Consider the following 72,089-nt stretch of genomic DNA (forward strand, 5'->3'; position numbering starts at 1 on the left):
GGTATTGACATACTCAGGATAAATTGGACAAAAACCTTTGGTGCCTAATTTCCCCTGTTACCCTTGTGAAAATAAAAAATTTGGGGCAAAAATATATTTTTGTGAAAAAAATATGATTTTTTATTTTTACAGCTCTACGTTATAAACTTCTGTGCAACACTTGGGGGTTCAAAGTTCTCACCACACATCTAGGTAAGTTCCTTGGAGGGTCTAGTTTCCAAAATGGTCTCACTTGTGGAGGGTTTCCACTGTTTAGGCACATCAGGGTCTCTTCAAATGTGACATGGCGTTCGATTTAAATTCCAGCCAATTTTGCATTGAAAAAGTCAAATGGCGCTCCTTCTCTTCTGAGCTCTTGAGCTCTGTCATGTGTCCAAACAATGGTTTACCCCCACATATTGGGTATAAGCGTACTCAGGACAAATTTCACAACAACTTTTGGTGTCAAATTTCTCCTGTTACCCTTGGGAAAATAAAAAATTGGGGGTGAAAATATAATTTTTGTAAAAAAAATGATTTTTTATTTTTATGGCTGTACATTATAAATTTCTGTGACGCACTTGGGGTTCAAAGTGCTCACCACATATCTAGATAAGTTCTTTAGGGGGTCTAGTTTCCAAAATGGCATCCGATCTCAATTCCAGCCAATTTTGCATTGAAAAGTCAAATGGCGCTCCTTCCCTTCCAAGCTCTGCCATGTGCCCAAACAGTGGCTTACCTGCATATATGGGGTATCAGCATACTCAGGACAAATTGTACAACAACTTTTGGGGTCCATTTTCTCCTGTTACCCTTGGTAAAATAAAACTAATTGGATCTGGAGTAAATTTTTTGTCAAACAGTTAAATGATCATTTTTTTAAAAAATTCCATTTTTAAACATTCCAAAAATTCCTGAGAAGCACCTGAAGGGTTAATAATAGGGGCGCAGTTTTAAGAATGGTGTCACTATTGGGTATTTTATAGACTCCTCAAAGTGACTTCAAATGTGATGAGATCCCTAAAAAAAAATTGTGTTGTAAAAATGAGAAATCGTTGTTTAACTTTTAATCCTTATAAATTCCTAAAAAAAAAAGTTTTGGTTCCAAAATTGTGTTGATGTAAAGTAAACATGTGGGAAATGTTAATAATAATAATCTTTATTTTTATATAGCGCTAACATATTCCGCAGAGCTTTACAGTTTGCACACATTATCATTGCTGTCCCCGATGGGGCTCACAATCTAAATTCCCTATCAGTATGTCTTTGGAATGTGGGAAGAAACCGGAGAACCCAGAGAAAACCCACGCAACCACAGGGAGAACATACAAAGATGCTATCCACTGAGCCACCGTTACTTATTAAGGATTTTTTGTGACATATTGGAAAATTGTGAAATTTTCTAAATTTTTGCCAAATTTCCATTTTTTTCACAAGTAAACGCAAGTCATATCAAAGAAATTTTACTACTATCATAAAGTTCAATATGTCATGAGAAAACAATGTCAGAATCAAAGGGATCCATGGAAGCATTCCAGAATTATTACCTCATAAAGAGACAGTGGTCAGAATTGTAAACATTGGCCTGGTCATTAACATGCAAACCACCCTTGGGGCTAAAGGGTTTAAAGGATGTGGACATTTTCTGGGAGCATTTTATTTTTATACTTAAATGAATGTAGTTTTTAGCTAGAAATCATTTTTGCAGTGAGGTTTTATTCAAAATGTTGCACCACTTGGTTTTACAGGTTCTTTGTCTCCCTGCTCATTTCTGCCTGCACAATGAGTTAACTGATAACCCATCATGGACCATATTCTGACTGTCATATTTGAAACCTTTTATTTTGTCTTTTGCTAAAGTTTTCTGTGATACTTTACTATCATATCACAGTTCTGATGATCACTCTGGTCATAAACCAGCTGTTAGAAACTCTGAAAAAGACAGATTAGAGTTAGGCTGCGTTACTTTTTGCCACAATTTTGTCAAACTTGCAAGCCTGAATGCAGCAACCTTACAAACTCTACCATGAGAATGAGCTCCCTGACTGATTCTCAGTTAACTCATTCTGCACCCATCAATCTGCTTAGAAACAATAAACCTTTTAAAAGTGGAACATTTTTAAAGAAACCCATTTGTAAAAATGTTTTTTTTTTTTTGCATAAAATACATACCGTATACACTCGTGTATAAGCCGACCCATGCATAAGTCAACCCCCCTAATTTTGCCACAAAAAACTGGGAAATCTTATTGATTTGCGTATAAGCCTAGGGTGGAAAATGCAGCAGCTATTGGTAAAAGTAGATACCAATAAAAGAAAAATTAATTGAGACGTCAGTAGGTTAAATGTTTTTGAATATCCATATTGAATAAGGAGCCCCATATAAAGCTCCATACAGTCCATGATGGCCCCATAAGATGCTACATACAAAATACACCCCATATAATGCTGTACAAAGGTTAATAATGGCCCCATAAGATGCTCCATAGAATAATATGCCCCATATGTTGCTCCATTATGTTTATGGCTCCATAAAATGCTCCATAGAATATGCTGCCCTATAATATGCTCCATAGATTATGCCCCCATAAGATGCCCCACAGAATATGCCCCCATAAGATGCCCCATAGTATATACCCCCTTAAGATGCTCCATAGAATATGCCCCCATAAGATGCTATAGAATATGTCACCATAATATGCTCCACAGAATAGGCCCCCATAAGATGTCCCATAGAATATCCCCCATAAGATGCCCCATAGAATATGCCCCCATTAAGATGCTATATAGAATATGTCCCCATAAGATTCTCCATAGAATATGCCCCCATAAGATGCTCCATAGAATATGCCCCCACAAGATGCTCCACAGAATAGGCCCCATAAGATGCTCCATAGAATATGCCCCCATAAGATGCTCCACAGAATATGCCCCCATAAGATGTTCCATAAAATATGCCCCATAAGATGCTCCACAGAATATGTCCCTATAAGATGCTCCACAGAATATGCCCCCATAAGATGCTCCATAGAATAGGCCCCATAAGATGCTCCACAGAATATGCCCCCATAAGATTCTCCACAGAATATGCCCCCATAAGATGCTCTACCAAATATGCCCCCATAAGATGCTCCACAGAATATGCCCCCATAAGATGCTCCATAGAATATGCCCCCATAAGATGCTCCACAGAATATGCCCCCATAAGATCCTCTACAGAATAATCCCCATACGCCGCTGCTGCAAATAAAAAAAAGACATATTCACCTCTCTGTCGCTGGGGGCCCAGTGCTGGTGTCGCTGCTGGCTCAGGACCTCGGCACTGGCGATATTCACCTGTCCCCGTTCCCACGCTGCTCGCCCCTGCCTGCCACATCATCTCTCAGTGACGTTTAGGCAGCAGAGGGCGCGAAGCGCACTAACTACATCAACATGCCCTCTGACCTGAACATCACTAACAGAGGATGCGGTGGGCAGACAGCGGCGAGCATCGTGGGAATGGGGACAGGTGAATATAGCATATACTTACCCCCTCCTGGTGTGGTCTCTGCAGACCCATTCTCCCACGGTCTCTAGCGCCTGCCTTCAGCGGTCACGCGATACTGCTCATTAAAGACATGAATATGCGTATATTCATGTCTTTAATGAGCGGTACCACGTGACCGCTGAAGGAAGGATCCTGAGATTGGGAGAAGTGGCGGGGGCTGCAGAGACCATATCGGGGGGTAAGTATGATCTTTGACACACCCGCTCCCCCGCCCGCCCCCGGTATATGACTCGTGTATAAGCCGAGAGGGGGACTTTCAGCCCCCCAAAAATGGGCTGAAAATCTTGGCTTATTCGCGACTATATACGGTACATTAAACTTAAAAAAAATTGTTCCTAAATGTAAATTCATGCTTTGAATCCTTCCTTCTATTTTGATTACCTGTGTTGGGCTTATTCCAGTAATTTCTATGGCATTGGCTGCCTCTTGATTACTCCAGACAGTCGCATTTTAGCATTGCTTTCATACAGAGCAAGTGCAGAAAAGAAATCGCAAGAAGTAAAACCTTCACTTTTTTATGAAGTAAAAAAACTCACTGTACTTGACTCACTTTGGGGACACGTCATTTTATTTCTTATATGGGCAGCATGAAAGTTACAATGAAGGCAATGGTCATAGAGCAAATCTTATTTGGGTCTGTTTTGGATCTTTGCATTGACTGGTAAAGCTGAGCAAAAGCACATGGCTGAGAATGGATGCAGACTTACCAAAGAAAAAGGCTGTTAGATGCAAAGGCATTTCAGACATTTACTTACGAGATTCCCTTAGCTTTGTTGGCTTCTCTGTCCACTGAGCCACATCAGTTACACCTTTTCTCCAGTCGTTTAATTTCTGTTATCCTTGCTTCCTTCTTTTTAGGATAACAGATGTTTTCATTTACTCATTTGCCTGCCCTATCACCTTTTGGGTGCAGCTTTATATACTTTTTCCCTGTTGTTATTATCTGCTGGTGATATTTTCATTTGGATGACCAGCCATACTGCTGTAATTTAACCCCTTAATGACAGCTAATATGCCTTTTAACGGCGGCAATTAAGGGTACTTTTTAACAGCTTTTTAACGGCTCTGAGGAGTAAGGGTATAGTGCCCCCCAGAGTCGTAATTTCTCCGTGGTCTCAGCTACTGGGGGGTAGCAGACTTCTGAATTATCACAGTGCACACTGCACGCTGTCAGGATTCTTGGGTGCCAGTGATTTGCATACATGTTGCCATATGCCGACTAGACATGTGTGGCCTCACTCAATGAAAACTAATTGAGTGAGGCTGGACAAGTCTAGTTGGAATGTATTCAGAAGTATACAAATTGCATACTTGTTCTGACATGACTTTCCACTCTTGCCACAGACAATGGAGAATCCTAAAAGTGTTCAGTATATATGCTGTAAGAGGTCAGCTCTCTTGCTGCTGTTCTCATTTTTTCACCGAACGTTGAGAGAATTAGTTAGAGCAGTTAGTCAGCATGTGACTAAGTGTGCAAATCGCATATGCGCTTGTGGGGGAATTACACTGATTTCTTGCCCCAGGTGCCAGAAAACCTAGATACACCTTTGAGTCCTAATATACATGAGGCTGTAGACCAATCCCTCAAAGTGGCAATAATGATAATCGAAATGGACTAAAGTCTCTGACAGATGTATATTTCTCTTGATGGCTCATGGCAGCTGAAAAATGCACCAAATTAATTAAGAGGACATTGCCCCTTTATGCATAATGCCAATCTTGATGAATTAGCATTAGTGGAGAGATCACAATATCTAGGCTGCTCTTGCGGAAATGAAGAATCCTCGATGATTTAAAAGGGAGGATTTTATTGCATCAAAGCATTTCGGTGCCGGACTAGCGCCTTTTTCAAGGTAAAAAACCCCCCTATGGATTGATATATTGGGGCCAATGTTTAAATATTTTTTGGACACTTTTTGAGTCTCACTCAGCAAGGGGTGTGTGATACAGTTGGAAAAGATGGAATTTTACAAGAAAGGATCATGGCTTATAATAATGCAACAATGTGCAATATAACTGCATCAAAATTTTAGGACAAAATATTGGTATCAATTACGCCAACTATTAGGTGGTGTAAAGTTTGACAAAACTATTTAAAGTTAAAGTAAAAACTGTCTAAAGTTAAAGTAGACAAGACTAGTAAATCTACTCCATAAACAGCTAATCCACACCCTCTACACAAAGCTATGCTGCTTTTTTGGGTAAACTATATATTAAAAACATAAGAAAAAGGACTAAAACTAAATGCAACAATTTGTGCCAAAATACGGAATATTACACTAATGTTGATGCGCACTTACAGTAGTAATTCTGTCCCGATGTTTTCCATTGACCTCACGTAAGACCTATCAATACAGTGATTTGCAGGACTATTTAATGTTATATCGCAATTATGATGTTCTGGTTAAAATTCATTTAATATTCAGTAAACTGAAATGTAAACAGGTTCCCACGTGAGAGTCCTCGTAAAATGATGAATAATGTTTATGACACCACAATGGAAACACAGTGGCAATGTACTACAGAATCACTGGAGAGGGGAGTCATAAAAATGTCATGGCCATGCTTTACGACTACTCCAGGAATCCGTCTGAGCTTCTGCTATTATCTTCAGCACCTTCATGTTCTCCAATATACCGTGGGAGAAATTGGAGTCTAGTGTTCGGAAAACTTAATACACATTATGTAACATTCTCTGTTAATATGTAACCAAATAGCTATAACATTCCCTACATATAGTGATATACAGTAAAATTTGCCTTAACCCCTTCCATACATGTACTTCAGGGTTGAATGTATGGAACAAAGAGCGCTCCATACACAGTAAGGCCCGGTTGCCTCTAACAGTAGCCAACAATGGCTCCAATAGCTCTGATCACCGCATTTCACCATAGAGATGCCAATGTTAATCTCAGACAGCAGCATTTACATGGTTGAGATCGTGAAGGGTTGATGGATGCCATAGCAGATGGGGGCCTACTGAGGGCACCCACCTTTTGGCTTCACAGGAGATCACCATTTTTGCTTTTTGCTGCAATACTTGATGGAGTATATATTACAAGCAATCAAATGATTGCAAGTCCCCTAGAAATCCGCACATAAATGTCACCGTACCTAGAAGAAAAATTGACAATATGAAGATTTCAAAAACACCAAAAGCACATTGTGGGAACTTAACCTAAGGGATAAAGAGTGAATCATTGATTACCATGCAGAGCCGATCTTCGATTGTCTACAAAAAACATTTGCCATAGATGACCAGGGTAAAAAAACAACTTAGATGCATGAACCTAGAGACCTGCACGTGACACCATAGTTTATCTGTGCGGGAATGACAGGAATCTCACATTACTATTCCACTGCATGGACCCGTCAGTCTATGGCCTCTGACTAGTAAGACGCTAACTCACCTATCATTTGTAACCTCATCCTAAGTGACATAATGATGTGAGTGGACAAGTCACTGGCTCCCACAAAACTCAATAAACTTCTTGTGATGCTGAGGAAAAGCCAATTGTTTCCATTATTAATGTGTGAACTTCAGTTTCTCTTCTTTTTTATATTGCATCAGAAACAATACTACAAAGAGTGGCGGAGGTTAAATTATTGTATGTGTAGTCAAGTTGCTGCTTTACAAGTGATGATGATGGACTGAAAGGAAAAAGTGCAAGATGCGGGAAATCTCAATAAAACATATTCATTTTTATTTTTATGTCTCATTAAAATATATACCTGTAGATAAAAATATATAGATAGGTAAATAGATGAAAAATGTCAAAATACATAGGAACAAAAGAGAGAGATGATGGGCGAGATAAAAATTGTAAATGCATATATATCTCACATACACAATGTAGCATCTCCTGGAGGTGACCATCTGGGCCGTGATGCCAACCCACCCTGGGCGAGCTAATCTAGTGAGGACCACTCCTTGTACAGGGAGCGTCAGCGGCAGACCCAGAGGAGTAAAGTACTATGACTGCTGGTACCAGGAGGCCGGCTCGAAGGAGGCTAGGGTGGTGGGCAAGCGAGAAACCTAAGTTAGCAGGGCGAGTACGGAAAAGCACACTGGGTTCTGGAGAGAGCATGCAGAGTACAGGGGCGTGCAGAGTACGTACAGGAGAGTGTGGTGCATGCACTAGGATGCAAGCTGGGTACAGGAGAGTGCAGGATACGCACTAGAAAGCGAGCTGGATTTGGGGAGGCGCAGAGCACTCACTGGGAAGCACGCTGGATACAGGGAAGCGCAGAGCGTGCACTGGGAAGCACGCTGGGTACAGGGAAAGCAGAGTGTACTAAGATGCACACTGGGACCCAAAAACACAGGAGCACCTGTGCTGGATCCAAGACTGGTCCAGCACAGATGCAAAGGCAATAATCAGGGACTTCCTAAAACAGGAAATGGTCTGATATACCTGTTGCAGCTGCCTGGAGGAGGGTACTTCCTGGTCAGTCTGCATAAGGAGCAGAGGAGGTGCGTGGCTGTGGCCTAAGCAGCCGGGTGCACGCGCCCGACGGATGAGTCCCCCGATGCACTTACCAGGCCGGGAGCGAAGTAGAGACCCCCAGAAGAGCCCGACCCGCAGCGCGCTGAGGAGCAAGGTACGTATGCCGGGGCTGGGCAGATAGCAGTGTAACACAGAAATTTATATAATTTGATATGTATTGTGTTTTTATGGTATAATGTAAAATGTAAACTAATAATCCTCCTATGCAGTCTATAAAGACATGTAGGTCATAGGAAGCTGAATAAAATGGTACCTTGAAATCTGTGCTCTGATGTCTTATGCAAAGAAATCCACGTTTTTCTTAATATCTTAATATGTAAATGAGCTGTTAAGATCTATGGGCTGGACCTAGATCTCCCTGAGAATCTTGCCCTAGAGCTTATTAAAAATTAAAGAGGTGTTACCAGTGTGAGACATGTAATGACTGACAGTCTACTCTCCTGATCTACTTGTCTCACACTGGTAACTCTCCCTTTCATTTAAAATAATCTCTGGAGGCAGATGCTCAGGGAGATCTATGTTCAGCCCATAGATCTTAACAGCTCATCTACATATTAAGAAAAAACATTGACATCTTCAGAATAAGACATCAGATTGCACGTATCAAAGTATCAATTCATTCAGCTTTCTATGACCTTTATGCTTATATAAATGGCTTAGGAGGATACATCCCATTGACAGATTCTCTTTAAAAAAAAGCATTGACCAAAAAAACAAAAGACAATTATAGAAAATGGCAATTATTTTCTTGTAATATTTTTCTATAGACAAAGTATTTTTTTTTTATTATCAAAAAAAGAAAACCCTAGGAAAACTCTAATTTAAAGTAAACATGCAAAGATTTATAGTTTAAGGTACCCAGTAAAATCCAAATATTTCCATGCCTAAAAGGACGAGGCTGGTTTAACATCCCATACATACCCTTATGCAGCTTTAATGCAATTTCCATGAAGTGTTCCTTTAAATAAATTCCCCCATAACCGTCGAAATAGGGAGCAATAGTAACATTTTATTAAGGAATTGCCCCTGATGCCATGCCCTCCTGTAATGGAAAATGAATCCTCATTGATTCAGAATTTCAAGATTTAATATATAAATAAATAAATAAAATAAATACAATGTTGCATTTCTAAAATAAAAATGTAATTGGTTTTGGTATTTCTGAGAGAACTGTAATTTCATAGAGGCACATTGTACGTTTCAGCTAGCATTTGCTATTAAGCTGCTAGCAGCAATGTCAATAAAGCAGCCTGACCCCTGCTAGTGGCTGAATGAATGCTCACTCACTTGTAATAAAATAAACTTTAAACTGTTGACCGCAATAAAACTTTAAATCCCTCTACATTTACCTGCAAATCTTAATTCATTTTATCATTTCTGAGTGGGTTAAGAAGATGTCAGCATTGCTCAAGATTTTATACTACTGTATCATACACTGATCCGGGGAGTTCAGCGTCCGATATGATGACATCACAAGATAGTCCATGTGCCTCAAAAGCGGAAGTTCAAGACTCCTAAAATGTGCCCTGATCAGACCAGCAGATTTGGCAATGGAGTCCAGGAACTTCAAGCTAAAGAGATGTTTCCCAAACTGTATTATTCCGATCAAACTGAGGCCAATCACAGTAAAAAAGATTCATATATTCAATATCAGGTCTGTGTGATTGCCAGAGAAAGTCAAGCCCAGCTCGCAACTTTTTCCAGCAGTGCCATAGACAGTGAATAGAGCAGAAGTAGATCACGTGCACTTTCGCTGCATAGGACTCTGAAAATCCCAGTTCTGAGAGTTCCTGAAGTCACATCTCAGGCTTGTAAGGGTGCTTTCACATTGTGTTCCGGCACCCGTTCGGTGGCCCTGTCAGGGAATGTTTAGTTTGCAAAAGAGAAGACTGAGAGGAGACTTAATAGCTGTCTACAAATATCTAAAGGGCTGTCACATTGTAGAAGGATCAACTTTATTCTCATTTGCACAAGGAAAGACTAGAAGCAATGGGATGAATCTGAATGGGAGGAGACACAGATTAGATATTAGAAAAAACTTTTTGACAGAGTGATCAATGAGTGGAACAAGCTGCCACGAGAAGTGGTGAGTTCTCCTTCAATGGAAGTCTTCAAACAGAGGCTGGACAGACATCTGACTGGGATGATTTAGCGAATCCTGCTTTGAGCAGGGGGTTGGACCAGATGGCCCAGGAGGTCCCTTCCAACTCTACGATTCTATGATTCTATGATTCTATGGAGTTATATACATATACAGGTGCTTCTGACAAAATTAGAATATCATCAAAAAGTTAGTTTATTTAAGTTTTTCAATACAAAAAGTAAAACTCCTATATTATGTAGAGTCATTACAAACAGAATGATCTATTTCAAGTTTTTATTTCTGTTAATGTTGATGATTATGGCTTATAGCCAATGAAAACCCAAATGTCATTATCTCAGTAAATTAGAATACCTTATCATAACAGCTTGAAAAATTGATTTTAAAATCAGAAATGTTGGCCTACTGAAATGTATGTTCAGTAAATGAACTCAATACTTGGTCGGGGCTCCTTTTGCATCAATTACTGCATCACTGTGGTGTGTCATGGAGGCAATCAACCTGTGGCATTGCTGAGGTGTTATGGAAGCCCAGGTTGCTGGGTCTGGTGTCTCTCATCTTCCTCTTGATAATACCCCATAGATTGTCTATGGGGTTAAGGTCAAGCGAGTTTGCTGGCCAATCAAGCACAGTGATACTCTTGTTTTTAAACCAGGTATTGGCAGTGTGGACAGGGGCCAAGTTCTACTGGAGAATTAAATTTCCCATCTCCAAAAGCTTGTCGGAAGAGGGAAGCATGAAGTGCCCTAAAATTTCCTGGTAGATGGATGCGCTGACTTTGGTCTTGATGAAACACAGTGGACCTACACCAGCAGATGACATGGCTCCCCAACCATCACTGATTGTGGAAACTTCACACTAGACCTCAAGCAGCTTGGATTGTGGTCTCTCCACTCTTCCTCCAGACTCTGGGACCTTGATTTTCAAGTGAAATGCAAAATTTACTTTCATCTGAAAACCACACCTTTGAGCACTGAGCAACAGTCCAATTCTTTTTCTCCTTGGCCCAGGTAAAACGCTTCTGGCTTCTGAGTGGCATGACACAAGGAATGCGACACTTGTAGCCTATGTCCTGGATAAGTCTGTGTGTGGTGGCTCTTGAAGCAATGACTCCAGCAGCAGTCCACTCCTTGTTACTCTGTCACAAATTTTTGAATGGCCTTTTCTTAACAATTCTTTCAAGGCTGCGGTTATCCCAGTTTCTAGTGCACCTTTTTCTACCTCACTTTTTCCTGCCACTTAACTTTCCATTAATATGCTTGGATACAGCACTCTGTGAGCAGCCAGCTTCTTTAGCAATGACCTTTTGTGGATTACCCTCCTTGTGGAGTGTGTCAATTACTGGCTTCTGGACATCTGTCAACTCAGTTTCAGTGTTCCCCCTGATTGTGGGGCCTACTGAAACAGACTAAGGGACCTTTTTAAATGCTTAGGATGCCTTTGCAGGTGTTTTTTGTTAATTATTCTAATTTACTGAGATAATGACTTTTGGGTTTTCATTGGCTGTAAGCCATAATCATCAATAGAGTTGAGCGAAACGGGTCGAAAAAATTCAAAAGTCCCCGACTTTTGGCAAAGTCGGGTTTCATGAAACGAAACCCGACCCTAGGATGAGGTCGGCCACGAGGTCGGCGACTTACGCGCCAAAGTCGCGTTTCAAAAGTTTGTTTTGCGCTCTTTTTCAGCCAATCAGGATCCACGGACACTGTGGGCAACGTGATGACCTAGGCACGGGTCACCACCATCTTTCAGAAGGGCATGCAAGTGATTGGCTTGCTTTGGTGGGCGTCACAGGGGGTATAAAAGGGCGTGCACGCCGACCGCCATCTTACTTCTGCCGATCTTAGTATAGGGAGAGGTTGCTGCTGATTCTGTAGGGAGAGCGTTAGGCAGGGAAGAAGACAAAAAACTGCTTCTGCTGCTAGCGATTTGGCCTGCACAACACACAAGTCACTGTGTGTGCAGTGCAAGGGGAGGCTATATTGTGGTGTATCAGTGGTGTTGGTTGTTGGGCTGCCTTTTAAGGCTTCCTGACACGCTGGCATTGCTGTTTACCCACTGCTCCGCAAACTGCTTTTTTAAAAGCAATCCAATCTCCCTTATCCTCTAGTCACTTTTGTCACAGCTGTGCCATCGAGCCTGTCACATAGCGCTCAGATATCAGTGGGCCTCACACAATCCACAAGTGTCCAGTGTCCAAAAGTGCGCGCAGAGATTCAAAATCTCCATTATCCTCTCGTCACTTTGGTCACAGCTGTGCCATCGAGCGTGTCACATAGCGCTCAGATATCAGTGGGCCTCACACAATCCACAAGTGTAAAGTGTCAAAAGTGTGCGCAGAGATTCAAAATCTCCATTATCCTCTCGTCACTTTGGTCACAGGCAGCTGTGCCATCGAGCGTGTCACATAGCGCTCAGATATCAGTGGGCCTCACACAATCCACAAGTGTCCAGTGTCCAAAAGTGTGCGCAGAGATTCAAAATCTCCATTATCCTCTCGTCACTTTGGTCACAGGCAGCTGTGCCATCGAGCGTGTCACATAGCACTCAGATATCAGTGGGCCTCACACAATCCACAAGTGTCCAGTGTCCAAAACTGTGCGCAGAGATTCAAAATCTCCATTATCCTCTCGTCACTTTGGTCACATCTGTGCCATCGAGCCTGTCACATAGCGCTCAGATATCAGTGGGCCTCACACAATCCACAAGTGTCCAGTGTCCAAAAGTGTGCGCAGAGATTCAAAATCTCCATTATCCTCTCGTCACTTTTGTCACAGGCAGCTGTGCCATCGAGCCTGTCACATAGCGCTCAGATATCAGTGGGCCTCACACAATCCACAAGTGTCCAGTGTCCAAAAGTGTGTGCAGAGATTCAAAATCTCCATTATCCTCTCGTCACTTTGGTCACAGCTGTGCCATCGAGCGTGTCACATAGCGCTCAGATATCAGTGGGCCTCACACAATCCACAAGTGTCCAGTGTCCAAAAGTGTGCGCAGAGATTCAAAATCTCCATTATCCTCTCGTCACTTTGGTCACAGGCAGCTGTGCCATCGAGCGTGTCACATAGCGCTCAGATATCAGTGGGCCTCACACAATCCACAAGTGTCCAGTGTCCAAAAGTGTGCGCAGAGATTCAAAATCTCCATTATCCTCTCGTCACTTTGGTCACAGGCAGCTGTGCCATCGAGCGTGTCACATAGCGCTCAGATATCAGTGGGCCTCACACAATCCACAAGTGTCCAGTGTCCAAAAGTGTGCGCAGAGATTCAAAATCTCCATTATCCTCTCGTCACTTTGGTCACAGGCAGCTGTGCCATCGAGCGTGTCACATAGCACTCAGATATCAGTGGGCCTCACACAATCCACAAGTGTCCAGTGTCCAAAAGTGTGCGCAGAGATTCAAAATCTCCATTATCCTCTCGTCACTTTGGTCACAGCTGTGCCATCGAGCCTGTCACATAGCGCTCAGATATCAGTGGGCCTCACACAATCCACAAGTGTCCAGTGTCCAAAAGTGTGCGCAGAGATTCAAAATCTCCATTATCCTCTCGTCACTTTTGTCACAGGCAGCTGTGCCATCGAGCCTGTCACATAGCGCTCAGATATCAGTGGGCCTCACACAATCCACAAGTGTCCAGTGTCCAAAAGTGTGCGCAGAGATTCAAAATCTCCATTATCCTCTCGTCACTTTGGTCACAGCTGTGCCATCGAGCGTGTCACATAGCGCTCAGATATCAGTGGGCCTCACACAATCCACAAGTGTCCAGTGTCCAAAAGTGTGCGCAGAGATTCAAAATCTCCATTATCCTCTCGTCACTTTGGTCACAGGCAGCTGTGCCATCGAGCGTGTCACATAGCGCTCAGATATCAGTGGGCCTCACACAATCCACAAGTGTCCAGTGTCCAAAAGTGTGCGCAGAGATTCAAAATCTCCATTATCCTCTCGTCACTTTGGTCACAGGCAGCTGTGCCATCGAGCGTGTCACATAGCGCTCAGATATCAGTGGGCCTCACACAATCCACAAGTGTCCAGTGTCCAAAAGTGTGCGCAGAGATTCAAAATCTCCATTATCCTCTCGTCACTTTGGTCACAGGCAGCTGTGCCATCGAGCGTGTCACATAGCGCTCAGATATCAGTGGGCCTCACACAATCCACAAGTGTCCAGTGTCCAAAAGTGTGCGCAGAGATTCAAAATCTCCATTATCCTCTCGTCACTTTGGTCACAGGCAGCTGTGCCATCGAGCGTGTCACATAGCGCTCAGATATCAGTGGGCCTCACACAATCCACAAGTGTCCAGTGTCCAAAAGTGTGCGCAGAGATTCAAAATCTCCATTATCCTCTCGTCACTTTGGTCACAGGCAGCTGTGCCATCGAGCGTGTCACATAGCGCTCAGATATCAGTGGGCCTCACACAATCCACAAGTGTCCAGTGTCCAAAAGTGTGCGCAGAGATTCAAAATCTCCATTATCCTCTCGTCACTTTGGTCACAGGCAGCTGTGCCATCGAGCGTGTCACATAGCGCTCAGATATCAGTGGGCCTCACACAATCCACAAGTGTCCAGTTTCCAAAAGTGTGCGCAGAGATTCAAAATCTCCATTATCCTCTCGTCACTTTGGTCACAGGCAGCTGTGCCATCGAGCCTGTCACATAGCACTCAGATATCAGTGGGCCTCACACAATCCACAAGTGTCCAGTGTCCAAAAGTGTGCGCAGAGATTCAAAATCTCCATTATCCTCTCGTCACTTTGGTCACAGGCAGCTGTGCCATCGAGCCTGTCACATAGCGCTCAGATATCAGTGGGCCTCACACAATCCAAAAGTGTCCACTGTCCACAAGTGTGTGCAGAAATTCTAAATCTCCCCTGTACTATAGACACCTTGTACCTTGTTTTACATTACTATATAGTTTGTTGGATTTTGTCTACATTTCTACCAAAAATGAGGAAGGCTGGTGGAAGAGGCCGTGGAATTGGGCGGGGGTTGGCAGCTGGTAATGATGGTGTTGGTGGTGGATCTGATGGTAGTGGCAAGAGCAAAATAGGACCGAATGCAGGAGGTGCTGACCCTGCGTCATCGTCTGGCTACATAAGGCTTCGAACGCTTAGTTTTCTAGGAGTTGGCAAACCGCTTTTAAAGGCAGAGCATCAGGAAAAAGTTTTGTCTTACATTGCTGACTCAGCCTCCAGCTCTATCGCCTCCTCTTCTTCAGTTGTAAAAAGTAAAAGCACTGAGTCGTCATTGGAGGCTCATGTTCATGAACCACACCTTTCCTTGTGTCCTTCACCCCAACCAAGATTGAAGGATGACGCAGGCCATACTACTTATTACTCCATGGAGCTGTTTTCACATACCATGCCTGGATTATCAAGTGAAATGGTGAATTACCCAGGCCAAGATGAATCTGACATGGAGTGCACTGATGCACAGCCGCTGATGGATGATTCTGCTGGTACATTCACTCAGAGCACTACATAGTCCTCGCAGTGTACAGAGCCAGATTTTGACCCTGATGAGACTCAGGTGCCCCTTCCCGCACACTATACCACCATACACGGTGACACAAAGAAAGGTGCACATGACATAGAAGAGGAGGTGATGGATGACCCAGTTGTTGACCCAGATTGGCATCCATTGGGGGAAGAGGGTGCTGCTTCCAATAGCTCAGATGAGGAGCATCCACAGCAGACATCGACATCGCAACAGCTGTTATCTGGCAGGCCCGGAGCACTCCAAAGACAGGTTCCAAACATCAAAAGAGTTGCTGGACAGCTTGTCCAGAGGGTCAAAAGATCACAGTGTGCTAGGCCGCAAAATGTCTGCCGGAAGAGTGCAGGAAGAGTGCAGTGTGGCACTTTTTTGAACAAAATCCTCATGATCAGGCCAAGGTTATCTGTAAGAAGTGCGCAAAGACCTTTAGCCGAGGGAAAAATCTGAAAAATTTGAATACCAGTTGCATGCTTAGACATTTAACCAGCATGCACTTGCAAGCGTGGACACAACACCAAACCTCAAGTGCCACATGTGCAACTGATCACAACGAAGGTAGTCAGCAACGCTACATTGTTTCCCCCACTGTAAGCCCACCGGTTAGCACAGCAGCAAATGTTGAGGTGTCGTTGCAAGACCACAGCAGTCAGGGAATCCCACTGTTATATCAACGAAAGACTGATTCTAGGCCATCAGAAAGAACACGAACTCCATCACCATCATCAACCCTCTCTCAGTCCGCCCTGTCCACCGCTACTTCCACCATATGCAGCTCTCAAGTCCAGCTCACCCTCCCAGACACTATGAGTAGGTCAAGAAAGTACTCAGTCTCTCATCCGCGTACACTGGGTTTGAACGCCCACATTGCCAAACTAATCTCGTTTGAGATGATGCCCTTTCGGTTGGTGGAAAGCACAGCTTTCCGAGAACTCATGGCCTATGCAGTACCACGCTATGACCTACCCAGTCGCCACTTCTTCTCTCGCAAAGCCATCCCAGCCCTCCACCATCATGTGAAAGACCGCATTGTCCATGCACTCAAGCAGTCAGTGAGCGGAAAGGTGCACCTCACAACTGATGCATGGTCCAGTCGGCATGGCCAGGGCCGTTACGTGTCCATCACTGCACACTGGGTTAATGTGGTGGATGCAGGGTCCACAGGGGACAGCGGTGGTGGGACAGTGCTGCCTAGCCCACGGTATAGGAAACAGTTGGCTGTAGGCGTTCGACCCTCCTCCTCCTCCTCCTCCAGAAGCGAAAGCTCGTCCACAGAGCGCAGTCGTACGAGCACTCCATCTGCAGCTGCCACTGTTGCACACAATGTGTCCCCCTATCGAGCAGCTAGTGGAAAGCGTCAGCAGGCTGTGTTGCAGATGATGTGTTTGGGCGACAGACACACCGCCGAGGTGCTGGCCGAGTACTTGAAGCGACAAACTGAGTCATGGCTGGGCAGTGTACATCTTGAGGCAGGCAAGGTAGTTAGTGATAACGGCCGTAATTTTGTGGCAGCCATAGCCCTTTCAAAACTCAGCCACATACCTTGCTTGGCTCACACCTTGAACCTGGTGGTGCAGTGCTTCCTCAAAAATTATCCGGAGTTAACAGCCCTGCTCCAGAAGGTGCGAAGACTGTGCGCGCACATACGCCGGTCGCCTGTACACTCCGTTCGTACGCAGAAGCTGCAGCGATTGCTCCACCTTCCCAACCACCGCCTCATTATCGACATTGCAACAAGGTGGAACTCCACCCTGCACATGGTGGAGCGGCTGTGCGAGCAGAGGCAGGCCATAATGCATTTGTGGGAGGATACACGGCCAGACACTTTGAGAGCAGACATGGAGTTGACAGGCGTGCAGTGGTCGAAGCTGAAAGACCTTTGTAAAGTCCTTCAGTGTTTTGAGGAATGCACACGGCTGGTAAGCGCAGACGACGCCATCCTAAGCATGAGCATCCCACTTATGCGTCTGCTCATGCAAACTTTGACGCACCTTAAGGAGCAGGCGTCTGCAGCCAATGTTGATGAGGAGGAAGAGGAGGAGGGAATCCTTGATGACATTCAGCCATTGTCTGCTCAGGGACCTCTCCTGGACGAGGTGGAGGAAGAAGAGGAGGAGGAGGAGGATGATGGGGATGATTACTTGGGGAGGAGGATGCATCTCGTGGGGCAAGTGAAAATGTTGGCGTGGCAAGGTCTGGTACAGGGTTTGTGCGTGACTGGAGGGATGTGGATTTGCCAGAAAGTGCTCCTCCACCCAGCACTCGCAGTGCATCATTGACACCGGGAACAGATTATGCCTTGCGGATCCTAAAAAGGGACCCCCGCATTGCCAAAATGATGAACGATGACGACTACTGGTTGGCCAGCATCCTGGATCCACGCTATAAAGGCAAATTACAAAACATCATGCCACAGGAGAACCTTGACCTAATATTGGCTAATAAACAAGCAACTCTGGTAAATCGGTTGCTTGAGGCATTCCCAGCACACAGCAGCGGTGATGGTTCTCACACGAGCCGTACGGGCCGGGGGCAGCTTGGCAGAGATGTTCGTGGTGCACACAGCAGAAGTGGCGTTGGAGACAGGGGTTTCATGACAATGTTGTGGACTGATTTTTCAAATACCGCTCACACAACTGGTAATACTGCATCGATGGAAAGTGACAGGAGACAGCAGTTGTCAACTATGGTTACAAACTACTTTTCCTCCCATATCTATGTTCTCCCACACAGGTCATTCCCCTTTGACTATTGGGCCGCTAAACTGGACACCTGGCCTGAATTGGCCCAATATGCCTTATAGGAGCTCGCTTGCCCAGCTGTAAGTGTGCTATCGGAAAGAGTCTTCAGTGCAGCTGGATCAATCCTGACAGAAAAAAGGACCCGTCTGTCAACCCAAAATGTGGATGATCTAACCTTCATTAAAATGAACCACGCATGGGTTTCCAAGGATTTTGTCCCACCTTCCCCTGATGACACATAGGGTGACAGAAAAATGGCTTGCTTTGGTCCACCTCTTCCTGGTACTTCACCTATTTCGCCTTTTGCATCAGCTGAATGTCCAACATCAACATATGCCACTTTCTAAAACTCCCTAACTGTGCTGCCTCCCCCCCCCATGGCCGGGGTCACCACCTACCGCACGACACCGTGCGAGTGCCGTTGCCCTGGGCAGGTGGGTAGGCCGACTCTTGGGCGTGGGCACTGGCACAGGGTCCCTCATAGTGCAATCAAGTGTCTCTGACAGTGGTGGTGCACACCCGTCGTCAGACACACCGCTGTACTATGAGGGGCCCAGTGCCAGTACCGACGCCCACGAGTGGGCCCCCCTTGCTTGGGCAGGGCCCCAGCATTTGCAATCTTTACCTCTCCCTGCTCCTCCGCTGTGTAATCTGGGCCGTCAAATCCATACTGTGCCTGACACCGTCTGAGCCTGCCTCCTGAGACATATATTTTGAATGTGTACGCTATCCATACATGTTATCCGGGGATACGGTACCCTTTCTAACCTTTGTGCAATCACGTGCAATCCATACTGTGCCTGACACCGTCTGAGCCTGCCTCCTGAGACATATATTTTGAATGTGTACGCTATCCATACATGTTATCCAGGGATACGGTACCCTTTCTAACCTTTGTGCAATCACGTGCAATCCATACTGGGCCTGACACCGTCTGAGCCTGCCTCCTGAGACATATATTTTGAATGTGTACTCTATCCATACATGTTATCCAGGGATACGGTACCCTTTCTAACCTTTGTGCAATCACGTGCAATCCATACTGGGCGTGAGAACGGCTGGCGAGCTGTTAAGCAAGCTACAGCACCTGTCCAGACAAGTACAGGGATTCCCTAGCGAGGAGACTTATTTGATTGTTTTCAATGTTGGGACAGCAATTTTTGGGGAGCACTATACTCTGGAGAATGATAGATGGGGCCCACCATACACTGGAACATTCCAAAGGTGGACATCAGACACTGGAGCAGCATTTACAGGGCCCATTATACACTAGAGCATTAGAAATGGGGCCCATTATGTTTGGAGCATTATTTGGGCCCATAAGACAGTGGAGCTTCATCCATGGGGACCAACATATACTGTAGCATTATGTGGAGCTCATCATATACTGTTTCAAACATTATATGGGACCAATGATTCTGTATGGAGAAATAGATGGGCCTCGTCATGAGATGTAAAAAGTGAGGTATTTTTCATTGTACTATACCGCTATTTATCTGCCGTATCGGAGCATGATGAGTTGTGGTATGTGTTAAAGGGGCGCTCTTTCGCCCAGGGCACATGAAAACCTGCAGCCAGCCCTCCCCCCCCCACAACTTTAGCCAAATAACCCCCATTTTTCAGTGCGTAACTTGTATTATGAAGTTAATTAAGGTTGACAAGCTTAAGTAAGAAGAATTGATGCTTTTGGCATTCAAATGGGCACTGTAGGTGTGTTTCCTGTCCTCCTCTCACTGCCGACTTTTATTCCCCATTGACTTACATTGGGTTTCGTGTTTCGGGACGACCCCGACTTTTCCCTATAATCGGACGATCTTGCTCGACCCGACTTTTGGAAAAGTCGGGTTTCACGAAACGAAACGCGACCCTAAAAAACCAAAAGTCGCTCAACTCTAATCATCAACATTAACAGAAATAAACACGTGAAATAGATCACTCTGTTTGTAATGTCTCTATATAATATAATGTATGAGTTTCAATTTTTGATTTGAAGAACTGAAATAAATGAACTTTTTTTCTAATTTTGTTAGAAGCACCTGTAAGTCCTAAATCATCATTTACACTTTTTCAGAAACTTTTCCTCTTTTTTCTTGTGGAATTTATTGTTGCTTTTTGAGTCACATTCTTCAAAATGTTGCACACGGTATCATGAATTTTGCACAAAGTGGCATCTGAGTTCTATGTTTTTCATGGACTTTTTGCATTGGTGAAATTGACCGAATCAAATTCAAACAGGTCTCCATGATTTTATGTGGGCCACTCAGTCTGTTAGACTATACGGACATGTGAACAACTACAGACTGTAATGGGTACAACTTCCACCTGTGAAAACACCGATAGAACTTGTATGATAAAAACTGATGTCTGAGGGAAACCTTACTGAGCTTGAGAATCGGGACAGTTCCTGGACATTTAAGATTGGTAAACCAAAAGCAGTCTTAACTTTTACTGTTCTACTGTATGTATTAGGGACATTTTGTCTATCAAGACAATAGATGTTAAGTTTTGGAACCTCACAATAAGAAAACATAAAGTTGTCCCACAATACAAAATGTACAACTGAAGCAAAGAGAAGATGTTTTTGAAAGTCAATATATAGTTTTAATTTGAGTCACTGAATATTCTGAGTATTGAACTCCCCCAAATACTAGGCAAAGGGGACGCATGACTGGAGTTTCGATTATCTGAGTCCGTTTGTGTCCCTGGTTTCTTATTACAGTTGGGAGGGAGGAGTTTAGGAAAAATATAACTTCCTGTCTCACTATTTCTTCCTCTTTCTCCTACCAGGAGAGATGGCAGGAGCATTACTCGCCCACCCGCCTCCTATTTCTTTGCTTTACTGTTAATTTGTATATCTAATATCTTACTTGGCTGCTTAACTTCATGTATCATTGCATCCTTTATCTGTAACCTTGCTCGGTACATGTTATCATATTCATATACTTTAAAACAAAAAAATGTTGTTCTCCATGTTTGGCATTAACTATCTAAGCCCAAGGGAGGGCAATTCTTCAGTCATAGTTCCTTAGAGGTTTCCTCTACAGGGTTTTTTCCTCTCCTAAGTGGTAAAGGATGACTCTTTGCGTGTTGGGGGTTTAGTGTCTTTTTATAGATTTTAGCCTGGTTTTATAAAAATAAATTACAAATAATAAAAAAGAGGACCAACAAAAGAAAACCCGAAAAAAGGGCAATAATTATTATCAGCATGTAAACAACTTTACTAGATCAAGAATAATAAAAAAGTCAGAATGAAATCAATCAAATCAGAATTGTATATTATCTTCACAGCTGTTATACTGCAGTTGGGGAGTCAGGTGGAAGTGGGAGGCAAGTTATGTTGGACCAATTTTCATTTAATAGAAGCTGTTACGCAATGGTGGTGAATAAGCTTAGCTTTGGTGGCTGCCTGAAGGATGTGATAATGGTAACGTCATCCAGGAATGACTTAGCTGTTAAGCAAAGTAATGATGATCCTTTGTAGGGTCATTGGAGGCCTTGAAGAAGACTCGCTTTGCTGTTGTGGCAAGGCAGAGCGTGGCGCCCCTGGATTGCTGCTTGCCAATTGCTGTATGCCAAGCAGCTTGGGGACCAAACGGTCTCCATAAATCTCAGGATGTACTTGCTTACTATTTCACCTGACTCTTACTATTCTCATGTGATTTTAAATGAAAGCTGTGGCCTTTTTGACACCAAAAACCTAATGTGTTGTGTATTATATTTTATTGGGCCATATATTTCTGTATCATGTACTAATAAATGAGGGTCCATCCCATATCCAGAAGTTGTGATACCAGCAGTTTTGACAGTACAAATCAGGGCTAATAACTAATAAAGTGACCTTCAATCATGGAAAACCATGAATGGCAAACCAAGCGTCACAGAGTTAAGATAGTCCTACAAACAATCATACACAAATGATAGAGAAATATCTCTTCTACTTATGCTTTCCCTTTAAAACAGCCTTTGCGTGAGCTGTCAGTATGTAACCATGCAAGGTAAAAGCTATGCAATATAGTAAAAGCTAGACCTGAGTACGGAGACGCTTCCAGGAATGTTACCGAGCATTAAGTTGCTGCTACATATAGCAGGATCATTCTGGGTATATCCAGATTTTGCACTATTGTACCTGAAAGTAAATTGTGTGTAACTTACCCACATGACATGTCATCTCCTTACCTGTATGTACATTATTTGTAAGAATGTAGAAAATCAATGGAAGTTCCAAGACGTCTCTCATATTGAACATAATATATGATTCTAGCAGAATAGCAGAGCAGCTCCTAGAATTAACAGGTAGCTAAGCATTCCAAAAAAATGTTGATGTGTTAGAGCCACTTGTCAGAAGTTTTGATTGATAGTGGTTCCATGTCCTCTGGACGTCGCTGATTGCTCAAACCGAGGAGCAGAAGTGTCCAGCTTATTCTCAAACGGTGAGGTGTATAAAATATTAGGCCCCGATTCATCCAGAATGGTGTTTTGCATACAAGTCTGGATGGAGGATCCACTGGAGTAAGATGCACCAAATCCATTAAGAGGCAAGTGCTTCTAAATGAATTTGACACATCTTTAGCTGCCTTGCGCCACTTAAAAAAAGTTGTCTTGTCTTGGACCGCAGTACATTTCTTTCATAATTTATCCCACTTTTGAAGCCTAAATTATGATGAAGTTGTCCAGCCACACTCGGCCACGTACTCTCCTGCTAAGCTCGCTATTCAAAAAGTTGGCAGGGTTGTCGTGAAGATGCTAAATGGTATACGGGTTTTTTGCCAAACAATTTGCAAAAAAAATTGCAACTTTATTTAAAACTAGCTGAAGAGCCCGGCGCTGCCCAGGCATAGTAACTAACTACGGTTAGTTATAACAAATTATAATGATTATATCTATATATATATATAAAGCTGAGTGTAGAGCCCCGCCCACTCCGCATAGCCACATTCACTATAATATCCCACATCATCCCATCAGCCAGAGCTAAAACCTCAGAAAGAGGAAAAAAAATCCTCCAAAAAAAATCAAGAGAAAACCAGAAAGGCCTAAATACATCTGCACTAACCAGGGTGCAGCGGACCCAAGTAAAATGGCAACTGCACAGGTGCAATAATACCAAATAAAACACCAGTGCAAAAAAATAATCTGCATGTGGCAGTGTTCACACAGGGAATGCAGAGCTTCTGGTTCACAGCCTCTTAGTAACACCATAAAATAAATAAATATTTTTTTATTTTTTTTTTAGAGGATTTTTTCCTCTTTCTGAGGTTTTAATGTTAGAGTAGGACTGGCAAGAGTGAGGAGCTTTGACGCAGTTTGCCAGCTTCCATATTATGGCCATAATATCAACTAATACCTTACATATGTTTTTGTGCACTGTATATTTTTTTCAGGATGCAGTTGGGCCCAAATGGTTCTGCTAACTGTGGCCTCTGTTCACACGGGATGCATTTTAGTTAGCGCTGGGCAGCCCCCCTCTATGGTGTTACTAAGAGGTTGTGAGACAGAAGCCCTGCATTCCCTGTGTGAACACTGCCACATGCGGATTATTTTTTTGCACTGGTGTACCACATGGACAATCCCTGATTGTAGGCTGGCTATTTTATTTGGTATTATTGCACCTGTGCAGTTGCCATTTTACTTGGGTCTGCTGTACCCTGGTTAGTGCAGATGTATTTAGGCCTGTCTGGTTTTCTCTTGATTTTTTTTGGAGGATTTTTTCCTCTTTCTGAGGTTTTAATGTTAGAGTAGTACTGGCAAGAGTAAGGAACTTTGATGCCGTTTGCCAGCTTCCGTATTATGGCCATAATATCAACTAATACCTTACATATATTGATATGTTTTTGTGCACTGTATATTTTTTCAGGATGCAGTTGGGCCCAAATGGTTCTGCTAACTGTGGCCTCTGTTCACACGGGTCCCATCAGCCAGAGCTACCAGACAACAACCCCTAATATCTCACATCATCCCATCAGCCAGAGCCACAGGACTACTACTCCTAATATCCCACATTGTCCCATCAGCCAGAGCCACCGGGCTACTACCCCTAATATCCTACATCGTCCCGTCAGCCAGAGCCACCGGGCTACTACCCCTAATATCCCACATCATCCCATCAGCCAGAGCCACCGGACTACTATCTCTAATATCCCACATCATCCCATCAGCCAGAGCCACCGGACTACTACTCCTAATATCCCACATCGTCCCGTCAGCCAGAGCCACTGGACTACTACCCCTAATATCCCACATCATCCCGTCAGTCAGAGCTACCGGACAACTACCACTAATATTCCACATCATCCCGTCAGCCTGGGGTCAGAACCAGAGCTCTGTGGAACGGTCCTAACTTCCTTACCGGTGATCCCTTTAAGAGAGGCTTGGCATCAGAACCAGAGCGCTGAGTGGATTTGCCCTGACCTCCATACCAATGATCTCTTTAATAGAAGCCTGGGGTGAGAATCAGAGCGCTGAGGGATGTACCATAACTTCCATACCGGAGATCCCTTTAAGAGAGACCTGGGGTCAGTACCAAAGCGCAGAGTGGATTTGCCCTCATTCCCATACCGGGGATCCCTTTAGGAGGGGCCTTGGGTCAGAACCAGAGTGCTGAGTGGATTTGCCCTAACTTCCATACCGGGGATCCCTTTAAGAAAGGACTGGGGTCAGTACCAAAGTGCAGAGTGGATTTTACCCTAATTTCCATACCAATGATCCCTTTAAGAAAAATTGGCATCAGAACCACAGAGCTGAGTGGAACGATCCTAACTTTCATACCGGAGAGCCCTTTAAGAGAGGCATGGGGTCAAAACCAAAGCGCTCAATAAATTTGCTCTGACTTCCATACCTATGATCCCTTTAAGAGGGAAGATGTGTCTATAGGATGGAGGATGTGTGATGGTATATGGGCACGGGAGGGGGTGATTCATTTCTGTCATGTGCTCTCTGCTCCTTTCTGGGGGCAGACTGTGACTGGGAGCTTATGTTCCCAGGGTTGCTAGATTTCTCCCACCATGTCAGTGTCTGCTGAGATGTTGTGAAGTGGGAAAACTTGCTCATAGCAACCAATCACAGCTCAGCTTCTTTTAACCAGCTCTGGTGAAATGAGAGATGCTTAGTGATTGGTTGCAAGGAAAACTGTTGCTCATGGCAACCAATCATAGCTCAACTTCTTTTGAACAGCTCTGTTAAAATGAAAGATGCTTCGTGATTGGTTGGTGATACACACACACACATTTTTTTTTACACTTTTGTAGTTATGGTATACTTGAGCACAAAAAGAACTCTTCTTATACCCCTATATTTGAGCAATCGGTGGAAATTTCAGAATTGCCACCAATCAAAACTTCTGACACATGGCTAGAAAGTGTCAATAGTATTTCAAAAGTTTAGTTATCCTTCAAGGCAAAGACGGAAGAAGATAGAGATATCATTCTATCATTCTTAAATACACATTACACCATTAGCGAGACTCAGACATATATTATATATTAATGTAGATAGAGTTTCTATTACATTTTGCATGATTTCTATTGGTTATTGTCACTGATGGAATCTGACACGAGGGCCCCTGTGCAAGAACAATATATAGGCCCTTTGCAGTCAAATATCTCATCATAATGCACAATTCCACCCGCTTTGGAGATGGAAATGGGCTTGCTTACCTCTTGGGCCACTGTGCTACTGCATAGGTTGCACCCGTGATATGTCCACCCCTGATTATTGTACAGCCTGTCAGCTTTGGGAGAGGCCGAGGTTGCAGTCATAGCCGACTTTGGTCCAGACTTTAAATAGAAATGGTTCCTGTGATACCTTAGGTCACTCCCAAGTGAGTAGCATAGACAGGGGTCTAACAGCTAATCATAAACACATGATCATTCTGACTATTGATCAGGGTCATTTGGATGTTTTGGGTTGTCATTATGATTTAAAAAGAGAAAACACAGCAGTTTGATAATATATGGCTTCACCCAACCACTAACCATGCCAGCATGTAGCGGGAGGAATGGAGGGCGAGTTGATGGATTTGGTGGGAGGTCAAAAGATCCTTCAATTCCTAGTGGGGCGGGGATCACTGGTGTCGAGTCTGGAGTCGGGTAGATTTCGATCCCTTGCACTCAGGTTCCCTACGGTGCTTCTAATGGTTAGGGTATGGGATAAGCTGAGGCAGCTGAGAGGAATATGCGGTCTTACAAAGTACTCCCCCATATGGGACAATCAGCATTTGCCATGCATGAAAACGCTCAGAGGCTTTGCTCACTGGAGGCGGATTGGTATATGGTGGGTGTCGCAGCTGGTGGAGGGAGGGGTCTTTAAAACTTTTGAGCAATTGGGACGGCAATTTCCCCTCCAACGCTCCATGTTTTATCAATATTTGCAGCTGCGTCACGCGTATATGGTGCAGAGCAAAAAAGTTGACCTAACTGTGCATCACGACATCATTGTCCATAGGCTTGGTATGCAGGGGTCCACCAGGGGACTGATTTCGATGGTGTACGGTGGCTTACTTGGACAGGTCCTGTCAAGGCATCCTATTGGTGCACTGACAAAGTGGGAACAACAGCTGGGTACGATATCAGCGGAACAGTGGGACTCGATTCTACAGATGATTCCCAGATTATCTCTTAGTGAGCCTGGCCGCCTGTCTCAGCTATATATCCTCTATAGGACATACAGGTCTCCCGAATGGTTGTTCAGTAGAGGGTTACGGTTGGATTCGAGGTGCCCCAAGTGCACGATGGATAATGCGGACATTTTACATATGATGTGGACATGCCCTTGCCTGCAAATATTCTGGATCGTGGTCCTTAGCCTTATACACTTGTTCACGGGACAGGATATTCCCAGGGACCCCACGATTTGTGTTTTGGGTTATGTTGATGAGGTGGGAGGGGATCAATACCTTAAAATTGCTGTGGCCAGAATGCTATTTGTGGCCCGAAAGCTGATAGCTTATCACTGGATTTCTGCCAAAATCCCCTCAAGAAAAGAATACATTAATAGGCTGAACCAAATATTATATAGGGAAAGGTCTGTGTACCTCAGGAGGGGTGTGCCGCATATTTTTGGGAAATTATGGGAGGGATGGTTGAAGGTTCCTGGCCTGGCTGCCTCAAATCTCCTAGATTAATGAGTGGGCCCTGGGGGTGGTCTCCTGTCGGTTATTAATCGTCATTTCTCATATGATATGGTTGTGTGATGGAATTGGGTTTATTCGCTATGTACCAGTCCATGTGCCATCGGACAAAGGGAGGGGGGTGTTATGGGTGAAGGGAATGTTTGACAACATGTTGTAAGTTGTACATGCCTGTCATTTCTAAAACTTTTAATAAAAATTATCTGATTAAAACCATGAGTGGAGAAAAAGGTTTGGTGCTATCATTCATATTCCCATAAAAAAGGCCAAGAAAACTAAAATTCTGGTGGGGTATGTAAACTTTTGAGTACAAATGTAATTGTGATACTGACACATCTCAGGACAGACAGTGTGGAGAAGGGGCGGTAGAGCAGGGGTGATCTTGTTAAGAGAGTTGATAGAAAGGTCTGTAATGTGACACATCTAAACTCTCACATCTCTGACCCTCCCCCCACACTGACTCATTCAAGATGCTAGTCCAGGAGATCAAGGCTATATTATTACATCTCACACACTGAAAAACCTGTGCCAAGGTATGATGGGGGTGTGTTCTTTTTCTGCTGTGTTGCTGCCTGCCTATGACTGGTCAGTATCGTACAGGTAGAAGAAATACATGCCCCCCCAATGAAAATTATCTGATAATCCCTCACTTAGACTTAAAAAAAGTTAATTTATTAGGTGGTACATTGTTTGACTGCTAATATCTCTGCAAAAGTAATTGAAAAAAAAGGTACCGTATATACTCGTGTATAAGCCGATACGTGTATAAGCCGACCCCCCTAATTTCGTCACAAAAACTGGGAAAGCTTATTGACTCATGTATAAGCCTATGGTGGAAAATGCCAAAGCTACTGCCCTTATAATGCTGCACAGTGAGCGGCCCCTTACAATGATGCACAGTTATTAGTGGCCCCTTATAATGCTGCACAGTGAGCGGCCCCTTACAATGATGCACAGTTATTAGTGGCACCTTATAATGCTGCACAGTGAGCGGCCCCTTACAATGATGCACAGTTATTAGTGGCACCTTATAATGCTGCACAGTGAGCGGCCCCTTACAATGATGCACAATTATTAGTGTCCCCTTATAATGCTGCACAGTGAGCGGCCCCTTACAATGATGCACAGTTATTAGTGGCCCCTTATAATGCTGCACAGTGAGCGGCCCCTTACAATGATGCACAGTTATTAGTGGCCCCTTATAATGCTGCACAGTGAGCGGCCCCTTACAATGATGCACAGTTATTAGTGGCCCCTTATAATGCTGCACAGTGAGCGGCCCCTTACAATGATGCACAGTTATTAGTGGCCCCTTATAATGCTGCACAGTGAGCGGCCCCTTACAATGATGCACAGTTATTAGTGGCCCCTTATAATGCTGCTGCTGCCGCTGCCTCAATTAAAAAAGAAAACATATATACTCACCTCGTCCCTGATGCTGCAGCTGCTGCTCCTCAGCATTGTCGGCTCTGCACAGTGACTGTTCAGGCAGAGGGCGCCTGCTAACTACGTCATGGCGCCCTCTGATCTGAATGTCACTGCCAGAGGAAGCAAGACAGCAGAGCGATGCGCAGCGGTGGAACGGGGGACAGGTGAATATGGCTCCCTCCGCTATACTCACCTCTCCAAGCATGTCTCTTGCAGCCCCCGTGCTTATTCCATCTTCTCAGAGCTGTTCTTCCTGCTTTCAGCGGTCACGTGGTGCCGCTCCTTACATATGCGCATATGTAATGAGCCGCTCATTACATATGTGCATATGTAATGAGTGGCACCACATGACCGCTGAAAGCAGGAAGAACAGCGCTGAGAAGATGGAATAAGCACGGGGGGCTGCAAGAGACATGCTAGGAGAGGTGAGTATGATCTCCTATACCCCCGCCCGGCCGACCCCTGGTATATGACTCACGTATAAGCCGAGAGGGGGACTTTCAGCCCCCAAAAATAGGCTGAATATCTCGGCTTATACGCGAGTATATACGGTACTTCTTTCTGCAGCCACTGTTACATCATTTGTCCAGTTCAACATGAAAAACTTGGAAAAAGATCCTCTTTAAGACTAGCTACAAACACTAGGTATTCCAAAAAAGAACATATCTCAATCTTTGGAAAGGATTGGTTGCCATGCATGGACAGCTTTCTCCATTAATTTGCATGGAAGATTACAGAATTACAGGCAAGCAAGTTTGGCATTTAACTGGAGCTCCTATACATGCGCAGCATTCTGGTGTAATAGGCCAAATTAACCCCTGTCCAGATAAAAAACGGGTATAGTTTGATAGTAAGATAAGTGTTTTCATCTTAAGGGCCTTTTAAACATAGCGAGATCGCTAGTGATATCACTAAAGTGTCACCGATTTTGTGACGTAATAGCGATATCGCTAGCGATCTCGCTTAGTGTGACACGTACCTGCGACCGACCCCCCCGCTGGATATCGCTGATCACGCTCGAATGTCCTGGGCCATTTTTTCCTCGTTGGCGTCCTGCTGGCGCCGACTAGCGATGCATGGACGCAGGCGGAAGTCGTCATCATCACTGCGGTGTGACAGGTAAGAGCGACTGCCAACGGATTGCTTATCGCTGCTGCATCGCTGGTGAGATCTGCCTGTGTGGCAGCGCACTAGTGACCACTTAGCGATGCACCAGCGATCCTGACGGGGTTGTATCGTTGTCGGGATCGCTGGTGCATCACTAAATGTAATGGGACCCTTAGAATGCAATTGTACCGTGATCTTAACACTTCATTGTTTTTTCACTCTGTTTCTGAATGGTTGAAAAGGGTGCAGATCTCTTTTATCATACTCAGTCGCAGCTTATTCTGTAACTACTGAGAAGTGCGGTAGATTCTTTACCTCATAATATCTTTGTGAAAGTCTGATATTTGTACTGATTGAAGTTTATATGTTTTAAGTAATAAAAGTCTATGTGTGTTTAGCTCTTTAAGATTTATGTCAGTTATCGTCTTACACAACTTACTTGACAAACATGAACTCCCAATAAGATGTTGAAAACTTAAGTAATTCTTGTGTATATCACTCAATGTCGCTGGTATCAAGGGGGTATAATCTGACATGAGGGGGTATGAAATGGCTTAGGTAAAGTTATACCCTGGAGTATAAATTGGCTTAGTCCATAATATACCCAGGGTATAATCTGCTTTAACCCTGGGTATAATCTGCACTCGGGGTATAGTATGGCCTGTTACACCGGTATCCATCAAACATTAATAGCGCATCCATAGGCTATGCTGTACGTACTCAAGGTGGGAATTCTAATTTCATTGATTATTCTCTTCTATGGACGAATTGAAGAACAAAGTCAAAGCCAATGACTTCTTCTAATCTTGACTTTACCGATAAGTTTGTTTAAGTTGATGCAAGGTTTTCTGGATACAAAAAGATTAAACAGCCAAGAGAGTTCTTGCTGTGATATCTCAGAGAAGATCGAGGTACTATACATAATTTATGCTAAGCTACTTTCAAGGAAATCGTCATTACGCTTACATTTAGACTTAATTTGGTATGAATTAGTGATCTGTGAATTTTCCAGCCATCATGACATATTAATCTTGGTAGTAGGCTAATATCTATCTACAGGCTGGTTTGGGAAAATTCTATAGATCATTTGCAACGCTTTCGCAGTAATCTTAATTCTTTCTCTGAAGAATGGAGCAGATGGGAGAGAGCTGACTGCATTATTTAAATGGAAACACTTTTTTTCCCTTTTTTTTAAAGAAACAATTAAACATATAGTTCTGTATGATTGTATCTGTTTAATAAAATGCCTAAAGATTAAATGCGGAAGGAAAAAAAAAACTCAATGCTTTTTAATTGGAAAAAGACATAAAAACACTTCTTATTGTACTTTACTTTTTAAATCTGGAGATAAAGGAACGGCAGAGATATCTTTTAATGTCTGTATTTAGATGAGGCTCAGTGATAAGACGGCTTTTAAATTAGAGAAAGCAGCTATCATAAACTAGGTCTGTACCGCAGTATGGAAAGGCATTGACTACGCAGAGCTGTGAAGGAGTATTTTCTTAGCCACTATTATATGTCTCCTCTATTACAAAAGACTCACCTCAACTGTGCACAATTGCTGGAGAGATGGTCTTAGTTATGATGTGCTGCGGATTGCAAGACCGATACAGGCTAATCTAGTATGAAGGGCAAGAAGGCTGAGCTGATCTAGCACAAAAATATACAGACTAAAAATATCCGCTGTTTGCTTAGATCCACGAGAGAGGAAAAAAAGAAGAGCAAATCATAACAGACAATTATCTCATGGTATCAAGCCAAGTAAAGAGGAATGGGGGGTAACGCATGATTTTCCCAGAGCTAGAACACTCCCGCCTCAGGTTAACCACTTGTTTTATAATGGGGGAAGTATGCAATTTACAATCCGTTTTTGGTAAAAGGGTCTCCCCCAATACAATTGTGGCCAAAAGTATTGACACCCCTGCAATTCTGTCAGATAATACTCAGTTTCTTCCTGAAAATGATTGCAAACACAAATTCTTTGGTATTATGATCTTCATTTAATTTGTCTTAAATGAAAAAAACACAAAAGAGATTGAAGCAAAAAGCAAAACATTGATCATTTCACACAAAACTCCAAAAATGGGCCAGACAAAAGTATTGGCACCCTCAGCCTAATACTTGGTTGCACAACCTTTAGCCAAAATAACTGCGACCAACCGCTTCCGGTAACCATCAATGAGTTTCTTACAATGCTCTGCTGGAATTTTAGACCATTCTTCTTTGGCAAACTGCTCCAGGTCCCTGATATTTGAAGGATGCCTTCTCCAAACTGCCATTTTTATATCTCTCCACAGGTGTTCTATGGGATTCAGGTCTGGACTCATTGCTGGCCACCTTAGAAGTCTCCAGTGCTTTCTCTCAAACCATTTTCTAGTGCTCTTTTTGAAGTGTATTTTGTGTCATTGTCCTGCTGGAAGACCCATGACCTCTGAGGGAGACCCAGCTTTCTCACACTGGGCCCTACATTATGCTGCAAAATTTGTTGGTAGTCTTCTGACTTCATAATGCCATGCACACGGTCAAGCAGTCCAGTGCCAGAGGCAGCAAAGCAACCCCAAAACATCAGGGAACCGCCGCCATGTTTGACTGTAGGGACCGTGTTCTTTTCTTTGAATGCCTCTTTTTTTCTCCTGTAAACTCTATGTTGATGTCTTTGCCCAAAAAGCTCTACTTTTGTCTCATCTGACCAGAGAACATTCTTCCAAAACGTTTTAGGCTTTGTCAGGTAAGTTTTGGCAAACTCCAGCCTGGCTTTTTTATGTCTCAGGGTAAGAAGTGGGGTCTTCCTGGGTCTCCTACCATACAGTCCCTTTTCATTCAGACGCCGATAGTACGGGTTGACACTGTAGTACCCTCGGACTGCAGGGCAGCTTGAACTTGTTTGGATGTTAGTCGAGGTTCCTTATCCAACATCCGCACAATCTTGCGTTGAAATCTCTTGTCAATTTTTCTTTTCTGTCCACATCTAGGGAGGTTAGCCACAGTGCCATGGGCTTTAAACTTCTTGATGACACTGCGCACGGTAGACACAGGAACATTCAGGTCTTTGGAGATGGACTTGTAGCCTTGAGATTGCTCATGCTTCCTCACAATTTGGTTTCTCAAGTCCTCAGATAGTTCTTTGATCTTCTTTCTTTTCTCCATGCTCAATGTGGTACACACAAGGACACAGGACAGAGGTTGAGTCAACTTTAATCCATGTCAACTGGCTGCAAGTGTGATTTAGTTATTGCCAACACCTGTTAGGTGCCACAGGTAAGTTACAGGTGCTGTTAATTACACAAATTAGAGAAGCATCACATGATTTTTCGAACAATGCCAATACTTTTGTCCACCCTCTTTTTTATGTTTGGTGTGGAATTATATCCAATTTGGCTTTAGGACAATTCTTTTTGTGTTTTTTCATTTAAGACAAATTAAATGAAGATAATAATACCAAAGAATTTGTGTTTGCAATCATTTTCAGGAAGAAACTGAGTATTATCTGACAGAATTGCAGGTGTGTCAATACTTTTGGCCACAACTGTATAAGCTGAACATCATTTCTAGGAGACCCAGTGATGAGCGGTCTTTTGCAGGGAAGCCTAGTAGTGTTTAATTTCCCTGCAGCGCCCCCACAGAGAACAAGAAGCATTACAGTCTCCAGTCAAAACAGTCTCCAGTCAAAATACATAATCATTAGTGATCAGTGAGTATAGTGGTTGTTCGGGTCTCCTCAAGCATGCTCGGGTGTCCTCCGAGTATTTTGGTTTGCTCGGAGATTTAGTTTTTGTCGTCTCATCTTCATGATTTGCAACTGCTAGACAGCTTGAATATATGTGAGAAATGCCTGTTTGTTAGGGAATTCCCACATGTATTCAGCCTGTCTACAAGTCGCAAATCATGCAGATAAGATGACAAAAACTAAATCGCCGAGCACGCCAAAATACTCGGAGATCACCCGAGCATGCTCGGGAAAACCCGAGCAGCGAGTATACTCACTCATCACTAATTATCACTGATCCACAAAATAGGTGATAGAACTTTCATCCCTGTTAGAACGTGCATGGTCAACAGCTACTTCATTTAATGCCTGGTGGCCGCTGACCACGGTGCTCGCCTTTGTTCGGCGGCTCCATAGAGAATGAATGGAGTTGTTGTTAGATATGTTTACTGCCAATCCATCCTAGAAATGATAAAAGTGCATGATCAGGCATAAAAGTTCCCTGTTCTGTTGCTAAATGGGACCACAGTGGTCAGACACATGCCAATAAATGAATTATCAGTTTTCTGGTGGGTAGGTGATAACTGTTTTTCACCTGCAATCCCTTTAATATGGGTAAAGAAGTCAGTATTCTCCTGTTTACAGGTAACCACTTGTGTTATAAGGAGGGTCTTCTGATATAAGCAATCCTTTTTTGGTAAAATAGAGGCAGACATATCATTGGTGTAACCTGGAGGCCACACAAGGGGGCCCATTTTCCCCTTTGAAGCAGGTGGAATGGTGCATCATCACAAGAAATTGGACTGCAAAGTGCCCATATATTGTTCCTGGACAGGGGCCCTCTTCTGTTGGTGTCTAGTGTCCACTGTTGGCCCTTAAGGTAAAGTGAACATACCTATGGGGCTGTCAACGTAGTGCAGGGAATACCAGGTCCTCCAGAAAGACTTTACTGACTATATTTGCTCCAAATTATTGATTATTAAGGTCTATATGGGCATACTGACAATGCTGTGAAGCAAACTATTATGTGAATGGTGATGTTCATGTCCTACTAGTTGTAGAAATCCTACCTCTTAGCATCTTGATTTTATTAGAAATTACCCTTATCAGAGGCATATGCTCCTGGGCTGTAGTGGAACCTATGTAAGAAGGCCCTACCTGCCAAGTGCCAATTATAAAGGCTCAAGCAGACGATCGTATTTTTGGTTCGACAAAATATTGGATCGCACTTGGACTAATGTTACTATATGGGGCTGTGAACAGGTCCGGCTTTTTCCTCAGACAGAGTCTGTCCAAGGAAAAAAAATCGCATCATGCCCAATTTGCAACCAATATTCGGATCACATTTGGCTTTGCAAGTCAATGGGTCTGTGAAAAAAAATCGGACTAGACTTGGATGACATCATAGTGCAGTCGAATGTTCAAGGACTGACCAAATGGAAAAGATGGAGAATATTTTTTTCCCATCCTAGAAAATGGGATCACGCTATGATCACACTCTGATCAAACTCTGATCTAAGTCTGATCATAGTGTGATTAGCATAATCTGACCGATTCTCTCAGATGACAAAAAATACTGTTGTGGGACCTTAGTATTATACTGATATCTTCACATGAAGCAGCAGGGACTTTTGGGCCACTCAAGGTGTCAGGGAACCAGAGTGCTCTGCTACCTTTAGAACTATTACAGCTATTATAGGTGCAGGTGCATAGAGGAGGCTCAGTTGGCGCAGGCGGTATTATACAGACTGCATCTACATCAAACAGCAATGCTTGCAATGGCAACTGGGGGCTTATTGAAGGCCCGTCACCACCATGTTGGTACTCCATTGAAGCTCAGCCACAATCGCAGTATAAAGAACAATCTCCTATGGGGATTTAATAATACAGCGTAAAGTGAAAAAAATAATTCAATATCAGGTATGATAGATAATGTAGTATCCATGCATTGTTTTAAATTTTCATGCTTACCACCCTGACCAATAATAAATTAGACATGAGTTACAGCATGGACGATCAGATCCTTTCTTTATTATGAAAGCTGGAAGAATAAAATCTATAAAAAAAAATGATTTCATGGTAACTACCTATTCACGTTAATACTTATGGCATCCAGATGCCTAATGCAAGTGTGTGATAGATAGTCCAATCACTTTCTAATTAAACCCAACTGTGCTTTATATTAGAGAAAGCGCTATAAACATTATGGCATAATACGTCTAGGAAATATTTAATATTTTCTATTGTAGGTTATCTGAGAATCCTCACTGCCGTGGTCACATTTAGCTGTGTAAGGTCATTAAGGTAACAATAATGGGTTTTAAAGTCACTTAGCGTCAGCATGGAGATATTTTGTCTGCAAGTTTCTCTTTTCTTGGATCACCTGTTGAATTATTACAATATATGATTCCTAGATTGACCCGTACAAGTGCATTGTCCATATGGCCAACTTTACCACAAGATTTCAGTTGATAATATACATTGAGGAACGTCATGGGCTCTATTCACAATAAACAAGTATCAGCTGAACGTGGTTGGCCGATTGTTTGGCCTGCAGCTATCTCTCCCGACTCCTGTGATCTCTACAAGAGAGAGATGATGTACCTCGCCGAGAACAAAGCCTGAAATTGTGAGGTCCCAATATAAAATAGACCGATCGGCATTGAAGAGCACATATTTAGTTAGCAACTTTACACAACTTGTGCCAACTATCAATCTATGAGGAGCGCACTGCCCCAACTCAAGGCTGAGAAGCCTCTTTAGAGAAGCACTCCTCCTCCTTCCATCAAAATCTTATCCTTTTAATATACAGTATTCCAGTCATCATATTATATAGCATTTTATACTTACAATAGCTCATTTTGCTTTTCTACCCAGCTAATTCTTCTGTTAATAAAATTAAAAAAGTCCAATAAATGAAAATATTTTTTATAAAAAAGGAACACATTTTAAAATGTATTTTAATGGACCTTTGTGATCATAAAAAAATGAAAAAAGTCATGAAAAAAGGGAGAGTATGAAAATTGCTTAAAATTAGACACTAATTATATTATAAAACAATTATTTCTATATCCAAAGAAGAAAAATTGTATAGCTCTTTCTATCGCATGTATGAAAAAATTTAAAAATGTACCTAATCAGGATGGGGGTAAATGGCGTTGACCTGGTCTTGAACTGGCTAAGGCATAGAAAGCTCAATTGAAAGCAATTATTTTTGACCAATTATCTTTGATTTTTAACTCAAAGAAGCCTGCTCAGCTGTCATTTATCAGCATGATACTTGGGGATTCTCTGACACAACCCAGCAGCACACTGCTGAATTACTACACTGCTCTACATTGAAAACGCAACACCAAGAAGGAAAAATCATTGAATTATAGAAATCATGGAATCAATAGACATGGTAATGATATGGGAATGGAGAAAAAATTGAACGTTTTCAAAATATTTTGACTTATTCAGAATCGAGTATGAGTATCAAGCTTAGAAATCTCCTCACTTACAAGCCTTGGCTACGATCAAAGTGGTTATTAATGGTTGTCTTAGGTATGGCCATTTCTCTAAAGTGTCCCGGGAGCCATTTTTAACACAACAACACCAGGTGGCGTGTTATTCTTGCTACTGTGACCAGTCTAAGAGTGTTAACATGGCATGAAGCATTACCTCTCATCGAACAAATCTGAAACGACATTGGTCGGCAATTGTATAGGAAGCTGCCATCAGTGACTCTTGATGATTTCTCAGCGCAAGTGCATTCAGCATGGCAGAACATTCCTCAGATATACATTAATAAACTAATTGATAGCAGCCAACACATGTTCATGCCTGTATTTCTGCACAGAGGGCTCATACTCTATCCAGAATAAATTGAGATATTTAGAAAATTTCCAGCATCTGGCAGCTCAGCTCCAATTGCTGCTGTTAAATACTGCTGTCAATCCCTAACAGCTACATTTAAACAGTGTGCTCCTGCCTGGGCATCAATTTTGGATGTTCATTGCTTCCCCTGGCTCAATTGCGGGATACTGGTAGGATAACACAAAAGCTGAAGACCTCCTGAAAGCCCCCATTGCTACTATGTAGGTAGCAATGTGAAGCCCAGCTGAGCTTCTTAGAAGGTGGTTATTTGGGAAACATACTGCAATATCCTGCAATAGCATAGTAGTGTGATCGCATGTTCAAGTCAATAATTGAATCACCCCCTTTTCCCCAGTTAAAAATAAAGAAATAAAAAATTAAATATGCATATATTTGACATTGTCTTGTCCATTAAATTTGGATCTTTCAAAATATAAAATTGTTTAACATGTATGAGAAATGTCATAAATGGAAAGAACATTAAAATGCCAAAATTGCAGTTTTTGACCTCTACACTCGCAAAAAATACAATAAAAAGTTATAAAAACTTATGTACTAGAAAATGTAGAAATACAATTTATCACATGGCTCACAAAAAAACAATGCAATAAGTGGTGGAAAATGAGACACAAACTAATTTTATATTTGCAAAGTTCAAAGTTTTTTAACACAAAATAGTCAGGACAAAAGCATGATATAATCAGGAGACTAGCAGTCAGTCTGGACATTGGTGTCCATATACGGACCGTGAAATATGCCGGTCTGAACCTGGTCTTTCCTAGAAGCACTGTTCCAATGGCCTAACCGCACATTCATATATGGTGCACTGTACCAAGACAAAACTGACTGTACCTGGACCTAAAGTAGTCAGTTGCTAAGTTCACATGAATAATTTTCCGCAAGGACACCTTGGTGTTGTGGAAAAAAATGCAGTATATATTATTGGACTTCGTCTTACGGATGGGAGTCCTATGAATTGGATTATGAAAAATGACACACACTGTCGCATTTTGCTTCCACTTCCTCTTGATGGAACAGGGCTAATCCAGCAAACATTTGTGTGAGAGTAGTTTTGAGTATGGTGGCAATGAACCGAGGCACATAAGGTTCATTCAAGTCTGTAATACACAACAACTCTACAGATACAGTGTGGCATCATACTTCTTCCATGTTTATGTCTCTATGTTCACTTTCGGACGTGTGAGCATTGATTTTCAACTGAGAAGATATTTTCAACTATTTACCTTCTGGATTCCTCAAAACTCTATCTTTGTTGTGTCAACCAGAGTTCCTACCTTGCAAAACATTTCGATAATTTCTCATAACAAATTCATACGCCATGATCCATGTTTTTGTTGAGCAGCTGGACAAGAAAAAAAAAGCAAGCAAAAGAGAGAAGCCTTTTCAATGTTGCCAAATCAAACCATGCCCAACAAACAGGCACTGTCATCTTCTGGTTGACCATCTGTGCATGAAAGTATGGTCTCCTGGAGATTTAAATGCAGATTTCAGGTTCAAGCTTTTATATTATATCACAAGTTTGCAACCAAGTTGCTTCAAGTAGAATCAGAAAAGACATATGATGGAATATTACAGGTGCAATATAATAATAAAAGTTCATAACACTCGGCCTGCTCAAAATAATGTAACTGCAGAATACTTGGGGTCTTCAAAATGTTGACTTTAGCTTGCACTACAGTGTCATAGGCCAAACTCTCCTCTTCCCTAAACCACACATTGTTACAGTATGGAGATATTTTACTGCATCATGAAATAAATATATGAAGGGACTGTACAGATATGTTTCCAATGATTTTTTACACCTAGGCCTGTGACAGTGACAAGGGGGCATCCTCTACGTCTAGAGGAAAGAAGGTTTAATCATAATTAGAGAAGGATTCTTCTTTTCTTTAAGAGCAGTAAGACTATAGATTATTTACTGTAAGAGGAGTGAGATTATGGGACTCCCTGCCACATGATGTTGTAATAGTTGATTCACGAAAAAAAGTACAAGAAGCGCCTGGATACCTGTGAGGTATCGCTATATGTCCCCCAAGATGCGCAAAGAAGCATATTGAGGCCGCTGGAGCGTATTGCATTCATAGGCATAGCTGTGATTGCATTGCAGAATAAAAGTAAGTGTTGGTCTTGGGCAAGCTATATGTCCTAGGCAGAAATAGGAAAACCTGCCATGGGCTTTTATTTTTGAAAAGGACTACAGGAAGGTAGTGGCGTGGTCCTTTTCCTCCCCCGGCCGGGTTTTCCATATGGCCTACGGCCACAGGTTGAATGTAAAAACCCCTTCAGCAGAGGTTGGGTGTGTCAATGTGGAGTTTGCAAAGTGCAGAGCAGACGGCTCTGCCAAAACTCAGCCTGTGTGGGGAACACAGAGCCAAGGAGAGCGTTTCCCTGGCACCCTGCAGCGTAATACGGTGGTGTAGTCGTCCGTATTTACGGACTGTCTTGTTTCCCAGCTGTGATCCGGAAGATACCATTTGTTTTGCTTGTAAGTTTTGGACATTAAAACTATGGTTACTTTGAACTTTCCTGGGTCACTGCCTGATCACTGCACAGTGAGGACACTGCCGCACTATAATACCTTTGTTGAAAAATATAATAATATAGATACTAGATTCTGTAATGGGACGTTGATCCAAGGAATTAGTCTGATTGCTTCATGTGGAGTCTGGAAATAATTTTCCATTCCCCCTAATATGGGGCAATTACCATCTGCCCCATGGCATTTGTGCCTTCCTCTGGATCAACATGTTAGGTTATAGGTTGCACTTAAAACTATGAAACAATGATATAGCTAACATGGATTAACATATAGAAGATGGCTTCCTTCACTTGGTGTTTGTGCTGTGTGGCGGCCATTGTTGCTGTGGTTTTGTGCTGGAGGGTGTTATGAATGGGTCATCGAGGAGAAAAAAACAAAACAAGCTAAGTCACAGAAAACCAGAGAGGTTGGTAACTATGCAGATTGCAGATCCCTGATCCTAACCACACAACTAGCAGCAGCCATGGAGCGTACCTACGATGATCCTAGACGCTTCGTCACAGCCGGAGAACTACATAAGCCTGAAGCAAGAAATGGGGAAAACTAACTGCCCTAGAGCAGACCCCAAAGGAAAGACAGCCCCCACACATGTATTGATGGTGAAACAAGATGAAAGCACAAACATAGACAGGAAAATAGGCTGAGCAAACAATGGGGCCCAAACTAACTAGAAAGGATAGGAAAGGAAAGACACTGTCTGCAATCTGCAAAAAACCCTACAAAAATAATGTCCAACACTTCTGATAGCAAAATTAACCCTGAAGTCACTAGACTTCTCCCACTATATCAGCACTCTGAAATATTCTGAGACAGAGCAAAAAGAGGCCAATCTAATAAGGGACAAAAAGCAAATTGGCAAATACAGGTAAATAAGAGTGGAAATTCAGCACAGCCCCAGCCGGGGCTGGCTGACCACACAAAAAACTGAATAGACCAAAAATATCAAGTGTGAACATTAGCAGAAAAACTTAGCTTTAGATGACTGGAACAGAGCAGAAAACCAAGACCTGACAAGCCAGAAGGAATCATCAGCACCAGAAGAGGGAGTCGGCTGTCTTAAATCCAGTCTAAGATTCCTGAGGTCCAATCGTCATCCTCATTATCAGGTGGCAGATCTCTACTGATTAAATCAGCCTCACTACTGTTGAATGAATGAGTCACCGGAGGAGGAAAAAGCAAAAATGCAAGCTAAGTCCAGAAAACCGGAGAGGTTGGTAGCTAGCGGATTGCAGACCCCTGATCCTATTCACAACAACTAACAGTAGCCATGGAGCGTTCCTATGGTGGTCCTAGACGCCTCATCACAGCCAGAGAGCTACATAAGCCTAAAGAAAGAAAGGGGAAATCTAAACTGCCCCAGAGCAGACCCCAAAGCAATAGACAGACCCAACATGTATTGTCTGTGAAAACAGATGAAAACACAAACACAGACAGAAAGACAGGCAGAGCAAACAATGGGACCCAACTAACTAGATAGAACAGGACAGAAAAAATGCTGGCTGCAATCCGAAAAAACCCTACCAAAAATGTTCCAACACGTCTGATAGGAAAAACGACCCTGAATTCACTAGACTTCAAAATCCCTATATCAGCACTCCGATATATTCTGAAGACAGAGCAAAAGAGATTAAACCGATCAGGGACAAAATGCAAATTCAGCAAAGCCCCAGCCGGGGCAGCTGAACACAAAACTAAGCAAATCAGACAAAATCTCATGGAACAATATCAGAGCAAAACAGGAACTGAACTGGAGGCCATAGCTCAGAGCAGAGAAATCACCAGCAACCCTACAGGGCGTCGGCTGCCTTATATCCACTCAGAGATTCCTGATGTCCAATCGCAATCCACCTGTTCAGGTGACAGGTCTCTCCCATCCAAATCAGTTTAACCACCTCCTTTCACCACTCCGGAGGGACATTTTGAGTACCTGGTGATGCCTTTTGGGCTCACTAATGCCCCTTCTGTCTTCCAGTCCTTTATGAATGATATTTTCCGTGACTTTGTGGATAAGTTTTTGATCATCTATCTGGATGATATTTTGATCTTTTCTAGTGATTGGGATTCTCATGTGGAACACGTCCGGACAGTGTTCCGGATTTTGAGGGAGAATTCCCTGTTTGTTAAGGGATCAAAATGCCTCTTTGGTGTACAGAGGATTTCATTTTTGGGATTTATCTTGTCTCCATCAACTATCGAAATGGACCTGGCCAAGGTACCGGCCATTTATGATTGGGTTCAGCCTACTTCTTTGAAGGCCCTCCAGAAGTTTTTGTGTTTTGCTAATTTCTATCGTAAATTTATAGGTAATTTTTCTGGTATTGTCAAACCACTGACTGATCTGACCAAGAAGGGCGCTGATGTGCTGAATTGGTCTCCTGAGGCTGTCTCAGCATTTCAGGAGCTTAAGCAGAGATTTTCTTCAGCTCCAGTTTTACGGCAACCTAAAGTCTCACTTCCATTTCAGGTGGAGGTAGATGCTTTTGAGATTGGTGCAGCTGCTGTGTTGTCCAAAAAAGACCCTGTGACTTCTAAGATGAATCCCTGTGCCTTCTTTTCTCAAAAGTTTTCACCATCTGAACGCAACTATGATGTGGGGAATCGGGAATTGTTGGCCATGAAATGGGCATTGAGGAGTGGAGACATTGGTTGGAGGGAGCTAGACATCAATTTGTGGTCCTCACCGATCACAAGAATCTGATTTATCTGGAGTCGGCCAAATGCTTGAACCCTAGACAGGCTAGATGGGCCTTGTTTTTCACGCGTTTTAATTTTGTGGTCTCTTTTTTTCCGGGCACTAAGAATGTTAAGGCAGACGCCCTTTCTAGGGGTTTCTTTGCTGATTCTCTTAATGTGACCGAGCCTACTACTATCCTAGGTGAGGGGGTAGTTCTTTCTGCCATTTTGCCCGATTTGAGACGCGCCCTGGAGGAATTTCAGGAGGATAAACCTGAGCATTGCCCTATGGGAAGATTGTATGTTCCTGACCAGTGGAGAAAGAGAGTGATGTCTGAAGTCCATTGCTCCGCATTGGCTGGTCATCCGGGTATTTTTGGTACCAGAGATTTGGTGAGTCGGTCATTTTGGTGGCCTGCCTTATCTCGTGATGTCAGGAATTTTGTACAGTCCTGTGGGACTTGTTCTTGGTCTAAACCCTGTTCTCGTTCTAGTGGGTTGCTGATGCCCCTGCCGGTGCCCAAGAGGCTATGGACCCATATCTCAATGGATTTTATTTCTGATCTTCCTGTCTCTCAGAGAATGACTGTTACCTGGGTGATTTGTGATAGATTTTCGAAGATGGTCCATCTTGTGCCACTCCCAAAGTTGCCATCTTCTGCTGAGTTGGTGCCCTTGTTTTTACAACAGGTGGTTCGGTTACACGGGATTCCTGAGAACATTGTGTCCGATAGAGGGGTCCAGTTTGTTTCCAGATTCTGGAAAGCCTTTTGTTCCAATCTGGGAATTCAGTTTTCCTTCTCCTCCGCGTTTCATCCCCAGACCAATGGGCAGACTGAGAGAACAAACGAGACCGTGGAGTCTTATTTAAGATGTTTTATATCTGCTGATCAAGATGATTGGGTCTCATTTTTGCCCTTGGCTGAATTTGCGCTGAACAATAGAGCTAGTTCTGCCACTCTGATGTCACCCTTTTTCTGTAATTTTGGGTTTCATCCTCGATTCTCTTCAGGGCAAGTGGAATCTTCGTCCTGCCCAGGTGTGGACACTGTCGTTGTGAGAATGCAGCAGATATGGGACCAAGTGGTGGATAAGTTGTCACTCTCTCAGGAAAAGGCCCAGCATTTTTCCAACCGGCGTAGGACCATTGGTCCCCGGTTTAAAGTCGGTGATATGGTTTGGCTGTCGTCTAAGAATATTCCTATGAAGGTTGCATCTCCAAAATTTAAGCCAAGATTTATTGGACCTTATAAGTTTTTGGAGATTCTTAATACTGTTTCATTTCGATTGGCTCTTCCAGTTACGTTCAAAATCCATAACGCATTTCACAAGTCACTGTTGAAGAGGTTTGTTGAGCCAGTAGTTCCTGTGGCGGCACCTCCTGATCCTGTATTGGTTAAAGGCAATGTGGAATATGAGGTAGAGAAAATATTGGATTCTCGTTTGGTTAGACGGAGACTCCAGTATTTGGTCAAATGGAAGGGTTATGGCCAGGAGGATAATTCTTGGGTCTCTGCCTCTGATATTCATGCCAATAAATTGGTTCGTGCTTTTCACCGGGCCCATCCTGATCTGCCTGGTGGCATGGATGAGGGTTCGGTGACCCCTCCTCAAGGGGGGTACTGTCATGAACTCATTTTCTGCTCCACCAGTTGAGAGTTCCCCTTCCGTTCTCCCTCTGGTGGTGACAGGAGGTAGTGCGGTTGGTTTAAGTGGTAGTGATCTGCCACCTGATGAGGAAAATAACGATTGGATCTCTAGAGGAGATATACCGGATATACGACAGCCGACGCCCTATCTGGGTGCTGGTGATTCAGTCTGCTTCTCAGGTCCTGGACTTCAGCTCTCTTCCAGTCTTCTCAAGTTAAGTTTGTTTTTTGCTAATGTTCACACTTGCGCTTGTTGGTCAATTCAGTTTTTTGTGTAATCAGCCTGCCCCTGCTGGGGCTATGCTGAATTTCCACTCCTATGTATCAGTATTTGCCAAGCTGCTTTTTGTCCCTTATTGGATTGGCCTCTTTTTGCTCTGTCTCAGAATATTTCAGAGTACTGATATAGGTGTAGAAGTCTAGTGACTTCAGGGTTAATTTTGTTATCAGAAGTGTTGGACAATAGTTTTGTAGGTTTTTTTTTTGCAGATTGCAGACAGTGTCTTTCCTTTCCTGTCCTGTTTAGTTAGCCAGGCCCCATCGTGTGCTCAGCCTATTTTCCTGCCTTTGCTTGTAATTTCATCTTGTTTCACCGTCAATACATGTGGGGGGCTGTCTTTCTTTTGGGGTCTGCTCTGGGGCAGATAGTGTTCCTCTTTTCCTGCTTTAGGCTTATGTAGCTCTCCGGTTGTGATGAGGCGTCTAGGACCAACGTAGGAACGCTCCACGACTGCTGCTAGTTGTGCGGGTAAGATCAGGGATCTGCAATCTGCATAGTTACCAACTTCTCTGGTTTTCTGAGACTTAGCTTGTTGTCTTTTTTTTCCTCCTCGGTTTCCCATTCTTAACAGGTAACTATACAGATTGCAGATCCCTGATCCTAACCACACAACTAGCTGCAGCCGTGGAGCGTACCTACGATGATCCTAGATGCTTTGTCACAGCCAGAGAACTACATAAGCCTGAAGCAAGAAAAGGGGAAAACTAACTGCCCCGGAGCAGACCCCAAAGGAAAGACAGCCCCCACACATGTATTGACGGTGAAACAAGATGAAAGCACAAACACAGGCAGGAAAATAGGCTGAGCAAACGATGGGGCCAAAACTAACTAGAAAGGATAGGAAAGGAAAGACACTGTCTGCAATCTGCAAAAAACCCTACAAAAATAATGTCCAACACTTCTGATAGAAAAATTAACCCTGAAGTCACTAGACTTCTCCCACAGGAAAGATGTATATCTTTGTACTGTGTTAGCCAGTAGACAGAAAAATATTCAGAATTGAGAGTCCTCAGTGGTTGATACCTTTTAATGGCTAACTGAAAAGATGGTAACAAATTGCAAGCTTTTGAGACTACTCAGGTCTCTTCATCAGGCATAGACTAATACAAAATCTGAAGAGTCACATATTTATGCACAATACAGCACAGAAAAAATGCAATAGATGAGACAAGTGACGTGAAGCAGAACTATCATTATTTATTTATATTTCTCCCTCTCCCATAATGATAGTTCTGCTTCATGTCACTTGTCTAATGTATTGCATTTTTCTGTGCTGTATTGTGCATAAATATGTGACTCTTCAGATTTTCTATTAGTCTATGCCTGATGAAGAGACCTGAGTAGTCTCGAAAGCTTGCAATTTGTTACCATCTTTTCAGTTAGCCATTAAAAGGTATCAACCACTGAGGACTCTCAATTCTGAATATTTAAGACTTCTCCCACTATATTAGCACTCTAAAATATTTTGAGACAGAGCAAAAAGAGGCCAATCTAAAAAGGGACAAAAAGCAAATTGGCAAATACAGGTAAATAAGAGTGGAAATTCAGCACAGCTCCAGCCGGGGCTGGCTGACCACACAAAAAACTGAATAGACCAACAAAATCAAGTGTGAACATTAGCAGAAAAACTTAGCTTTAGATGACTGGAACAGAGCAGAAAACCAAGACCTGACAAGCCAGAAGGAATCACCAGCACCAGAATAGGGAGTCGGCTGTCTTAAATCCAGTCTGAGATTCCTGAGGTCCAATCGTCATCCTCATTATCAGGTGGCAGATCTCTACTGATTAAATCAGCCTCACTACCTCCTGTTACCACCAGAGGGAGCCTGGCAGGAGAAGTCACAACTGGTGGACCAGAAAATGAACTCACAACAAGAGGGGCAATGCGGTCTGGAGTCATACGGACTCAGTCTTGCAGCATGGGCGCTGTGAGTCACCAGGCCACACATCCAGTCTGTGTATTGTCACGGGGTAATGGTGGTTACCACACACTGCCGCTCCTTTAAGACAATAAATGTTAGGACCCACTGAGAAGTTCACCGTGATGTGGCAGTAGCTTCATACAGTCTGATCACAATGTTAAACTAAGAACCTCATGTTCAGAAATGTAAATTTTGCCTGGCGGCATTGGATCAATGTATGATTTTCAAATGTGCAGTCCATGCTCTTTTTTCAGTGTAACATATTGAAGTCCTATCCACTGGAATGGTCATCAATATGAGTTCAGTGCTGGTCGGACACCCTACACCTTTACCGCTCTGATATTCACCCCGGTTGTAGCCAGGTGTAAAAAAAGCTACAGCCGTAGAAGAATAAAGCTTAGCAGCCTCAAATGCAAAGTCACAACGATGGAGTAATGTTGAAGGCAATGCACCAACGCAACATATGGACACACATCATAGGTATTTCCTGATGAAATACCACAAAATCATTGTTTTTTAAAATTCAGTTTAATTTGGCCACTCATCTGGGAATCTGGAAATCCAAGAGGAAAGGTAAGGAAGGAGACATCTGTACTTTTAATTTAAAAGGTTTCTTTCCACAATTCTTCTATTCTATTTTCTATGCACATATAGAAACCATATAGATTGTAATTCAGGGAGATCAATATCTTACTTCAGATGTATTGGTTAATTCATATTATTTCGTTTGACACCGGCACATATGAAGCCTTAAGAATTCTAGCATCAGTATCATAAATGGGGTTATGCCAAGTTTGGAAGTTATTTCCCCGTACGACCAGTAGGACCATGACAGAGCCATCAGCATCTGTGGAGGTTCCAGAAGTTGGAGATGTTATCCCGTATCCTACAGATAGAGGAGATAGAGGATAACTTTGAAACTTCTAAACCTGATACATCACCTTTGAAGAAATATGGCATGTGCAGGTTCTGAGGGAGTTTGGGTAGCATATCATGGCACGCATTAATATACTTTGACACTGTGATTTAATGTCTGTCAGCCCCTGCACTGGGCATGACTCAATGAATAATTTTGGAGAGTTCCTTTAAGAAAGTGCTTTCATCACATTGAGTCTTAACCTTCCTTTGTCCTAAACTAAAACATAAGAAAATAATCTGCTCTTTTAATACCACCTGACAACTCACCTATCATTTTAGTCGCAACACCTTCTCATCTCCCTCTATTTTCATTACCGCAGGGATCAGAATAATAGATGTATTAACGATCCTTTATTTATTACACCTGGCTGAGTTTATTGCACCTTAAGCACCTCTTCCTGGCTTCTTCATGGCATATGATATAAAACTGCTAATGCATATGCTAAATAGAATTGAAAAGAGAAGCACTATATTTTGTGAGATCACCAAAATCATCTATAACCTGCCCAAATACACACAGATGGTCCCTTCTCGCTCGGAGGGAAAGCCTGTATGTCCTTTAAATTCATTTTCCATCAAATCATCACTTTGGTGTACTCTCTGATTTTTTTTGTTGACTATTAAACATCAAATAGTTGGCTGAAGACATGGTGTTTTGAGTGCTTACATTGCTGCGTCTCACGGAACTATTAGTGTGACTAATTACAATTGATACCTTCACTGGTTTGCTAATGTGATAAGGGAATAAATAAGCACACCATAAATAGTACATAAGCTGGAATGCAGAAGAGCAACCGAGGCTGCGTTACCCTTGTCATAGTCATAACGGCAGACCTTTTATTACTTATATTAAAAGGAAATATAAAAGAAATTAAACATTTAACAGGACGTGTCATCTAACAGGTTATTTGTGAATCAAGTTGACCAATGTGATTTAACACTACTGTCAATTTATTGCTTTAAAGTCACCTCCGAATGGGACGTTCTTCTGCTAGACCTTTGGAGACAATTATTGTTTCAGAACCTAAGTTCAACAGTTGATCATCTATCACTTAGGCCAGACCATCTCTCATGTTTCCCTCATTTTAAACCTGGGATATATGGCAAAGAACAAAAAAAGAACATAGCTTCAAAGACAGAATTGTATCAATCCAGGTGGATGAGGAAAATACACCAAGCTCTGCCACCTACACAATGGTTTGTAAGAAGCTTTGAGCCTATTAAAATTGATAGAGAAGAAGGAGCCTGGTAGCAAATATGAAACATTACCGATAGGCCTCTTTTAGATTTTATTTCGTACCGTCACTCCACTAACCTTCACAAGGTCTTGGTGCTCCAAAAAAATACTTTCATAACCAATTGAAAGTTTCCTATGGTCATTACAGGATTAGGTTGAAAAATCAGTCACTGGGCGATATTGAGAAGTTCTGTTTAGCATTCTGGGTATTCCTGTGATACCATCCAGGCAGGGAAATCATGGTTAATTTCTCAACATTGTTGTCTCATAAACTCCCTGCCCATGAGCAGGTCTACACTTTATTTAATCCTCCAGCTTCCAGCTCCTAGTTTCCAGTTCTAGGTGCTACTGATTCTAGTTCACTCCCCATTCTAAGGCTACCCTACTTACTTAAGGTTTTGTTCCTGGCCCTAACTTCTAGGAATTGACCTGACCTTACTTGTAGAGCAGTCACCCCTTGACTCAACCCAGGGTATCTTGCATGTGTCCAGATCCCTGTATATGGGTTAAAGTGTGAAGACCAAGGTTCCCATGTAACTCTCTATGCAGTGTCTTGTGCAAAGCCCTTATAAGAGCTGTCAGCCTTCCACTGACAGTGCTCTCTTACTACAGTTCTTTTTAGTTTACATTCTGCTTTTTTTCCCACATCCCATTGACACTGTGTCATTAACTGGTCAAACTACATAATCAAAACTTTATATTTAAAGGGAACTTGTTCAAAACGCTATTTATCTGCAGGTATGGGGTTAAACTGCAGGTTAATAGTATTTTGAACCTGCCCGGTGCCCAGAAATTGAGCCCTGCTGCCTGGAGGAAATTAAACTTATTTCTATCGGCAGTGTTCACCAGTCTGTCATGGGGGTGGCGACGGTGCAGATTCAGTCACAGGCATGGCACCGGAGCTGGTTCAGTCACCGCTTTGTATATAGAGAGCTGCAGCTCTAACTGCACCCCTGACACTGACTGACAGGAGGATCAATAATAGGGCCGGTTGTCAGTCAATGCTAGGCACAGAGCGGTGACTGAACCTGTCCTGGCGCCACCCCCGTGATTGAATGTTGAACACTGCCAGGAGGAGTTAAGTTAATTTTCTTACGACAGCAGGGTTCAAAGTGCGGGCGCTGGGCAGCTTCAGAATACTATTAACCCTTACAGATTGACCGAATATCTGCAATTTAACAGTGTTTTTTCACCTGATAAGTTCCCTTTAAATTTCATGGGTTAGAATTGAATTTTAGAGGTTTAAAAGGGTGAAGTTTACTTGATTGCAGAGCCCCAATAATAGAACTCAGCACATTGATTTATTAATTTTCTATGTTGAGAATGCAAAATTGTGGATATAAAAACTTTGCCCCTATGCCCATTAAGAATCGCCCTCAAATGGTCAAAAATGCCCCTAATATTCCTACTTTGTGATGTGGTTTTGCTGAGTCCCTGACAAAATAAGGACTGCTGGCAGGTATGCAATTTTCAACAAAGATAATTACGGTAGGAAGGAAAAGTAGATAAGAACTATAGATTTGATGATGATTTTATGTATTGTGAATATGTTCAGGCAGGCACCTGTCACTGAGATGTCATCAGTGCAAAAATGAGTGATGCCAAAGCAATCTTTTAACAAGCTCCATACAACCTCTGACTTGTATGAAGCCAACATATGGCTCCTGTAGAAGATTATCGGGCTTTGTTATGGAATTCCATACAAAATCCAACCAAAAGAATTGTCATGTTCCATCAGTCGCTTTCTAATGTCTTTTGAAATTTGGTAGAGTAACGAGGCGCCATATGGTGGAATCCAAGTATCTACAGTTGTGGCCAAAAGTATTGACACCCCTGCAATTCTGTCAGATAACACTCAGTTTCTTCCTGAAAATGATTGCAATCACAAATTCTTTGTTATTATTATCTTCATTTAATTTGTCTTAAATGAAAAAACACAAAAAGAATTGTCCTAAAGCCAAATTGGATATAATTCCACACCAAACATAAAAAAGAGGGTGGACAAAATTATTAGCACTGTTCGAAAAATCATGTGATGCTTCTCTAATTTGTGTAAATAACAGTACCTGTAACTTACCTGTGGCACCTAACAGGTGTTGGCAATAACTAAATCACACTTGCAGCCAGTTGACATGGATTAAAGTTGACTCAACCTCTGTCCTGTGTCCTTGTGTGTACCACATTGAGCATGGAGAAAAGAAAGAATACCAAAGAACTGTCTGAAGACTTGAGAAACCAAATTATGAGGAAGCACGAGCAATCTCAAGGCTACAAGTCCATCTCCAAAGACCTGAATGTTCCTGTGTCTACCGTGCACAGTGTCATCAAGAAGTTTAAAGCCCATGATCGCACTGTGGCTAACCTCCCTAGATGTGGACGGAAAAGAAAAATTGACAAGAGATTTCAACACAAGATTTTGCGGGTGTTGGATAAAGAACCTCGACTAACATCCTTCAAGTTCAAGCTACCCTGCAGTCCGAGGGTACAACAGTGTCAACCCGTACTATCTGTCGGCATCTGAATGAAAAGGGACTGTATGGTAGGAGACCCAGGAAGACCCCACTTCTTACCCCGAGACATAAAAAAGCCAGGCTGGAGTTTGCCAAAACTTACCTGAAAAAGCCTAAAATGTTTTGGAAGAATGTTCTCTGGTCAGATGAGACAAAAGTAGAGCTTTTTGGGCAAAGGCATCAACATAGAGTTTATAGGAGAAAAAAAGAGGCATTCAAAGAAAAAAACACGGTCCCTACAGACAAACATGGCGGAGGTTCCCTGATGTTTTGGGGTTGCTTTACTGCCTCTGGCACTGGGCTGCTTGACCGTGTGCATGGCATTATGAAGTCTGAAGACTACCAGCAAATTTTGCAGCATAACGTAGGGCCCAGTGTGAGAAAGCTGGGTCTCCCTCAGAGGTCATGGGTCTTCCAGCAGGACAATGACCCAAAACACACTTCAAAAAGCACTAGAAAATGGTTTGAGAGAAAGCACTGTAGACTTCTAAGGTGGCCAGCAATGAGTCCAGACCTGAATCCCATAGAACACCTGTGGAGAGATCTAAAAATGGCAGTTTGGAGAAGGCACCCTTCAAATACCAGGGACCTGGAGCAGTTTGCCAAAGAAGAATTGTCTAAAATTCCAGCAGAGCATTGTAAGAAACTCATTGATGGTTACCGGAAGCGGTTGGTCGCAGTTATTTGGCTAAAGGTTGTGCAATGAAGTATTAGGCTGAGGGTGCCAATACTTTTGTCTGGCCCATTTTTGGAGTTTTATGTGAAATGATCAATGTTTTGCTTTTTGCTTCATTCTCTTTTGTGTGTGTTTTCATTTAAAACAAATTAAATGAAGATAATAATACCAAAGAATTTGTGATTGCAATAATTTTCAGGAAGAAACTGAGAATTATCTGACAAAATTGCAGGGGTGTCAATACTTTTGGCCACAACTGTATGTGCAGCCTTTTGGCACATAGCTCTGATATGTGCAATGCATTAGGCCTATGGCTAGCTACCTTAGAAAAGACTGGAACCTCCTTGAAATTAATAGAAAAAGAGACATTTTCCTTCCTAATGCAAATTTGCATACTTTTTTCCACTGTCTATTAAAGTTCATACACCGGCTGGACCTCTTTAAGAGTAGGAGCACATGACTGTTCTCCATTTGACAAAAATGGTCCGATTTAATTAATCACACTCTGATCAGAGTTTAATTAAATTTTAATCAGAGTGTGATCAGAGTGTGATCCGTTTTTCTCAGATGTGGGGAACTAAAAGAAATTATTTTTCCATCTTCTCCATTCATTCTTTCGGTGAAAATCAGACCGCTCCCAGATTTCATCTGAGTGTGGTTCAATGTTTTCCATGGACCCATAGACATGAACAGATGAGTGCCATCTATTTTTTGGATAAATATCATGTATGTCACAATTTTTTCTTTGGACCACCAGTCCAAGGAAAAAAATGGTCTATGTGCATGGCCCCTTAGAATAACATTGGTCAGAGTGGGATCCAATGTTTTGACTGATCGCGCTCAAATTGAAACTATGGTCATCTGAACGGGCCCTAATGAGAACCAATTTTCCTCCAAAGTTGCATTCTTAACATTGAAGGCACAAGTGGATTGTCATATGAACTTCAGATGAGTGTTGTTTCTCTGTTTATTATAGGGATGAAAGGAGGAATGGCTAGAGTGATGTATTTTTGTCTTTAGGAAGGTGGTAAGTGGTTGCAATATTCAACCCCATAAAAATGCCAACAAGGACAAATTGCCAAAATATTAATATTTACAGAATTTTATGTATGCTTGTATATCTTTTCCTGCCAAATCTTTCGATAATCAGTATTGGCTATTTGTTACATCCTTTTCTCTCTTGTATACGATGTCTCTACATTGTAACTCATTGATGTTCAATTACCCATTGAATCTCCCTTCTTTTCCAGCAAATCTTTCTGATTTTACCATTCCATTTCTCACCTTGACAACACAGCAATGATATTGTTATCAAGCACTTTCGTGCTACATATTAACTGATTCTCATTGCTTTCACGCAAAGTTATCGAAAAGTAGCAAATCTGAAGAAGAAGATTGCAAAATTGTCATTGTTATTTTATGGCAATTTTTCCTTGAACCCCGCAGGAGGGCAACGGGCCTACAATAATAAAACATTTCTATTACTGCACAAGAGGTCTAGGGTCAGCAGGTCATCGCTATTACTTTATTTTTATGCCATTACAGGGTACGCCACTTTGATTCTATTTGTGGACGCCGGCATATTATCAAGCCTGAGCTACATCAGTGCTTTGTGATGACATTTTATACACCAGTTCCTCTTGCATACTTGTGGCCTAAGGGAAAGATACTCAGTAATCTATGGTAAATGCTGTTCTTCATGAAATCTGTCTTTTCTGCATTACTATGCATCTTGCCTTATTCAATAAGCAATTCCCACTTGATAAACTGCAAGGATTAGGTCATGTCTTATATATTTTTTCTACTAAGAACACAGAACCGTATGTTGCAGCCTTCCTGTGCAATTGAGAGTTGACCTGTTCGATAAGTAAAAAAAAGCAAAAAAGCTCAAATCTTTTACAGCTCATACAAATTGTTATGTTGTGAGAAAAACACTGCATTGCTCAATTAGCTGCCAATATGCAAATGGGAGGGAATCTTTTTCTGGGAATTTCTCCTCTCGCAGGAAGCTGAATTAGACCTTTTAATCTGAAAAAGTAATCAGCGTCCTCGGTTAAATTTGATTTCTATCACAACAGACTGATCAAAATAAAAACTAGCGGCTCAGTTAATGCAATTTGTTTTTCAGTGATTATTCATTTGCAATATTGTAAATAAGTCTCTAAAAATGCTACGCGTTCGTGAAAACAAAAAAAATGATGAGACTGATGAGGAAATACTAATATGGAAAATGGCTGGAGGAGAACTGATGGTCTTTGGGTTTCTGTGACCTACAACACTTGACTTTCAGAAACACTAAGGCTACGTTCCGACAAAGAGCCTTTGATGAGTTTTTGACACTGCGTATTTTTGAAAAAAATGCACGTAACCTATTTTACTTAATGGTGCCGAAATGCTGCAGAAAATCTGCAATACCTAAGTTCATCATGGGAATATAGCCTAGAGGCCCCTTAACAGATTAGACTTTAGACCAATGTTAGTCAAACTTACCAATGTCAACTGGTTTGGAATGATGTGTGTGGAGTCCTCCTGACTGTTCCCCGATAGATGATCTTGGAGATAAAAGGATATATCGTGTCTCATTTCAGACTGCTGATCCTTTTGTTCTCTGAGCGATAAGGCTATGTTCACATGCTGCGGATTGGTCTGCGGATTTTTCCACGCGGATTCTGCAAAATCCGCAGGTAAATCCGCACGTCAAAAGACCTGCGGATTAGCCTGCAGTTTAGCCCTGCGGTTTCACACCTCTACAATGGAGAAGGTGTGAAACCTCTGTGGAATCCGCACAAAGAATTGACATGCAGCGGATTTGAACCCGCAGCAAATCCACGCGGAAAAATCTGCAGCATGTGCACAGCGTTTTTTGTTTTTCATAGATTATAATGGTACTGTACAATGCAGCAGAAACTGCTGCAGATCCACAGGGCCAAATCCACAGCGGATCCGCAGCAGAACCCGCAGCGTGTGCACATTCCCTAAGCCACCATCAGAGATCTCTGGCAGTGGCTCTCTCATTGAGAATACAGAAGCTCTTTGCCACCTTGAGGCTACGTTCACACGTAGCGGAACTCTCGCGGAAGTTACCGCGAGAATTCCGGATTTCATTCCGCGGGAAAAATCACATTTTAAATTCCCGCGATTTTCCCATGGAAAAACTAGTGATTTGCAAGCGTAATGGAGCATCGTTTGAAGAACTGTTTGACAGGTTGGTCACACTCGTCAAACATAGTGTTTGACAAGTGTGACCAACGTTTTACTACTGATGCTGCCTATGCGGCATCAATATTAAAAGATAAAATGTAAAAAATAATAATAAGGATGTAAAAATAATAAAAAAATAAAAAATATTTTTATTCTCACCTTCCGGCATCCCGCGCAGCCTTCCCGCCTCTCTCCACGCTCCCGGTCCCAGTAATTCTTTGCGCGAATGACTGCGAGACGTCGCGCTCCCACGAGATCTCGACGTCATCGCGGTCATTCTTGCAAAGGATTACTGGGACCGGGAGCATGGAGAGAGGTGGGAAGGCTGTGCGGGATGCCGGGAGGTGAGAATAACAGTATTTTTTATTTTAATTCTATTTTTTACAGGGATATGGTACCCACAGCCCGGAGGACAGTCTCCTCTCCTCCAGACCGTCGGTACCATCCACAAATGTTCTGCTTACTTTTTACATGGTGGGCACAGCCACATGCGGGAAGTAAGCAGAACAATGCAATCCTATGGGTGCGGGATTGCCGCGATTCCGCTAAATTAATGAGAATGCTGCGTTTTTTACCGCGAAGCGATTCCGCCGCGGTAAAAACTGCAGCATTAGCACAGCATTGCGGATTCCCATAGGATTGCATGGGATGCTTATTTCTCGCATTTTCATGGCAAAATTGCGCGTTTAAAACCGCCACAAAAACGCGAAAAAACTGCCACGTGTGAACTCAGCCTGAGAGTCAGGGGAGATAACTGATGGCCACTGGCCAATAACTCAGCCAGCAGCTTTCTAAGGCTAGTTTCACACTAGTGTTTTTTAGCGCTGCGCTTCGTGCGCAATAGAATTGCATGCAAAAAACGCATCATGCTTTTTTTAGGCGCATGCTTTTTAACCAGTTTCTAGCCATGTTAACTCTTAAAACGCATGTGATTTTAAACGCAGGTGTGCGCATGTCCATGTGCACGCCTGTGCACCCATAGACTGTAATGTGATTTTTTTTGCGCATTCCGTGCCCAAGCGTGCAAATGCGTTTTTTTAAGACCGGTCGGACGGACCAAAAATGCAACAGGTTGCGTCCGGCGCGCCTAGGTGGACACTACAAAAAATGCATGCGCACGAAAACGCATACGAACGCGTGCATATGCTAGACCATGCTCCCCCATGTTAAAGATAAGGGAGCAGGACGCATGCGCATGGACCCGCACGAAGCGCAGCGCTAAAACACACAAGTGTTAAACCAGCCTAAAGTGGTAAGGCTTTGTTCACATCTGCATCATTGTTTTATTTAAAAATGGACATCATGAAAGGGGCAAGATCCATCATAAAATGGTTCCCGGTAACTTAAAATTAAGTGAAATTAATTCTGTTATGGTATCTGTTAGTAGGAGGTCCAGTAATGGTTCTGGCATTGTAACAATAGTGAATAGTGATAATTATAAAGGTAAGGTTAGAGTAGTTGACAATTCATATCAACACACATAACAAGTAGAACAGTCAATAATCACTGCCTTGTATTTCTTACATGGTTGCTTTAAAAGCTGGGTTCCATCTTCTAGCCAGCCAGCCTCCTGACCCTCTGATTGCTTAGAAGTGGAATGGGGTGGCAGGTGCTTCTGTTTGATTGACACTTCAGGCCAACATCATTGTTACACTGCTGGCCTGACCTGTGTGCAGTTCTGTGATACCATAAGAAGAGGCCTTGCCTGCTAAACATCAGATGTGCAATAGGGCTGAAGATGGCTGGAATTTGGAGCTAAAAGCGTATTCTAATGATCCTGGTCATTCTCAGTGTAATGCTTACAACCTATTGAGCTGATCCAGGTAAACAGAACACCTCTTCTTCTTCTGGGCTGCTCTGTCGACAGTGCGTGACTGCTGACGTCAGCCGTCTTCCTGCAGTTAGGCTGAACCTCAGGAACGTTTGTGAGTGTGGTTAGGAACTACCTACCTTTTAGTTCTTTGCCCTTGGTAAAAAAAAATACTTCGAGGTAACCCCTATAAAGACTTCATCAGGCTACGCCTATCCGTCAACTTCATGAAATGGTACGACAAGTGGCGAAACTAACTCTGGAAAAGAACTAGTGGACCTGACAGAAGTACATTTCTGGCGGCGGTGCCTGCCAATTAAGAAATACCCCAAATTCACTAAGTGGCTCACTGCTCTTAATGAATTAGGTACATCATAGTCCAGTGAGCCCCTTCATTAAGACTGGCATATGCAACGCTACTCATAAAAATCGGATCTCCTAGTATATAGAACTCCTCTAGTGCTATAAATTGTGTTTTTGACTACAGGACTTAGATATAAGGAGTGGGATCATACAGCCCAATGCTCCACCCAGCTACCAAAATAGAGGTGGAATAAATTGCTGGACTAAAACTACAAAAGACATTCTGAGTTGTGTATTATGACCTCCGATTTTCATACAGTAGGCAATGATGGTTTTATAAGAAGATAAACTTCTCATTTATTGTGAGAACTGTAGAAAATGGGGGGGACTCGTTAATCATTATTCGTACTTTGTATGAAAGTGCAACTGGATCAAGTAAAATCTAAAAATATTGATATCAAGGAAAATAGTTTTGATAGTTGGTATAGAGTCTATTAGGAACCTGAACTTGGCTTTACAACTTACCATTGGAGCCAATCCTGACTGTGACAACAAGACCAAAAGGTGTCCAGCAAAGTAATTGTTATACCGTGATGACTCCGGAGTGGACCCTCTGGCCTAGTGAGGCCACCCTGTTATGAATGAGTCACCGAGGAGGAAAAAACAAAAAGCAAGCTAAGCCCAGAAAACCGGAGAGGTTGGTAACTAGCGGATTGCAGACCCCTGATCCTATCCACAACTAGCAGTAGCCGTGGAGCGTGCCTATGGTGGTCCTAGACGCCTCGTCACGGCCGGAGAACTAAATAAACCTAAAGAAAGAAAGGGAAAATCTAAACTGCCCCAGAGCAGACCCCAAAGCAATAGACAGCCCCAACATGTATTGTCGGTGAAACAAGATGAAAACACAGACACAGGTAGAAAGATAGGCTGAGCAAACGATGGGACCCTCGCTAGCTAGAAAGGACAGGAAAGAAAAGCTGCTGTCTGCAATCACGCAAAAAACCCTGCAAAAAAGAATGGCCAACACGTCTGATAGAAAAAGGCCCTGAAGTCGCTAGACTTCAAATCACTATATCAGCACTCAGGTATATTCTGAAGACAGAGCAAAAGAGATCAACTTATCAGAGACAAAATGGGGATTCAGCCCAGTCCCAGCCAGGGCTGGCTGAACACAAAAACTAAGTATACCAGACAAAAACTCATATGAACAATAGCAGAGAAAACTTAGCTTTAGGCAGGCAGGAACCAAACTGGAAACCAGGAGCCACAGTCAGGAAAAATCACCAGCAAGAAACTAGGGAGTCGGCTGCCTTAAATCCAATCAGAAACTCCTGATGTCCAATCGCAGTCCTCCTCCTCAGGTGACCGGTCTCTGCCATTTAGATCAGCTTCATTACCTCCCTTCACCAACAGAGGGAGTCCAGATAGAGAACTCACTACTCCTCTGTCAGCACAGCCAGCTCCATAACCCTCACCAGAAGCCAGAGGCAAACCCGAAAATGAGCTCACAACACCAACCCCTATACAGGGAGTGTCAGGGGCAAGCCCAAGGGGGTAAGATACCACAACTGCTGGAACCAGGTGGCCCGCTCACAGGAGACAGGAATGAGTGTGTTTGCAGGACACAGCGGAGAGTGAGCAGGAGACAGGAGAGCGCAAAGCGTAGCCTCAGGAGTATGCAGGGTATAGAACCGTAGAGAGTGTGTACACGGGAGTGCGCTAGATACTGAGCCGTGCGAGGCGGATGTACAGTACGAGAGCAGGTGTGGCGTGTACGGGCGAGCATGCCTGAGAGCGGGTAAAGCAGGATGCGTGCAAGGAAGCACACCAAAGTTAAGGACAGACAGAGCACAGAGTAGAGTGTAGGTATGGAGCATGAGCCAGCAGGCACGGCAGAGGAAAAGCACAGAGACAGGGCACAAGGCAGAGGACCCGAGTACAGTGCGCAGCCAAGCAAGGACCGAACCGACCTAGCCAGGAAGCACAACAATAATCAGGCACCTCCCACAGGGGGAGGTAGCCTGATATAGCACATGATCACTTGGACTTCAGGGTCTGGTCCTCCAGGTCATAGAGAGGACGAGACCAGAGGCAGAGCAGAGAAGAGTGTGCGTGAGTACAGGAGTGCAGCGCCACCATGGGACTAATTGCGAGAGGTGTGCATGCACACCCGATGAGACCCCCGGAGTGGGCACGGTACTGGAAGAGGTGACATTGGACCCGAGGCCCCACCCCCAGGTGAGAGCGGCGTGACAGTAATAAGAGGAAATATTAATGAAACTGAAATTTCAACCAAAGAGCAATATTAGATCACAAAGAGAATTTTGTCCTATCCACCATGATTATGTGTTGCCGTGCAGTAACCTGATTTTATATCACAATTACCGTATAATTTTGGTACAAGTTAACAGCTGGTTTGCATTGTTGCACTAGATCAACTGATTTCCAGAGTGAAATTTGTACAGCTTGTTCCCATCTTGGCCATTTATTTTTCACCCATGTAATCAAACGTACAGATATGGGAAAACAGCTGACATTATTCTTTCTAATCTCAGAGAACCCCCTTGGGTTAGTTAGTATTCTTTGAACTCGATCTTGCAAAGGTTAAGTACACACCTACAATTTACCTTTGGCAAAACCAACATTTTACTTGTATTTTACTTGAGGTTCTACAGCACAATCATCAGTGAGGTTCACACTAAGATTTTTGTTGCAGATGTACCAACATATGGATTAGTCCCATTGTCATTCAAAGAATCTAATCTGTGGCTTTTCTCTGCAGAATACGATAGAATAATGAACATGTTCGTCAATAGCTTGGACAAAAATCCAGATAGATTTTTTTCTACATGAGATGCACTTCATGGGTGCACAATGTTAGCTGATTTGATGAGGATATAAGGTATGTTCACAAAGAGCTTTTTCAGCATGGATTTTATTAACTGAAAAATCTGTCACAGAAGCAGCATTTCATTGTACCACGTATTTTTATACACTTTTTTTTTTTCACATTTTGCACATTGGGGTATTCCCTTTTGCTTGTAGTAATTATAGCACATTTGGAGCATTTTCACAGTAAATTGGAATTGACATTGTGTTTTTTTCATTTTTGCTTATGTGCAAGTGCATTTTTTCCTATTGAAATCAATCACTTAAGTGCAGTTTTAGACATTTCATGATTTGGATTTCTATGTGAAATCTATGCCAAAATTCATGTAGAAAAACTCTGTGTGAAAATCCCCTAAAGCATAGGATCCACGCCTAAATCTTCATCAAATCCTCAACATGTTAACTTAGCCTAAGAGTACACCTAACAAGTTTCAGATTATCATATTTTCTCATAATTAAGTAACTAAACTGAATATGATTACCGATTTGTAAAGAGTAATGAGTAAGTAAATTTGAGTCGACTTGATTTCTAATAGAATGTTACTAAAATCCACATTCGCTAAAATGTGGATTTTTTTGGACTCTTCACTTCTGCACAGATATAGCAAAACAACATTTACATCAAATTGTAAAAAAAAAGAAAATCCTTATATTCACTTCTCCGATCACTTAGTTTCACCTGTCTGGTCCTCACCGTATCTTCACATCTCCTCAATTCTCACTGAAACCCCTGGGCCTTTCATACTGGACCGAGACTTCCAGTGAATGAAAGGTTATGGAATTAAAGCAAATCTCAACCTCCAACCCAAATGTTATGGTTTTAGATCCAGATAGAATTTAAAGATAATCTGTCAGAATTTATAAACCCCCAAACCATTTTTATGACTCTGTTGTTCTTTTAATCCTCAATAAATTAATCCCGTTTTAACCCCAAAGTGATGTCCCAGCAATGAAAAATTTCATTTGGAAGTTCTGTATCTATATTTCTGAAGTGCACTTGTGCGTGATGATGCACGTATAGCTCTTTAGTCTCGAAAACAAGGCTGTATAAGTCACTCACGGGATGGCGTTTCTGATGTTATCGCCTGTGAGACATGACCGCGAGTGACCTATAAAGCATCGTTCTCAGAAAGACACTCTATTGGTTGCACTACAGAATTTCTGGACGCCGTGGGAACACCCAGGATTACGTCAGAACTGCTGGGATTATTTTTAATAATAAATGGGTAAACTAGGGAATGTGTGGGGGAATCTTTAGTCAAGTAAAACCTTTTTCCTGTGCTTTTTTCTTTTAAATACAGGGTTAGTAATATGGGTGTCTGATGGACGCCTCTCCATTACTAACCCCTGTGCTTGATGCCAGCTGACATTACACAGCTGAATTAAACCCCAAAACCCAATCCCGATTGCCACCAAACTAGGGCAATCAGGAAGAGCTGAGGCTAAACTACAGAATTGGGGCATCTAATGGATGCACCATTTCTGAGGCAGCTAAGGGCTGGTCTTATTAGGTTAGAAAGGGGTCAATATTTATGGACCTTCCCAGCCTATTAATATCAGTCACAAAGCTGTCTGCTTTGCCTTAGCGGGCTGTTAAAAATAGGTGGGATCCCACATCATTTTTTTGAGTCTCCCAATTTTTTAACCAGCAAAGGCAAAGCAGGCAACTGAGGTCTGATATTAATAGGCAGGGAAGGTCTGTGGATAATGAACCCTTCACAGCATAATAAGACCAGCTCACAGCTGTCTGCTTTCCCTTGGTTGGTTATTAAAATTACAGGGGACCCCAAATCATTTTTCTCATTTATTTATTTATTTATTTTTACACTACAGTAAACGACACATGCAAGACACTGCTCCACTCCTCCACTTGGACCTATGCATCCTGGTTTAAGAATATTATTTTTGATATTTGTTTATTCCATGTTATTTTAAATAATTTCCCTATCTACACTTGTTTGCAGGGCAATTTTTCTGCTCTTACCCCTATTTTCCTTCCTTTTGCAGCTCCTTAGCCACTACTACACCAATTTTAAAGCACTAAAGTTTGAGTTCCCATTGACTTATATTGGGTTCGGGTTTGGGGTCAAGTTCGAGGCAAATTCAGATACCCAAACTGAACTTTGGACTAAAGTTCAGCCGTGACTGATGAACTCGAACGTCCACGTATCCGCTCATCCCTCATTGCTACATTACAGATATACAGTTGCAAGCAAAGGTGGCCAAACATATTAGAGAGAAGTCATTTGTTCATCTAATGATTAATGTTAAAAGGATTGGTATTGCTTCTGCATCTAATGGGTAGGACAGGTGCATGATACCAGTCGATCATAGATAACTCCCGATTATGGGTAGACTCATTTCATGGGTGCCACTCATCTCTTCATGGGGAAATGAACATTTTTGGACAACCCTATTTAAAACATTTTTCTTGATCATTTATCCCAAGGATAGATTATTAATATCAGATTTTTGGGGTCTGACACTCAGCACCTCCACAATCAGCTGCTCTTGGTGCCCCTGGCAGCTAGATGTTGGCAGTTAACTAACTATTCTGTTGTGGTTGTACCCGGGTACTGCACATCTGATGAATAAAAGTGGACCTGCAGTACCCAGCTGCAGTCACTACAAAGCTGATGGAGTATCAGACATCTACCTATATGATATTTATGACCTATCCTTAGGCTTGGGTCACACCACAGTATTTCTCAATCAAGAGAATGCGGCTGATTATGCTGTTTACACTCTGATCAAACTGTGAGTGTGATCATGGTGTGATTCGATTTTCGTGGATGAATTGAAAATGGAAAAACAAATTCTCCATCTTCCCCATAGTATCAGTCTGTGAAAATCGGAGTGCACTTTCTCCACGGACTCATTGAGTTGAAAGTCAAAGTGCAATTTAAATATCAGATCAAACTCGAACATACTGCAATTCCCCTGTCAGATGAAAAATAGGAAATGTGCCTCATAAAATAACATCCGTCTGAGTGCGATCCGATGTTTTGTCTGATCACACTCGGACTGAATATACGGTCATCTGTACGAGCCCTTAGAATGGGTCATCAATATAAAAGCATTGGGGCAACCTTTAATGTTTCATTCATGTAACCCATAGACAGTCAACAACTCTAAAATAGGAAATTTCTTAAAAATTTCTTAATGCCATCTGCTTTCTAAAATGACCGTTCTCTATGAAACTACCTGAAATATATATTTTATGGATAAAATTGATTGTTTTTATCATTCCATTTGGATTTTTCTAATTTTCCATCTGGATATTATGGATGGAAAATCTACTACAAATCCCATTAAAATAAAAGCATTGTGAACGAGATCAGAATTTTTTTTATCCTTTACAATGAAAAGTGTGAAATGTGTGCAAAATTTGCAGAATTTCAGTGCTGCGGATTTCATTGCTGATGAAAAAATATGAGCTTGCAATCAAACATAATGCAAGATAAACCATTTAAAAAATGTTATTTGCTGGTTATGGGAATAAATGAGCTAATATGACTAATCTAGTCAGAAGCAGAGTTCCAGGGATGATTATTAATGTGACTGTTGTAATCCTACGTCTATTTTACTATGTATCATATCACCTAAAAGTCGCGCCCAGCGCCTGGCTGCCAGTTGAATTTTGCGATAACTTTAGTTAGCGACGCTGGAAATGATTATGCGCCTCTTGTAGAAGATGCTCATCGAAATAGAAACCATTTTGATACAGCGAGCATCCAAATTGTATTTTACCTTGCTTTTGGGGGCTCATCTGGTATAAGAACAAAATTAATAAATGGAATTGTGAATGTATCTGAAGCATTTGTCTTCAGATAACCCAGGATCTCATTAACCCACTAATGTGAAGGCTGCAACCTTATATTGCTATTGAAAAACTGACCTTGCATGGTATATATCAGGCACGCTTGTACCAATTCCATGATGGCTCATATTGTGGGTATATTAGATCACTGTCTCTGCTCATTTAGCCAAAGCGGCATAACATGAATGCATAAAATCTGACGTACTTCATTCATCACAATGCAAAAGATGGAAGAGATGTGGCAGCAGAAATACTGGTGACTTCACTATTAAAGGGTTTGATTCTGACATTTCTTCTTTACTATGGTTCCAAAACATAAGCATCTGAGGGTCTAAATCATTAAAAGCATGGATGATCAGAATATATTGTACCCGCCAGACAGGGATATGGCGCATGTGAATTAGCATGACAGCAGCAAACTAGCATTACCTCAATTACTGGCAGGTTAGTAGTCATTGTTTCAACTTTTATAGTCCAAAAATTGCTATTTCCTTCTCATTGGCAGCCTAGGTGGCTCGGTACGTGGCTTGGTAAGGTGCAAGTATATAAATCTAATTAAATTATAGTGATTTAAAAAAAATAATGACAATTCAAAATAACTGATAGCAGGAACATCTCTACATATTTGTAAACCCAGGTCACGATTCATGAAAGCAATTTCTCCAATATTCTTGAGCAAATTGAATGGAAAAATTGCAGCTTGGAGTTGCGCAATCATTTTGCCACTTTTCCAATTTTTGCCAACTAAATTGGGAAGAGGTGGGGCGGATTAGGGGCATGGTGGGGAAATGACACGATAGCTCGTCTAAATCATGACACACTTCTTCCCTGCTGACACCAGAAATCGAACTCTAGTCCTCAAATTTTTTTCTCCATCTTTTCCTCATCCGAACGAATCGGATTGCAGTATGATCACGCTTTGATCAGAGTTTGTTCCGAGTGTGATTAGCATAATCGGCCCAATTCTCTTGAGTAAGAGTATATATGGCTGTCTGACCTGCCCTTACTGACTAAATAAGCATGATCATGTGTCTTGACCACATCTGATTTTTTCGTAATAGGAGTCCACAGCAGAAAAAACAGCTTATTGTTTCATAATTGACTGAAGGCCCTTTAACAGAGGACAATAATCTGAAGAATATTCTTGATCAATGTCCTTTGTAAACATGGCAGCTATCAGCCGATGAATGAGCAAAATGCTTTTTCTTCAACTGATCACATCTTTTATGTGGCCTAAAAGACCATCATTGGCAGTAGATTTCCATGAGCTATGTGGCTGACAATGTAGCAGTATACCTCTGCTTCATTTATTTTCTGTGAATTTGCTGAAGATATCACAATTGTTGTTTTCTGCTATCTCCTGCATTCGCATAGACAATGAATGAAGCGGTGGTAAACATGCACTCTCTTCTCTCCATTTACAAGGATCTCCGTAGTGCGGTCCTAGTGGTTTGATCCCTAGTAATTTGAAAATTATCCGCTATCCTAAGGAATTTTTTAATCTTGGTAGAACCTAATGATGAATGAATAGTAAAACAAACCAAACCTAAATTGTTTTTTAACCCCTTAAGGGCCAAGCCACATTGTAGATTGATGACCAGGCCTTAATTTTGAAATCTGACCACTGTCACTTTATATTGTTATAACTCTGGAACTCTTCAACGGATCCCACTGATTCTGAGACTGTTTTTTCACGACATATTGTACTTCATGTTAGTGGTAAAATTTCTTCGATATAAGTTGCGTTTATTTATGAAAAAATGGAAATATGTCTAATATTTTGCAACTTTCAAACTTTTAATTTTTATGCCGTTAAATCAGAGAGATATGTCACACAAAATACTTAACAAATAACATTTCCCATATATCTACTTTACATCAGCAAAATTTTGGAAACAACATTTTCTTTTGTTAGGAAGTTATAAGAGTTAAAATTTGACCAGCGATTTCTCATTTTTTCAACAAAATTTACAAAATCTTTTTTTAGGGACCACCTCACATTTGAAGTCACTTTGAGGGGTCAATATGACAGAAAATACCCAAAAGTGACACCATTCTAAAAACTGCACCCTTCAAGGTGCTCACAACCACATTCAAGAAGTTTCTTAACCCTTCAGGTGCTTCACAAGAATTGAAGCAATGTGGAAGGAAAAAATGAACATTTAACTTTTTTTCACAAAAATTTTACTTCGGACACAATTTTTTTATTTTGTCAAGGGTATCAGGAGAAAATGAACCACAATATTTGTTGTGCAATTTCTCCTGAGTACAACGATACCCCATGTGTGGAGGAAGACCACTCTTTAGGTGCACGGCAGGGCTCAGAAGGGAAGGAGCGGACGCCATGTCGCATTTGGAGAGCCCTTGATGTACCTAAACAGTGGAAACCCCCCATAAGTGACCCCATTTTGGAAACTACACCACTCAAGGAACTTATCTGGCTGTGTGGTGAGCACTTTGAACCCCCAAGTGCTGCACAGAATTTAATAACGTAGAGCCATGAAAATAAAAAATTCATATTTTTTCCACAAAAATGATGTTTTAGTCCCCAATTTTTTTATTTTCCCAAAGGTAAGGTGGAACCACTGTTTGGGCACATGGCAGAGCTTGGAAGGGAAGGAGCACCATTTTGGAATGCAGACTTTGATGAAATTGTCTGCGGGCGTCATGTTGCGTTTGCAGAGCACCTGATGTGCCTAAACAGTGAAAAAACCCCACAAGTGACACCATTTTGGAAACTAGACCCCCCCGAGGAACTTATCTAAATGTATGGTGTGCACTTTGAACCCACAAGTGCATCACAGAAGTTAATAACGTAGAGCCGTGAAAATAAAAAATCATATTTTTTCCACAGAAATGATGTTTTTGCCACCAATTTTTTATTTTCCGAAGGGTAACAGGAAAAACTGGACCCCAAAAGTTGTTGTGCAATTTGTCCAGAGTATGCTCATACACGATTTGTGGGTGAGAACCACTCTTTGGGCAAATGGCAGAGCTCGGAAGAGAAGGAGTGCCATTTGACTTTTTCAACGCAAAATTGGCTGTAATTGAGATTGGACTCCATGTCGCGTTTGGAGAGCCCCTGATGTGCCTAAACAGTGGAAACCTCCCACAAGTGACATAATTTTGGAAACTAGACCCCCCATGGAACTTATCTAGATGTGTGGTGAGCACTTTGAACCCCCAAGTGCTTCACAGTAGTTTATAACGTAATGACGTGAAAATAAAAAAATCATATTTTTTTCCACAAAAATGACCTTTTTGCCCCAAATATTTATTTTCACAAGAGTAATAGGAGAAATAGGACCCCAAAAGTTGTTGTGCAATTTGTCCTGAGTACGCTGATACCCCATATGTGGGGGGAACCACCGTTTGGGTGCATGGCAGAGCTTGGAAGTGAAGGAGCGCCATTTTGGAATGCAGACTTTGAAGGAATGGTCTGCGGGTGTCATGTTGTGTTTGCAGAGCTCCTGATGTGCCTAAACAATAGAAACCCCCACAAGTGACCCAATTTTTGAAACTAGACCCTCCAAGGAACTTATCTAGATGTGTGGTGATAACTTTGAACCCCCAAGTGCTTCACAGAAGTTTATAACGCCCGGGCATGAAAATAAAAAAAATCATATTTTTTCTACAAACATGATCTTTTAGTCCCCAATTTTTTTTATTTTTCCAAGGGTACCAGGAGAAATTAGGCCACAAAAGTTGTGCAATTTGTTCTGAGTATGCTGATACCCTATATGTGGGAGAAAACTACTGTGGTCTGCGGGCGTCACGTCACATTTGAAGAGCCCCTGATGTGCCTAACAGTGGAAACCCCCCAAAAGTGACCCCATTTTGGAAACTACACCCCCAAGGAACTTATCTAGATGTGTGGTGAGAACTTTAAACCCCCAAGGGCTTCACCGAAGTTTATAACGTACAGCCGTAAAATTAAAAAATTATATTTTGACTTTTGACGTTTGACTTTTTCAACACAGAATTAGCAGGAATTGAGATTGGATGCCATGTTTCCCCTGATGTGCCTAAACAGTGGCAATCCCCCAATTCTAACTTCAACCCTAACACCAACACACCCCTAACCCTAATCCAAACCCTAACCCTAAATTTACCCCCAACCCAAACCCTAACTTTATCCCCAACTCTAACTCTAACTTTAGCCCCAACTCTAACCCTAACTTTAACCCTAACTCTAATGGGAAAATAGAAATAAATGCATTTTTTTAGTTTTATTATTTTTCCCTAACTAAGGGGGTGATAAAGGGGGTTTGATTTACTATTTATAGGGGTTTTTATTGTGGGTTTTTATGTTTGGCAGCTGTCACACGCTAAAAGATGCTTTCTATTGAAAAAAAAATAGTTTTTGCATCACCACATTGATGACCAGGCCTTAATTTTGAAATCTGACCACTGTCACTTTATATTGTTATAACTCTGGAACTCTTCAACGGATCCCACTGATTCTGAGACTGTTTTTTCACGACATATTGTACTTCATGTTAGTGGTAAAATTTCTTCGATATAAGTTGCGTTTATTTATGAAAAAATGGAAATATGTCTAATATTTTACAACTTTCAAACTTTTAATTTTTATGCCGTTAAATCAGAGAGATATGTCACACAAAATACTTAACAAATAACATTTCCCATATATCTACTTTACATCAGCAAAATTTTGGAAACAACATTTTCTTTTGTTAGGAAGTTATAAGAGTTAAAATTTGACCAGCAATTTCTCATTTTTTCAACAAAATTTACAAAATCTTTTTTTAGGGACCACCTCACATTTGAAGTCACTTTGAGGGGTCAATATGACAGAAAATACCCAAAAGTGACACCATTCTAAAAACTGCACCCTTCAAGGTGCTCACAACCACATTCAAGAAGTTTCTTAACCCTTCAGGTGCTTCACAAGAATTGAAGCAATGTGGAAGGAAAAAATGAACATTTAACTTTTTTTCACAAAAATGTTACTTCGGACACAATTTTTTTATTTTGTCAAGGGTATCAGGAGAAAATGAACCACAATATTTGTTGTGCAATTTCTCCTGAGTACAACGATACCCCATGTGTGGAGGAAGACCACTCTTTAGGTGCACGGCAGGGCTCAGAAGGGAAGGAGCGGACGCCATGTCGCATTTGGAGAGCCCTTGATGTACCTAAACAGTGGAAACCCCCCATAAGTGACCCCATTTTGGAAACTACACCACTCAAGGAACTTATCTGGCTGTGTGGTGAGCACTTTGAACCCCCAAGTGCTGCACAGAATTTAATAACGTAGAGCCATGAAAATAAAAAATTCATATTTTTTCCACAAAAATGATGTTTTAGTCCCCAATTTTTTTATTTTCCCAAAGGTAAGGTGGAACCACTGTTTGGGCGCATGGCAGAGCTTGGAAGGGAAGGAGCACCATTTTGGAATGCAGACTTTGATGAAATTGTCTGCGGGCGTCATGTTGCGTTTGCAGAGCACCTGATGTGCCTAAACAGTGAAAAAACCCCACAAGTGACACCATTTTGGAAACTAGACCCCCCCGAGGAACTTATCTAAATGTATGGTGTGCACTTTGAACCCACAAGTGCATCACAGAAGTTAATAACGTAGAGCCGTGAAAATAAAAAATCATATTTTTTCCACAGAAATGATGTTTTTGCCACCAATTTTTTATTTTCCGAAGGGTAACAGGAAAAACTGGACCCCAAAAGTTGTTGTGCAATTTGTCCAGAGTATGCTCATACACGATTTGTGGGTGAGAACCACTCTTTGGGCAAATGGCAGAGCTCGGAAGAGAAGGAGTGCCATTTGACTTTTTCAACGCAAAATTGGCTGTAATTGAGATTGGACTCCATGTCGCGTTTGGAGAGCCCCTGATGTGCCTAAACAGTGGAAACCTCCCACAAGTGACATAATTTTGGAAACTAGACCCCCCATGGAACATATCTAGATGTGTGGTGAGCACTTTGAACCCCCAAGTGCTTCACAGTAGTTTATAACGTAATGACGTGAAAATAAAAAAATCATATTTTTTTCCACAAAAATGACCTTTTTGCCCCAAATATTTATTTTCACAAGAGTAATAGGAGAAATAGGACCCCAAAAGTTGTTGTGCAATTTGTCCTGAGTACGCTGATACCCCATATGTGGGGGGAACCACCGTTTGGGTGCATGGCAGAGCTTGGAAGTGAAGGAGCGCCATTTTGGAATGCAGACTTTGAAGGAATGGTCTGCGGGTGTCATGTTGTGTTTGCAGAGCTCCTGATGTGCCTAAACAATAGAAACCCCCACAAGTGACCCAATTTTTGAAACTAGACCCTCCAAGGAACTTATCTAGATGTGTGGTGATAACTTTGAACCCCCAAGTGCTTCACAGAAGTTTATAACGCCCGGGCATGAAAATAAAAAAATCATATTTTTTCTACAAACATGATCTTTTAGTCCCCAATTTTTTTTATTTTTCCAAGGGTACCAGGAGAAATTAGGCCACAAAAGTTGTGCAATTTGTTCTGAGTATGCTGATACCCTATATGTGGGAGAAAACTACTGTGGTCTGCGGGCGTCACGTCACATTTGAAGAGCCCCTGATGTGCCTAACAGTGGAAACCCCCCAAAAGTGACCCCATTTTGGAAACTACACCCCCAAGGAACTTATCTAGATGTGTGGTGAGAACTTTAAACCCCCAAGGGCTTCACCGAAGTTTATAACGTACAGCCGTAAAATTAAAAAATTATATTTTGACTTTTGACGTTTGACTTTTTCAACACAGAATTAGCAGGAATTGAGATTGGATGCCATGTTTCCCCTGATGTGCCTAAACAGTGGCAATCCCCCAATTCTAACTTCAACCCTAACACCAACACACCCCTAACCCTAATCCAAACCCTAACCCTAAATTTACCCCCAACCCAAACCCTAACTTTATCCCCAACCCTAACTCTAACTTTAGCCCCAACTCTAACCCTAACTTTAACCCTAACTCTAATGGGAAAATAGAAATAAATGCATTTTTTTAGTTTTATTATTTTTCCCTAACTAAGGGGGTGATAAAGGGGGTTTGATTTACTATTTATAGGGGTTTTTATTGTGGGTTTTTATGTTTGGCAGCTGTCACACGCTAAAAGATGCTTTCTATTGAAAAAAAAATATTTTTTGCATCACCACATTTTGAGAGTTATAATTTTTCCATATTTTATCCCACAGTCATGTGAGGGCTTGTTTTTTGCTGGATGATTTGACGTTTTATTGGTACCATTTTCGGGCACATGACATTTTTTAATCGCTTTCTATTCTGATTTTTGTGGAGGTAGAATGAACAAAAACCAGCCATTCAGGAATTTTTTTTTTTTCCTCCGGTCTGCGTGTGGTAAAATTGATAAGGCAGTTTTATTCTTTGGGTCAGTAAGATTACAGCGATACCTCATTTATATCTTTTTTTATGTTTTGGCGCTTTTATACAATAAAAACCTTTATAGAAAAAATAATTATTTTTGTATTGCTTTATTCTGAGACCTATAACTTTTTTATTTTTCTGCTGATGGAGCTGTATGAGGCTTGTTTTTTGCAGGACAAGATGGCGCTTTTAGTGATGCTATTTTTATTACCATTCATCTTTTAGTTTGTGTTTTTTTGCATTTTTTCCAAGCGGTATAATGATAAAGCATAATTTTCTACTTTTTTGTGTTTTTTTATGGTGTTCACTGAAGGAGTAAATTAGTATGATACTTTTATAGATCGGGTTTTTACGGCACGGCGATACCAAACATGTGTACTTTTTTGTTTATTTTATTTTTTTTACATATACAGTAAATGTGTATTTATTAGGGAATTTTTTAAAATTATTATTAATTTTTTTTACATATTTTTTTTTAAATGTTTTTTTACCTAGTCCCTTTAAGGGACTTTCACTTTTTGACTTTTGAAATGTATTTTTTTACCTAGTCCCTTTATGGGACATTCACTTTCTGACTTTTGATTGAATATAAAGAATAATAATGCTGTCTGCCGAACCTGCAGGGCACAAATCAGATTATCTAAAGCTGAAAATGAATTGAGGC

This window comes from Dendrobates tinctorius, unplaced genomic scaffold, assembly GCF_039654945.1.
Source record: "Dendrobates tinctorius isolate UK_male_01 unplaced genomic scaffold, ASM3965494v1 ptg000039l, whole genome shotgun sequence".
Taxonomy (NCBI): domain Eukaryota; kingdom Metazoa; phylum Chordata; class Amphibia; order Anura; family Dendrobatidae; genus Dendrobates; species Dendrobates tinctorius.